The sequence below is a fragment of the Zalophus californianus genome, chromosome 7, assembly GCF_009762305.2.
Source record: "Zalophus californianus isolate mZalCal1 chromosome 7, mZalCal1.pri.v2, whole genome shotgun sequence".
In the NCBI taxonomy this organism is placed as follows: Eukaryota; Metazoa; Chordata; class Mammalia; order Carnivora; family Otariidae; genus Zalophus; species Zalophus californianus.
This window is the reverse complement of record NC_045601.1, coordinates 60,297,589-60,369,677: the sequence shown is the minus strand read 5'-3', so window position 1 is coordinate 60,369,677 and position 72,089 is coordinate 60,297,589. Positions and strand designations below refer to the sequence as shown.

General features: G+C 38.6%; 1 protein-coding gene and 1 pseudogene across 1 annotated transcript; one reads left to right on the top strand and one right to left on the bottom strand.

Annotated features, from left to right (window-relative positions):
- Positions 1-18,112: 18,112 nt before the first annotated feature.
- LOC113928204 lies at positions 18,113-18,195 on the top strand (annotated as a pseudogene).
- A 2,403-nt stretch (positions 18,196-20,598) lies between these two features.
- Positions 20,599-48,280, bottom strand: MCHR2 (melanin concentrating hormone receptor 2). Its single transcript, XM_027603548.2, has 6 exons — positions 48,249-48,280; positions 44,819-45,026; positions 36,607-36,816; positions 32,442-32,636; positions 29,816-29,935; positions 20,599-20,914 (listed from the first exon to the last, which is right to left on the bottom strand). Exons 2-6 carry the CDS (start codon positions 44,998-45,000, stop codon positions 20,599-20,601), a joined length of 1,023 nt encoding a protein of 340 aa, XP_027459349.1. The 5' UTR covers positions 45,001-45,026; positions 48,249-48,280.
- Between the last annotated feature and the right edge of the window lie 23,809 nt (positions 48,281-72,089).

The following is a 72,089-nucleotide window of genomic DNA, read 5'->3' as shown; positions in this document are numbered from 1 at the left end:
TCTGAGGTCTGATGAATTTCTTAAAATGCCATAATTCTTTGATTTTATCATTTTCTTGGGACCAGTAGAATATATTCAAAGGGTAATTGTTTGGGGTTTGAGAGCAGCCCAATGGCATGAAACCAAGTAGAGCTAACTGGCACTTACAGAGAATGAGACCATGGTTCTGTCACCATGCTTAACTGATTGCTTTCAACTATATCTGACAGTTTAAAAAAAGACATTATGTGGTTCTTAAGACTTTTAACAAAATCTCTGATTGCTCAGGCAACAATACTATTTGCTGCTAGTTAGTTTAAATCACGGTAGATAAAAAATGCCTTTGGAAAAGGTAGTATTGTCATTTTATCAAACTTAAAAGGATCTTTTTTGGTATTATATTTACCAAACTGAACATTTCATGCTCAACTCCAAACACGTTTAGACTTGGTTTCAGTAGTTTCGGGGCCCACATGTGTCTCAGAGATAATTTAATACCGTATTTCATTTAATGTTCACTTATATGGTCTGTTTTTGCCACACTTTGTTCTAAATTGATTCAGAAGAGTTAATCTTCAAACACTCTTATCTTCTTCTGCCGGCTGGTCTCATTGTAGGTTCTTTAGACGATATTGGACTGGTAAAAATATTATTTTGTTGAGTGGCTATTCTATCATCAGAAGATCAAAACAGACTCTAGTCCATTTTCAGACCAATCAGTTAAATCTTCTTGTGTATAAATGGGCAATGTGATAGCTATCTGAGAGTTCTAAAACTCAGGAATAATTTATTTGGTTAAAGTTTCCTTACCTGTAAAAAGTCAAGTATTTATAAGTACCTAGCATATTTATAGCATTTAATTTTATAGTATTTGTAAATTAATAAAATATAAGGAGTAAGTGGAGAAACATGGGCAATGAAGGTAAATATGGTCTCTATTAGTGAGGATTCAGTCAGGAAAATAGAAAGCACTAAATATTTCAAGCAGAGAGGAATCAATGCAGAGAGTTGGTTGATAATTTGTTGAAAGGATGGAGGAGCAAATCAGAAAAGAGTATGTTACCCAGACATCAGCTGCCACCCCTGGTACTGTCACTGCCATGCTGCTGTTGGAGCTGCTTCTTCCAGAAGTTCTTACTCTAATAGGAGGTCAAAAGAGGTGAGATGTTTGCATTGAGCAGCCAGAGATCCAGAGGTGAGACGTGTGTCGAGAGGGCTAGAAGAATACTCTGAAGATGGACTGGGGAATGATGGCTCTGTATTTCTTGTAAATGAGAAGTAATGAAGGAGGTACACTCAAGGATAACTGAGACATAATACATTTTTACATAAAACTGTTGAATCAAGGACATTGTAGCCTACCTCAAGAATTTGGGGAATTAATTTATTTTGATACTATAATCAGGATGGATGTTCTGTTTCACCAGCATTGGGCAGTTATATTTCCTTTAGTTACAAAATGCAAGCTGTCTCACATGCCCAAGGTCTAAACTTTTCTTGGAGTTTCTCTTTGTAATTCAAAGCATAACTTACTGGGTTATGAATTAGTCCTTGTTATTTAACTGCTACAAGTATTCAGGAAAGAAGGAACATTCTTGGAGACCATTACATCCTTGAAGTCCACACACCTAATGGGCAGTTCTGTCTGTTGGGCCCTTCTGCCTTCGGTACTTGTTTTCTGGAAATCCTTCCTTCTCGGACTATTCTTTTTCTGTTTTATCTTATGTATTGGTCCTGAAAAATGGGTGGTTCACAAACATCCCTGTTCTCACTATGGTAGAACTGAACCTAATACACTGACATAGAAATAAATGCTATGAAATTGAATCCTGGTTTTCTTATTTTGGGGGCTGGTGGCTGGGAATGGATCTATGTAGAATGAAGGAATCAACCATTTAAACTAGTTTGATTAATTAGTTATGCCAAATACTTATGCATTTTCACTAAATTGACCAGATGTTTGACAGAACAGAGTGATTAATTAAATAAAAATGGCTATTTTAGCACTTCATTCTACCTCTGTTTGTTATTTGAAATGTATTTTTATTACAACCAGTGAATTACTGAATACTGGTTTGGAAATAATTTGCTTTGTATGACAAGATAACCACTACAGCTTAATATATTTCCAAAGATTCATCCAAGATATAAGGCTTGAAATGCAGTCATCGACATTTATAATTTTCTTTATACCCTTCCCTTAATCAGTCACTTCTTACCAACTCCTCTAAGTCCAATCTTTTCCCAGTATTTGTCCCTCATAATGTCTCTGTCTTTCCCCTACTTTTGCTTGGCTCTACTTTTGCTTCAGTAGGGTGATTGCAGTGCCTATCTGTGAATACCTGGATCTGTTCTGCATCATTTTGTTGGTGGAGGAACAGAATATAGGGCTTACCATTATAGAAAATAAGAAGTATCTTATTCTCATGACTCCCAATTAAGAGCTCTTTCTTTTGTACAGTTAGTGGGGTTGGATGTAACCTTGAAGGTCTATTGCAATTGAAGGAAAAATAGAAGAATGCTGAGTGTGTTTAATTCTGTTCAATAAACATACCACCTTACAGTAAATGATCACAATATTTTCCCCCCAGTAAGTCTCTCAGGAATTGCGAGAGTGTCTGAATGATCTGAGGAAAAATTCCAGCTGCATTTGGACGAGTAAACAAGATGGAGTTTACTATAGCTGATGCATCTCACAGGTTAGTCTGTGAAGTTTGTAATTTACCATGAGATTCCAAATCAAATGCATGGCCATGAGGCACTGGAATTTATTGTTGAGAAATGGTGTGATATAAACAAAGAATATAATCAAGAAAGGGGTTGCAGAGTTTGGCAGAAATCTCCTTACTAGGGATGGACAGGCAGAGGTAGAGTGGGAAGCGGGTTTGGCTAATATCAGAGACTCAATCAGGCGAGTCTGGGATGGTGATCTAGGAGCTTGAATTCCCAGCAGTGCTTTAGGCAAGCATTTGGCACCTTGTGTCTAAGCCAAAGAGGCAAGAGGAACATGCCAATGAGAATATATGTGCATGCCCTCATTTTATCTGTGAGAGTTTTACATGAATAATTCACACTGTAGATAGTCCATTTCTAGATAACTGGGACTTGGCTGTTGAGAGAAGAAAGTTAAGAAGGCATGCTGTATAGATGAAATTTTATGCTTCCTGAGTCTGTGCTTTGACCTGATCTAAACTGTTGTCATCAGAAATAAATTACAATTGACAGTTCATTCTTAGTCACAATTCAGAAATCTTATTCCATGTTCTTGAAAATCTTTGGTTTGGCAAATAAAAATTGGCAGCCACTATCTATAGAAATCCATTCCCTTAAGGTGAAGTTGACAGCACCATTTAATTAAATCCATTTTTTTCCACACAGGAGATGAATGAAGTCATTTAAAAACATTTCTTTGATAGCATATGGTAGAAAAAACTTTTAAGAAAAATATTATTATGTCTAGGTTTTGGTGACAGGGACATTTTTTCTTAAATAAATGGGAATCTATCATTTATTGATCTCTATTCTCTAATCTGTAAAAGAATATCTTTCAAATATACTTGATTTTCACCTAGAATATGAAATACATTTTATATCACATATGGTGCATGTATATGGATACACAACACATGCATATATACACAAACTCTATATGTTCTATTAATTAAGTGGGGGGAGAGGCAAAACAGCTGGTTGAGAGCCACTAACCTGGTCTCATGGCTCTCTGGTTGTGATCTGCACCTTGAAAAACACTATTAGTAATATTTTATATAAACAGATAAGCATTGAAAAAGCCATATGCCAAAACCCTTTATAGTAACAATTTAAAGCAGAGCATAAACTCAAAAAAGTGTTTAGAGCAGGATTCTTTTCTTTAGGGATCTAGAGGTAGTGATGAGTCTATAACATGTTACCTTTGAGTTCATCCTAACTGAGCCCTGTCTTTCCCATGGGTTTCTGAACTTTCTTTATTGCTGTGGGTGATGTACAAATTAACAGGCTAATTCCCATATCTAGTCTATATGCTATTTTTGATAAATAATTAGATTATTTAAAAAATAATTAAAGATATTAAAGTTATTTCACAAGTGTTTTTGCATCCATATGCACATTTTTTCCTAGAAAACAACTACATACTCAGTTCTACACCGCCCCTTCCATTGTTATAGGAATCTAGATGGCAGGTTGGACAGTCCCCAGAGACATTTGCCCATGTTGGCATTGGAACATTTCTCCAAGTCAAAATCAATAATATGTCTGCTCATTTGCTTAGCTTTGTCAAAGTGGCCAGTTTTGTGGAAATACTTTATACTTTAATGATTGTCTACACAGAAACTTTATACTTTAATGTATGACTTTATACTTTATACTTTGACTTTATACTTTATGCTTTAATGATTGTCTACACAGAAATTAACTACCATCTCTGTTTCCCCAGATTAGAAGGTCTAAACACCAGTATAGCTTATACTTTACTATAAGCTTTTTATTTTTATTTTTTTAAGATTTTATTTATTTATTTGACAGAGAGAGACACAGCGAGAGGGGGAACACAAGCAAGGGAAGTGGGAGAGGGAGAAGCAGGCTTCCCACTGAGCAGGGAGCCCAATGCGGGGCTCAATCCCAGGACCCTGGGATCATGACCTGAGCCGAAGGCAGACACTTAACGACTGAGCCACCCAGGTGCCCCTACTATATGCTTTTTAAAACTTAAATTCTGCCTTCATTTTTAAGGAGCACTCTGTATTCAAAATCTCACAATGTTTCAGCAAGAAATCTGTATAGAGCAGTGACATGCTGTTTTGATTATGTCTCAGCTCATCCATTTAAGAAGGCTGGAAAGTTGTTTCAGCAGATTTCCTGCAGGTGTGCCTGATTACCTGGGCTCCACTGTTTCAGAAAGATAAATGGAAAACTTAGATCTTCATGAAATAGGGGCTGGAGGGAGAAATTCTGCAGTGAACTGTCTTAAAAAGCAAAGAGCTTCCTATCCCTAGAAATCTTTAATCATAGATTTGGTGACTGCTGTTGGAGATATTTTGGAGAGGATGGTGATATGGGATTGTAAGGCTCATAGGCTTATATAGTCATATCCAATTGGGAGATTTTATGAGTTTTAAATTATGTGAAAAGATTGACACACTAGGACTTAGGATCTATTGAATTTTCAGTGACAAACACATGGGTTGGTGCCCAGGTAAGGCTGGCACCCAGTGTTCTAAGTTATCACCGCCCAAGTTTGGGTTCAGCATGACAGCATCTTCAGAAAAGCTTATGCTAAATTTATTCTTCGACTTAAAAACATCAGTCACTATTCTTTCAGCCTATTCTTCTTTGTGGGATGTCAAACTCTGGATTTGAAGAAAGGTTGTTAAAGTTTAAAGACTGGGGGATCCAGATAGTGTCAAATGTGAAAAATCCTTGAAGAACTCATGATTCTTAAGAAAATGTATTTCTTATTCTAGGTCAAAATCAAGTATATTTGAAAGACATTCTTTTATAGATTAGAGAATAGATAGAGACCAATAAATGATAGATTCCCATTTATTTAAGAAAAAAATGTAATCTCATAATCTTAACTTGATTTTGGAATCACAGGTCTTTCAGAATCTATCCAGAAAAGTGCACATTGAATTTTATAGGCTCAGAGGACTCACCCCAGATTAAGAATACTTGTAAGGAAAAATATACGTTCTAAAGTCTCATATTTTCACTTCTTAGGGATTGCCAGAACACACCAATTACTCCTCAAGTTATTCTCATGAGGCACTGAGTCCTTTTCTGAAAATTAAATATCTTAACAGAAGTAATAAATACCCTCTCCCACCCAACAGTAACTGTGAGTTATGTTTACACTAAAAGTCATCTCAGAATTGAAGAGGAGTTCATCAAGCCCTAAAAGCAACCTAAGAAATCCAAAGTAAAAAGGCTAATGGACAACTATATAAAATGAAAGACTGTTCATCAAAGAAAACTATAAACAAGATTAAAAGGAAAATGAGAAGTTGGCGGGAAAATAATTATAATAAATATCTAGTATATAAAACGGCTTTTAGAAATCAAAAAGAAAAATGTTAAAAACCAAATGGTCAGAATGTGTAAAAATACGATTCTTTTTTACAGCAGTTATTGAGTGATTACAGTGTGGCAGAAAAACACCCCTATCCTCAAGGGGCTTAATTCACAGTAAATGAAATACAAATGACCAATTAACCTGTGAAAAATGCCTAACTTCACTTCATAATTGAAGAAGTGTGCAAAATTATTAAGAAACAACCTTGGCCTGTCATAATAGCAGAGACAAAAATAATACTGAGTATTATTGAGGAGATGGGAAATAGATGCTCTTATCTTTTTTTTTTAAAGATTTTATTTATTTGACAGAGAGAGACACAGCGAGAGAGGGAACACAAGCAGGGGGAGTGGGAGAGGGAGAAGCAGTCTTCCCGCTGAGCAGGGAGCCCGATGCGGGGCTGGATCCCAGTACCCTGGGATCATGACCTGAGCTGAAGGCAGACACTTAACAACTGAGCCACCCAGGCGCCCCTAGATGCTCTTATCTATTGCAGGTAGGAAGCTCCATAGTGGCAACTTTTTGGAGAGTATCTTTGCAACATGTATTAAGAGTTTTAAAAACTAGGTACTCTTGATCTATTTATTTCTCTTCTATAAATCTGTTCTAAAGAAGTAGTTAAAAACTCAAATACCTACATACAAAGTCCACTGCAGTATTAGTTATAACCTCAAAAAAAAAAAAAAAAAAAAACCCTGGGAGTAACTTAAATTCTATTTAAAAATATATACCATGGTCCAATATGTGTTAAAACAACATATATACTGAGGAAAAACTAACCTAGAAAACACTGTGATTTTCATTTTATTTTTTGATTTTGTATTTCTAAGTTTTCTATCTATGTTCTTTTTCTTTTTCAAAAAATATTTATTTTAGAGAGAGAGCATGCAGGAGGGTAGGTGGAGGGAAAGGGAGAGAGAGAATCTCAAGCAGACGCCTGGCTAAGCACAGAGCCTGACATGGGACTCGATCTCACAACCCTGAGATCATGACCTGAGCAGAAATCAAGAGTTGGACACTTAACCAGCGGAGCCACCCAGGCGCCCCTCTATATTATTTTTCTAATTAAATATTATTATAATAAAATATTAGCAATAATTATCTTGGGCTGCTGAATTTGGGATGATTTTTATTTTCTTCTAAAGAAAATCACTTATTTGCTTCCCAAATTCCCTATAGTGAGCATTTTTATATCTTTTATAAATTCAGAGAAGAAATAAGCATGTTTAAAAACATATCTTGACAGCAAGAATATATTCAAATGCCCATCAAATTATAATAATTCTGTGGAAGCAAGAAAGAACTTATTCATATAGAGAAAACACTTGGTAGAACCAACCATCTTTAGAACCTGTAGTTATTTGCTTGATAACATTTATGGGATTTTGATTTACTGAAAAAGAAGACAGAATTGAGTATTTTCTGTTTGATACCTGATGTAACTATATAATTTTGAAAAGGTTATTCTTTGAAGTTTCAAATGTTCTTAAATGTACTAGGCATTTTTGAAGTTTAGAAATTGGTTTACAGAGGTCCAAGCTTTAAGTTAAGCACTCGCAACATTTATCAAATATTGTTCTCATAGACTCACAGTAAGGCATTTGAAACCACATTAAATCCTTTTATCTCATTTACTTATATTTTTTCACATTAAATCTTAAGAAGTACAAATCAGATGCCTTTAGAAAACCCTAGGTAAAACCTAACTAAGGCAAAATGTCTGCAAGCATTTTAATACACAAGTGATATACCAGTGCTTTATTGCTACATTCAAAATAAAAAATGAAAAGAAGTTTAAAGAGATTTGTAACATATTTCAATCACAAAAGTCTTTTCATAGTTTATATGAGAAATTTTCCTATATGTTAACATTTAGATATGTATTTTTCCATGCCCACATAATGACTATGGATACACACACACACACACACACACACACACACACACACACACAACACACACACAGACACCCCAACATCTCTTCAGGTATTCTTTGTCTCCTTTCCTGATTTATTTACTCCATCAATTGAGTGTTTCCTGGGCACTTGTTATGTGATAGATACCTAAGTATAACCAGTACCAAGATGAGTTAGATATGTTTTGGTTTGAGGAGTTTACAAATACAGTGGGTAAGACAAGTACATAATGCTATTACTGATTATACTATACATAATAGAGGACACCACAGAGTAGTATGTAAATAACAACAAGGAAATGATTAATTTGGCTTGCTTTGGGAGTGGAAGTGTAAAGAAATAACAATTACATTGGGTCCGAAGAGCAGGAGTTATGTGGAGAGGAAAAGAGTATTCTAGGTAGCAGGAATCGCACATAAAAAAGAATGGATTTGTGAATGTATACTCTATGTATATGACTGACCAAATTGTAGGGTGAGTAGAGGGGAATGGCCCTTAGGGTTCAATTGTGAAGGGCTTTGTAGACCAGGCTATATTTAAGTCTCAGTCACAGTGACCTGGGACATGACCATTATCAAGCTCTTCAAGGCTAAGGGTCATCTTCTCCCCTGCCTGATCTAATATCCCAGAGGGTTCTGTTTGGGAATGCAAATAAGGCTTCCTTGGTGCAGAAAGCAATCCTCCATTCCTGCTGAGGAAGTGCTTTGCCTAAGCCCATTTGTTTCTTCAGGTGTACCTTCTTCAGAGTCAAATAGTAAACAATCCCCAGAGTGCTTTCACAAGACCTCTCATTTGCAATGACCCAAGAAACCCAGCTTTGTTAATAAGCAGTGAACACCTACTCAGGCTGGCAACTGGGTCAAAATGTTAATTACTCTTCAATAGCCACATTTTTTTTCTCTCTTCATTTGCTTTTTCACCTCCTCAGAGACTTTAATCAAGTTTGAATTTTCCTTACTGCTGAGACTAGTGTAGTGTTAAAAATAAGTTAGCCCTTTGCCTGTCTCCTGGGCACCTATAATCTCAGGCGTCATTAGCTTCTCTCCCTTTCCAAGTTAATTATATTCAGTGTGAGCTTGAATTTTCAAATCCATCTGCTTTCTCTCTCTGGAGATAGTTTATTTATATCTACTATTTTAAATAGAAAAGAGATGGAACAAGAGTTTCCTCATACTTTAAATGTTTTGAGTTTGATGTAATAGCCATTTCTTTTAAAATAAAATCAGTGGGAGAGAATTTATTTCACAGCATCTCTGTGTCTAAGCACTGACAAAAAACTGTCCAGTACAACTAAGGTATGTCTCTGTTATTCTCTCCTCTAGGCACTTACCACAATTTATAATTATATATGTATTTCGTTGTTCATGTTAACTGGACCGTAAGCTCTGTAAGGGCAGGAAAATGTTTTGTTCATCAATTTATATCTGAAGCTTAGTATATTATCTGGAATATGCTAGATGCCCAATAAATCTTCATAGAATGAAGGAAGAAAGGAAGGAATCAAGGTTTATAATAATTGTAATACTTTAGAGACTCACAATTTTTTTTTATCACCAAGGGCCATTTTATTAATTTTTACTTTCATGGATGCTATTTTGGTTACCTATTGCTGTGGGACAAATTGCCCCAAAGCTATGACTTAAACAACAACAGTTTATTATTTTTCATAATTCTGTGGATTCATTGGGTGGTTCCTCTGTGACTTTCATTTGGGTCACTCCTATGACTGTGAATGCTGGACGGTCAGCTGAACTGTAAGGTCCAAGATGGTCTCACTCACATCTGGGAGCTGGTATTGGCTACCAGCTTGGGTGCCTCAGTTCTCCTTCCCATGGCCTCTGATCCTCCAGTAGGCTAGACTGGCTTTTTATATGGTGTCTCAGTGCAGGATTCTAAGAGGGCACGGATAGTAGCTGCAAGCTCTCTTGAGGCCTACACTTTGGAATTGACACAACATCACTTCTGCCACAATCTATTGGTCAAAGGAAGTCACCAGGTCAGCGTAGCTTCAAGGCATGGGGAAAAAGACTACTTCTCAATAGGAGGCTTTGTAAAATATTGTTCATACATTTTTCAATTTGTCGAGTGTTTTGAAGTGATGATGATAATGAAGATGATGAAGGTGATGATGATACTAAAAGTACTAAGTATTTACAATAAGCAGTGTTCTAAGTGCTCTAAGTGTTTACAACGCACAAAAGAAGTATGAATTGGGGGATATCATCATCCTCAATTTATAGACGGGGAACTGAGGGTTAGAACAGTTAAAGAATTTGCTCAAAGCATTACACAAATTTAGGGATGCAAACACAAGATGACTAATTTTATGGCCTATAGTTTTCCCCTCCTTCCCTTTCTCTGTACTCTTTATGAAGTAATTAATCCCTGCTATCTGTGGTATGTCTTTCCATGTCACCATCAATCCTGATTTAAGTAACCAGAGATTATTGTTGTGGCTGGGTTGCTAATAAACAATAGAGTTGAATAAGTAAATTGATGATTATGCATTGTTAACTACTACTGATTTTGATAACTTCTAAGAGAGTGGGTTCAGTCCTTTTTATTTTTTTATCTTTATTATTATTATGAATGTTATTTAGCCATTTTAAAAAAAGTAATTTAAGGGGCACCTGGGTGGCTCAGTCAGTTAAGCATCCAACTCTTGATTTTGGCTCAGGTTATGATCTCAGGGTCATAAGAATGAGCCCCGTGTCGGGCTCCACACTCAGTGGGGAGTCTGCTAGAGATTCTTTCCATCTGCCCCTACCCTACTCACGTGCTTTCTGTCTCTCTCAGATAAATAAATAAGTCTTTAAAAAATAGTAATAAAATTGATTTAAGAACAGACAGGCAGAAATTATTTAATGAATACCGATTGCAGCTGGTCCTCCTTTTGGGTTACTATTTCAATTGGTAACTTTCCCATAGGCTAGAAATCTCAAAACAAGTTTCTCTCTCTAGTCTTCTTCAGTCTGCATAACCATCTTTGTTTTTTTGGAAGGTTTCTCCTGTCTGTCTCCTCTTCTGCACTTCCTTTGGACATAACTCCTTGCAGCTCAAAATCTGGTCTATGGACCAGAAATATTGGCATCAACTGGGAACTTGTTTGATATGCAGAATCTCAGACTGCACCTAGAACTGCTAAATCAGAACCTGCATTTAAAAAGAAAGAGAGAAGACAAATAAAATTAGAAATGAAAGAGGAAACATTACAACTGATACCACAAAAATACAAAGAATCATAAGAACAATGAAGATGAACAGTCATATGCCAACAAATTATATAACCTAAAAGAAAGAGATAAATTCCTAGAAACATACAACCTTTCAAGATTGAGTCAAGAAGAAATAGAAAGCCTGAACAGGCTAATAATGAGTAAAGAGACTGAGTCAGTAAAACAACAACAACAACAAACTCCTAACAAAGAAAAGCCCAGAACCGAATGGTTTTACTGGTGAATTCCACCAGTAAACTCTTCCAAAAACTTTCTTAAACTCTTCCAAAAACATAAGAGGAGAGAACACTTCCAAACTATTTAATGAGCCTAGTATCCCCATATACCAAAGATACAGCAAGAAAACTACAGGCAGAGATGCCTGGGTGGCTCATTCCATTAAGTGTCTGTCATCAGCTGAGGTCATGATCCCAGGGTCCCGGGATTGAGCCCCACATCAGGCTCCCAGCTCAGCCGCTTCTCTTGCTTGTTCTCCCCCACCCCGCTCTGTCAAATAAATAAATAAAATCTTAAAAAAATATAGGCCAATATTTCTAATAAATTTAGATGCAAAAGTCTTCAATAAAATGCTAACAAACAATTCAACAGTACATTAAGAGGGTTGGACACCACAATTCAGTGGGATTTATCCCTGGGATGCAAGGATGGTTCAACATACACAAACTGCTACATTAACAGAACGAAAGATAAAAACCACATGATCATCTCAATAGATATAGAAAAAGCATTTGACAATATTCAACATCCACTCGAAATAAAAATTTTCAACAAAATAGGTTTAGAAGGATCTTACCACAACACAATGAAATCCATATATGAAAGGCTGGCAGCTAACTTCATACTTAATGGTGAATAACTAAAAGCTTTTCCTTTAAGGTTTAGTAAGAGGCAAGGATGCCCACTCTTGCCACCTCTATTCAACACAGTACTTAAAGTCCTAGCCAGAGCAATTAGGCAAGAAAAAGAAATAAAAAACACCAAATTGGAAAAAAAGAGGTCAAATTATCACTATTTGCAGATGACATGATCATATATGTAGAAAATCCTGAAGACTCCGCAAAAACTGTTAGAACTAATAAGTAAATTTAATAAAGTTGCAGGATACAAAATCAACATACAGAAATCAGTGGCATTGCTATACACTAACGACAAACTATCTGAAAAGAAAATTAAGAAAATGATCTCATTTACAATACCAACTAAAAGAATAAAATAGGAATAAACTTAACCAAAGAGGTGGAGAGCTTATCTACTGAAAATATCAAATATTGATGAAGGATATTAAAGAAAACACAGATAAATAGAAATACATCCTTTGTACGTGGATTGGAAATAATATTGCCAAAATGTCCATACTACCCAGACTGATCTATACATTCAGTGCAATCCCTATCAAAATCCCAATGGCATTCTTTTCAGAAATAGAAAAAACAATTCTAAAATTCATATGGAAATACAAATGCCCCCAAATAGCCAAGGCAATGTTGAGCAAGAAGAACAAAGCTGGAGGGCATCATACTTCCTGATTTCAAAATATATTTTAAAAACTACAGTAATTAAAATAGTATGGTACTTGTATAAAGATGGACATGTAAACCAATGAAATAGGATAGAAAACCCAGAAACAAATCCATGCATTTATGGCCAACTGATCTCTGACAAGGGTGCCATAAACACACAATGGAGAAAGAATAGTCTCTTTAATATAGTGTTGAGAAAACTGGATATCCACATGCAGAAGGAAATTGGACTCATACCATGTAGAAATGTGAGATAATTGATACAAAATCAACTCAATATGGATTAAAGACTTAAATGTAAGACCTGCAATATAAAACTACAAGAGGAAAACATAGGGAAAAATCTTTTGACATTGGTCTTGGCATTGATTTCATGCATATGACACCAAATGCATAGGTAACTAAAGCAAAAATAAACAGGGCGCCTGGGTGGCTCAGTCTTCAAGCGTCTGCCTTTGGCTCAGGTCATGATCCCAGGGCCCTGGGATCGAGTCCCACATCAGGCTCCCTGCTCTGAGGGAAGCTTGCTTCTCCCTCTCCCACTGCCCCCTGCTTGTGTTGCCTGTCTGTGTCTCTCTCTGTCAAATAAATAAATAAAATCTTTAAAAAAAAAAGGAAAAATAAACAAATAGTATTGTATCAAAGTAAAATGCAGCTGCTCAGCAAAGGAAACAATAAACAGAGTGAAGAAACAACTTATAGAATGGGAGAAAATATTTTCAAACCATAAATCTTGTAAGGGGTTAAAATCCAAAAAATATAGGGAACTCAAACAGCTCAATAGGAAGAAAACAACCCAATTAAAAAGTGGGCAAAGGATCTAAATAGATTTCTCCAGAGAAGACATACAAATGTCCAACAGATAGAGGAAAAGTTGCTCAACTTCACTAGTCATCAGGGAAATGCAAATTGAAACCACATTGAGATATCACCTCACACCTGTTAGAATAGCTATTATCCCAAAGACAAAAGATAAGTGTTGGCAAGGATGTGGAGAAAAAAGGGAAACCTTTGTACACTGTTAGTGGGAATGTAAGTTGGTACAGCCATTATGGAAAATGGTATAGTGGTTCTTCAAAAAATTAAAAACAGAGCAGCCATGTGATTTAACAATCCCACTTCTGAGTATATATCCAAAATAAATGAAATCTGGAAGAGATATCTGCACTTCCATGTTTTTGCAGCATTATTCCCAATAGTCAAGATATGGAAACAACCTAAAGGTCCATCAGTAGATGTATGGATAAAGAAAATATGATACACACAGATGACACACACACACACACACACACACATACACATACACACAGGAATATTATTCAGCTTTTAAAAAGAAGGAAACCCTGGGCACCTGGGTGGTTCAGTTGGTTAAGCAACTGCCTTCGGCTCAGGTCATGATCCTGGAGTCCCAGGATCTAGTCCCGCATCGGTCTCCCTGCTCAGCAGGGAGTCTGCTTCTCCCTCTGACCCTCCCCCCTCTCATGTGCTCTCTCTTTCTCATTCTCTCTCTCAAATAAATAAATTTTATTTTTAAAAAAGAAGGAAATCCTGCCATTTGTGACTGCATGGATGAACTTGGAGGACATTATGGCAACTGAAGCAAGCAAGACACAGAAGGATAAATACTGCATGATCTCACTTATGTGGAATCTAAAATAGCCAAATGCATAGAAGCAATGAGTGACATTGTGGTTGCCAAGGGCCAGGAAGTGGGGTGCATGGGGGAGATGTTGATCAGACTACAAAATTTCAGTTCTACAACATGAGTAAATTCTGGAGATCTAATGTACAGTATGCTGGTTATAGTTAACAATACTGTATTGTATACTTGAAGTTTGCTAAGTGGGTAGATCTTAAATGATGGGTATGGATGTTAATTAACTTGATTGTGGTAATCATTTCACAATCGATACATATATCAAAACATCAAGTTGTATACCTTAAAAATAGTATTCCTATTTGTCAATTACACTTTAATATATCTGGAAAAAATCCTCTGTTAAAACTTGGGGAAAAAAAGGAATCTGTATTTTAACAGTATCCCCAAGTGATATGTGTGCATTGTAAATTTTGAGAAGCAATGGCATAGTGAATGGATAAGAGCATCAGATCTGGGTTTGAATTCTGAGTGCCCCTTGCTAACTATGTAATCTGAGGCTAGCTACCTCAAGGTCTGAGTTCCTCATCTATAAAACGGTGACAATAACACAATAACAGGATGTAGCTTTGAGGGTTGGTGTGAGGATTATATAAGATTATGCTCAATATCTGGCACATCTAGTGTACTCAACAAATGTTAGTTAAGCATACACAACTATTGTCATTGTCTAGTTGGCAGCATTTTTTTTTTTCTCCCAATGGACCATTGTGGTAATTTCCTGCCTGCTTTTCTAGTTTTAGGCTCTTCCCATTCATTCTATCCTATACTCCAGTGCCAGTTATTTCCACCAGCAAAGATTTGATTGTGATACTGCTCTCCTCAAAAAACTTCAGGGCCTCCCACTGCATTTATTAGCATTTTACTGCATTTGTGAGCCAAACTTCTTTGCATGAAATTTACCGCCTCCTACTGTCTGAGTGCAGCCCAGAGAGGATACACTGGAAACAGGGAAGGTGCTTCAAAATTTTGCCCTTGTTTTAACAAGTAAAAGCTGTTTGACTTTGTCTACCCCTCTTTGGGCTCCAATTTTTCTAATTCATACAATTAAGTAGTTTGGTTAATAATTTTTACCAAAGGTCTTTTATATCTAGTGACTGATGAGGCTGGAACTGAAACCAACTCTACTGCACATTAGGAATTCCAGAGCTTTTGCACAACACTGAAAACTGAGGAGAAGGACCCCATTCCTTATTTCTTATTCCTGGAAATAAGTTTGTCAGCTGTTTGAAAATGTTAAAAAGAAAACCACATGTCCAAAAGAGTGTCACTTAGACCAGGTTCCCAAACCACGGCTTATTACCTAACCTCATTACAGTTTCAACCTTCCCCAGAAACATCATCTTAACTAGTTGGTCAGAAATGTTTTGATCAGTGCCAACAGGTCTGTTGCATGGGCCCTCTCCATCCCCCAAAGGAAGATGAGGTCATCTGCCTGGTAAGACCTCTTGCCTTTACCCCTAAGAGAAAGGGGTCTTGCCTGGAATAAACCCTTTCTTTCGTTAGTAACTTTCTTGCCCCACGCTCCTTCTGTAAGGACCTTCCATTTTGTACAACTCCTTGAGAGCCCTTCTGTTTGCTAGATGGGATACTACCTGGTTCACGAATCCTTTAATAAAGTCAATTAAATCTTTAAAATTTACTCGCTTGAATTTTTGTTACTTAACAGGAACAAATCTACATATGATATTTTAGAAAACTGTTATTTTTTAAAAAGATTTTATTCATTTATTTGTCAGAGGGAGAGGTAGAGAGAGGGAGAGCACAAGCTGGGGGAGCGGCGGGCAGAGGGAGAAGCAGGCTCCCCGCTGAGCAAGAAGCCTGATGCGGTGCTGGATCCCAGGACCCTGTGATCATGTGATCATGACTGGTGCTGAAGGCAGATGCTTAACCAACTGAGCCACCCAGGAATCCCTAGAGAGCTGTTATTAAAAAGTGCCTACTATTACTTAAATCTTTTAGTGAAAGAGATACTTGTCTTGAATTTTTTTTTCAGAGAAATAGCAAGTGTATTATATTAAATTAAGAAGAACAACACATTTTATTATATGTGTTAGAGAAACAACTGTATTCTCAGTAAAAATCATGCATTTTAGAAATGTTTTTTGCTTTTGATTAGGACACGACTTCATACTTCTGAATAGGTTTCTTTCTTTTTTTTTTTTTAAAGATTTTATTTATTTGACAGAGAGAGAGAGACAGCGAGAGAGGGAACACAAGCAGGGAGAGTGTGAGAGGGAGAAGCAGGCTCCCCGATGTGGGGCTTGATCCCAGGACCTTGGGATCATGACCTGAGTGGAAGGCAGACGCTTAACGACTGAGCCACCCAGGCGCCCCCGAGTAGGTTTCTGATACAAGAGTATACCTTTGAGGCAGTCTCCCAGAATTACATTCCCAGTAAGGAGTAATGGAGCCCAAGTTAAGTTTTTATTCTCAAGAAACTTCAAGTTTTATTTTCAGGGTGCCATGTTAAGTTTTTCAGTGGTTAAGGTAGCAAGTACTTGTGGCTTTGTTGCTATAGAAATAAAATTTATTTCAAAATTATTTACATTTCTTTCTCAATCCTGTGCCTGAAAAAAAGTAAAACATTTTGTGAGGTGTTTAATTAATTAAGATTCTTTTATATGATTCTTTTATGTATTTGGGTTTAGGTATCATTAGTAGGGAGGAAATCAGTTGGTAGAGAATTGTTTCATTGAATGATAGAGAAGAGTACATTTAATCTTAGAAGAAAATGCAACGATGAATTGTCAATATATTTTTTTTCTCAATTCAGTGATGTGCACTTTACCCACATGCTAGTGTTTTTGAAATTAGGGTATGTCTTACTATTAATGTGAATGTTTAATGTTGTATTTTTATTTCCCAAAGGCAGTTATTAAATTAATGGTGCATTTTACACATGAATTGTATTTTAGAATTGAGAAATCACTGGAGATGTTTTCTGCATCACCCAAGTACGTAGAATTGATCTATAGGAAACAGGAGACACTGGATTTTTAATTCTTGAGATTGTGTAATGTTTTAGGCCTTAATTCCCCCCCCCCCCCCCCCCCCCCCCCCCCCCCCCCGTGGAGCCCAGCATAGTGTCCTGGAGGCAAATTGTTATGTAGATACCTGTTGAATAATGAATATACAAACACCAAAAATCAGGATACAAATTTAGCATAATCTTTTGGATGGACATTGCTGTATCTGAGCTAATGGCTGAAAGGGCAAATAAAATAATTTAATACTATCCTTCCTAGGGTGAAGTCATAAAGGAGTCATAGCAGTAGGGCTGTTCCTAGCCTTAGGCAAGGGAGGAGGCTACCTGTAGAACGAACTAACTTTTTGGTATAGAGAGGTGTCAACAAAGAAACGGGATGGTAAAAGAAAATATTGTTACTTTTTATATTTTGCTTTGGGCTCATTCTATACAACTCTGTGAAATAAATGGAAAATTAATCTCTGCCATCCTGACAGGAAGCCCAAGCAAATTATGAAGAATCAGTTTTTTTTTTCTAATTATACAACTTTTAATACATACTTACACAATCTTGATTTACTCACTGAACTCTCAGGAATTTGTTACAGTCATTAAGTGTTAACTTTAATGTTCTTGTTAGTTGTTTCTCACTGTCCCAAAAGGGACAGGAAAGTTTGGTGGAAAGAACTCAGGGCTGGTTTCTAGGTGCCCATTAGGGGTGGGTCTCTGGACACACACTAGACTGCGTTAAAAATAACTCTATCTTAAAACTATACTTTCAGGGATCATTTCTATAGTTTATCACTAGAGAAGTTTCTCTGAATGTGCAAAAATAACGATCTTTCTGGGTATTATTTTTCTCATCTGTAGCATCTGATAATCTCTAAAGTATCTTTCAAGTCCAAGATTCCATGACCCCTGTGATACCATAACCCATGAAAAGCAGTAATTTCTAGGACTTCAGGTATAATACAAGTGCCTGAGAATCTGGTGTGATACTATCATTTGACTATTAGCTATATTTAGGACACATTTTACTAATTCTGAACTCTTTATGCTTTGCTAAGGAGAAACTATGTTAAGGAAATATGAAATCCTTTATATAAGAAAGCCTTAAGAATACAAGCTACAAGCCAGAAGTAAATAAATATACAAGCATTATTCACTGATTTATATTAATTGGTCAACATTTAAATGAGGTACCTAAAATTGAATAAGCATATAGTTATGATTGTAAGTAATGACAAATAGCCAAGTATTAATTAGATATGGGAAACTGATCATCAACTTGTCTTGAAAGTAAACATGTACACATATCATGGGCAAAAATGCAAAACAGAGAATCTCTATCAGACCACTTCAGCAAATTTGCATCTGTGTGTGTGTGTGTATACACTTATGTATAGAAAAACTGTATAAAGGCACAGAAATGAATTTAATAGCCACCCTTTTTATTTTGTACTTTGATTAAATGCTAAAGTTCTTTACAACTCTTAATACATATAAATTAAAACAAATCACTGACCAATTTACATATTGGAATTATTTGAGGCCTTTTGGTAATGCTATTAGAAAAATGTCTGTGGGTTTAAAATCATTTATATCTTTAAATTCATAATATTTTCTGTATTAAAAAAGACAATGGAGGTAAACTCTTCAACTGTTTTTCAATTACCAAGTGACAACATCTGTGTATGACCCATCCTGTTGGGTCTTCAGATGTCAGGGTTACTCACTGAACCCTGACTATTGCACCTTAGGGAAGTGAGAAGGAATGTCGCTGGACTGTAGCCATGACGCAGCTTCTTCTGACATTGTAAAGGAGCACCTAAGCTCTGGGGTAGCTCTGTAGAACTCAGTTACAGAACTAAAATATCTCAGATGTGACCTACATCAGTCTCATGTTGTTTACATGACCTTTAACCCCAATATGTGTTTATATATTACCTTGTTTCAAAATGGTCTTTAGAAGATCTAGAACCAAATACATTGGGTTAAAAGTCATGTGTCTTGACAATTGAGATATAAAAAAAATGGACATTAGGTTGTTAAAAAAGCTGGTCTCTGTGACTCTTTTCTGTAAAGGGTAGATTAAAAATCAGTTTAAGACATCCATGGAGCAAGTGATTTTATGATTTATATGAAGGAAGTGGGTTTATAGATTTCATCCACAAACAAAATAACAGTGTTTACCTTTGTTGAAAATACAGGCTTTAGAAGGATTTCTTTCTTGTCTTTCTATACAAAGTGCATGTTTTATATAAACCCAAAGAGGAAGAGATAGATATAATGAACATCTACCAATTTAAGGGGTATTACTTTTGTACCCTGGAACAAACACATACTGTACCTAAAGAGAATGTATCTGAGTGTATGCTTAACATCCTGAAGAATACTATTATTAAAATGCAGATGCTGGTTTCTACAATTGATAAGCATGAGAACAAAGCTAATGCAAAATATTTTTAAACCATCAACTAATTTCTTACAGATAATAGTTATTTCCTTATGGGGCTGTAGAAGAAAGCAAAGCCCCCCACATTGTTGACTCTCTCCAGAATGATAGTTACAGGTTGCCAAGGTGGTGCTTTCAAAGGACAGAAACAGGCAGACCTGGATATTAGCCCAGCTCTTATGTAGCTGTGCAGCATCAAGCCATCACTTAACCTTTCTGAGGCTAAGTAAATTAAGGTAATATGTACCTCATAGGTTTGTTACATGTGATCTTACATATTGCATATGTTCAATACATGGTAACTGTTATGTTAACAGGTGGAGCTGATCATTGAAGGCATTAGATTGGACCATATGAAATTTTATAGATAAAAAATGGACAAATTTCAGACCTCATTGTAAGGTGTTCCCCTCCTAGGAACCTTAAGAGCACTGTTGCAGTGAGCAAAGTATGGATGGCAAGGCCAGATTCCTTGGTGCGTTTTCAGTTAATAGTCAAGGATGGCCTTTTTATCAGTGACTCGTTTATAATATGCTGAAATAACATCCACAACCATGGAGCTCAGTTATCTTAGACTATTCAGTTCCTTACTTCCAATGCAGACAAATATTTTACATCTTACTAAAGTTACCATATTAAACTCATTGCATTTGAATGGTTACACTTCCGTTCCATGCTACTAAGAGTCACAAGTACACAGGAAGGATGGACACAGACATGCTGTTTAACCTGCGCTTTCTAATAATACCAATAACATAGACAAGCCTATCTAGACTTTTGGTGATTCATGTACTCTCCTAAAAGCTTGATTTCAAGGTATTTTCTATATTGTTGATTTCCCTGTCAGTCACTCTCCTTTGCACTTGAGGCAGGCGTTTCCGGAAATTCCCACTCAGCACAATATAGAGAAAAGGGTTAATGCTGCTGCTGGCATAGCTGAAGCAGATGGAGAGATAATAGCCTACATGGAAGGCCAGCGTGGGCTGCTCCATCTGTAAGTTCACCAGTTGTATCACGTGATAGGGGGCAGCACTTAGGATAAAGACCGCCACCAGTACAAGCACCATCTTCGTCAGCTTCATCACTCTCTCTTTTGGAACACTGGGGTTGTAACTACAAAGGAAACATTAGGATAGACAGAACATAAATAACCATAGAAATTTTGGGCAATGATTTCCTAGAACTTTCATCAACAGAGATGTAATGCAGTTACCTTGTGCCCCCTGATATGTTGTGATGAGAAGAACTGATTTTCCTCCAAAACACGTAACTACAGTCTAATTGTGATACAATATCAGACAAATCCAGATTGGGAACATTCTATAGGATACCTGACCAGTACTCCTTAATACCCTTGAGGTCATGAAAAATAAGGAAAGAATGGGAAACTGTCATAGACCAGAGGAGACTGGGGAGACATGACAACTAAATACAATATGATATTCTGCATTGAATCCTAGACCAGAAAGGGGGGTTTAATGGAAAAACTGGAGAAATCCAATAAGGAATAGAGTTTAGTTAGTAGTAATGTACTAATGCCATTTTCTTTGCTTTGACAAATGCATCATGGTAAGGTAGGATATTAATGGAGAAACAATGTGAGGAGTATATAGGAACTCTCCCTACTGTTTCTGCAACTTTTCTATTAATTTAAAATTATTCCAAAATAAAATATATTTTAAAATCCCCAAGTTTTATCATGTTATATTATATTTAGACATTTAATAGAAATGTCCCAGGGACATAGTTGAAGCAGATGAATAAGCCTGAGGAATAATATAAAAAAAGCATGGCAACTGAAAGTCATTGTAAGGTAAAGATTCCTCTGCAGTTTATCTGCAGTAGGCACCATCATTCTTCTAACTTCTTCCATTTTGAGGGATAACTGGCAGTATGAGTTCTGTTTCATAAGATGCTCTTTGCATGTCTGAGAAAAGTGCTGGGAACAAAGTGATCTTCTTTGGAGAACTGTCTTAAAAGGGCTCAAGCATCCTCTCCAGCTGTCAGTGTCTTAATATTCCATGTGATTCCATTTCAACTGTCTCACTAGCTCAGCTGCCTGTGACACATTTATTTTAGAGGCTAAGTTATTTTTCTATAACTGTGGCTGCTTCCCTTTCCCATTCTAAACAGACCACCCTTTAAGAATGCAGTATTGCCAAAGAATTTCAAGAAGCTAAGTAAGAAAAAATGTAATGGGTCAATAGAACACCTAAAATTTTGGTACCAGAGTTTGCCATGAATTTTGACTCATAGTCAAATTGATCACCCATTTGACTTCTAGGGAAGATGGTGGGTTATAAACTCACCGTGTCCCATGGATACACCTACATAACACCCACATCAGTGTAAATAGCCTAGAAAATGACCCAAAGCCTGGCAGAACAGACTCTCCATGGTTAATCGTAGAGAAGAGTGTATATCAAAAATGGTTGGAAGGACAAAGAAGAACCAAACTGACATGTGAGACTGTCTTCAGGAGGGCAGAAAGCTGCATGCATGAATAAGGCAGAGGAGCAGACCCTACACCAGGTACCCCAGGCAGGGGGGACTTGAACTCAGAAGATGATTCTCCACATTTGGCTTTAAACCAGAGGGGCTTAACTTTACAAATTTTTATAATCAGTGAGGCTTAACACCTGGAACTTAAAAATTAACAAGCTCAGCTCTGGGAGAGCCAAAAGGTGGTAGGAACTGAGTTCCCACGCTTAAGGAGACAGGCAAACAACAGTTTCTTGGAGATATAGAATAGAAGCAGCAGTTTGAAAAATGCATGGGGCTTACTGGAAGATTTATTTACTAATCTCAGAACATTTGCTGGAGGAGCAGAGATCATTAAGAGACTTCTCCAAGAATAAAAGAGCTGGTGGTGCCATTTCCCTCTCCTGCCCTCCAGCCTAGATAAATGGACACCTAGGGAACCAACATGAACACTCTCTACCTGGTATGCTAACAGCGTGCTCCACCCCCTGCTCTCCTCAGAACTGACCTCTCCAACCAGCCCTTGGCAGTCCTCAAAAGTGGCTACAGGTCCTCTCCCAGAGCAGAACTATGCAAATTTTGCTAACCCTGCGTGCCCCAACCCCACATTCTGCGGATCTGCCTTCTCCAATATGCTTTTGGCTGGAGCCCATTCAAAACACTGCCACAAGCTTGGCAGTGTGCAAACAGTCCTGACAGTGGCCAGCAGCACTCCAAAGTGACTCCTGCCCTGGGAAGAGGGGAAGATAACCACATACACAAGTTCCACTGTGGCCCCAGCAGTGGGCTAGGGGCAGACATCTGCTCTGACTGCAGGCCCACCCACCAATGAAAGCTTCTCAGGGGACAACACAGGGAGAGTGCCCTCCAGTTCAATGTGACTGCAACTCTGGCAGATGCCTGGTTTGACCCAACTCAAGCCCAAGGCAGCCACATACTGATCCATTAACAACACAGGAACCAAATCCTGCCCACAGCAGGCAGAGAGAGCCATTGCAGATGACTGGCCTGAAAGCAAATGCAGTTCAGCCATAATAGTAAGGCACATGCAACACATATAGGAGACACCCCTGAAGTGCCAGGTTCTGGTGAATAGGGAACATTGCATTGCAGAGCACTATAGGACCTCTTTTTCATAAGGCCACTATTTTCAAGAGCAGAAGTTGTAGCTAACTTTCCTAACACATAGAAACAGACACAGAGTTAGATAAGATGAGGATCAGAGGAATGGGCCCCACATGAAAGAACAGGACAAAATCACAGCAAGAGAGCCAATGAAATGGAGATAAGCAATATGCCTGATAGAGAATTTAAAGTAATGGTCATAAAGATACTCACTGGACTTGAGAAATTACTGAAAGTAAAAATACACTAGGGGGAATTAATAGTAGAATAGAGGTATGTGTGCTGGCAAAGTGAACACAAAGTAGTAAAATAGAGGAAGCAGAAGGATGGATCAGCGACCTAGAAGACAGAATAATGGAAAGCAATCAAGCTGAACAGGAGAGAAAAAAAAAATTTAAAAATGAGAAAAGATTAAAAGTACTCAGCAACGCAATCAAGCATAATAATATTTGCATCACAGGGATTCCAGAAGGAGAAGAGAGAGAAAAGGGGGCAGAAAATTTATTTGAAGAAATAATAGCTGAAAACTTCCCTAATTGGAGAAAGGCAAAAGACTTCCAGATCCAGGAGGCACAGAGAGCTTCTAATAAAACCAGCCCAAGGAGATACACAGCAAGACACATAATAATTAGAATGGCAAAAAACAGTGATAAAGAGAGAATTTTAAAAGCAGCAAGAGAAAAGAAAACCTTTACATATAAGGGAAACCCCATAAGGCTTTGAGTTGATTTTGCAGGCAAGAAGGGAGTGTCACGATATAGTCAAAATGCTGAAAGAAAAAAAAAAACCAACCCTGCAACCAAGAATGCTCTATTAAGCAAGGCTATCATTCAGAATAGAAGGAGAGATAAAGAGTTCCTTAGACAAATAAAAGTTAAAGAAATTCATCACCTCTAAACCAACCTCACAAGAAATATTAAAGGGGATTCTCTGAGTGGAAAGGAAAGACCATAAGCAGGAGTAAGAAAAGTAGAAAGCACAAAAGCAGCAAAAATAAGTATATCTATAAAAATCAGCCCGGGGATTCACAAAATAAAAGGATGTAAAGGTTAACACCATGTACCTAAAATATTGGGGGTAGGGAAGTAAAAATTTAGTGCTTTTAGATCTAGGGTTCAAACTTAAGAGATCATCAACTTAATACAGACTGCTGTATGCATAAAATGTTATATATAACATAATGATAACCACAAATCAAAAACCAGTAATAGATATGCAAAATATAAAGAGAAAGGAATCCAGGTATATCACCAAAGAAAGCCATCAAACCATGAGAGAAGAGGGTAAGAGAAGAAAGGAACAAAGAAGAACTATAAAAACAACCATAAAATAATTTAAAAAATGACAGTAAGTACATACCTATCAATTATTACTTTTAATGTAAATGGACTAAATGCTCCAAAGATAGGGTGACTGAATGGATAAACAAGTAAGACCCATCTATATGTTGCATACCAGAGACTCATTTCATTCCTAAAGACACATGCAATTTGAAAGTGAAGGGATAGAAAACATTTATCATGCAAATGGAAGTAAAGAAAAAGCTGGAGTAGCATTACTTATATTGGACAAAACAGACTTAAAAAAAGAGACCATACAAGAGACAAAGGATACTACATAGTCATAAAGGGAACAATCCAACAAGAACATATTACAATTGTAAATATTTATGGAACCAGTATGGGAACAGCCCAATATATAAAACCACTATAAACAAAAATGAAGGAAGTAATTGATGGTAATACACTAATAGTAGGGGACTTTAACACTCCACTTATATCAATGGATAGATCAGATAGAAAATCAACATGGAAACAGTAGCTTTGAATGATACATTGGACCAGATAGACCCAACAGATATATTCAGAACATTCCATTTCAAAAGAGTGGAATACACATTCTTTCAAGTGCTCATGGAACATTCTCCAGAATAGATCACATGTTAGGCCACAAAACAAGTCTTAACAGATTAAAGAAGATCAAAGTCATATCATGCATGCTTTTCTGACCATATGCGATGAAACTAGAAATCAACCACAAGAAAAAAATCTAGAAAGCACACAAATACATGGACGTTAAATAACATACTACTAAATAATGAGTGAGTCAATCAAGAAATCAAGGAGGAAATAAAAAAATATGGACACAAATGAAAATGATAACATAATGGTCCCAAATCCTTGTGATGCAGTAAAAGCTGTTCTCTGAGGTAAGTTTATAGCAATGCAGGCTTACCTCAATAAGCAAAAAAAAAAAAAAAAAATCTCAAATAAACATCCTACTTTTATACATGAAGAGCTAAAACAAGAACAAACAAAACCCAAAATCAATAGAAGGAAAGAAATAGTAAATATTAGAGCAGAATAAATGGAACAGAAACAAAAAACCACAATAGAACAGATCAATGAAACCAGGACAGTTCCTCATTTCATTGGAGATCAACAAAATTGATAAAATGTTAGCTAGATTCATTTTTTAAAAAAAGGACTCAAATAAAATCAGAAAGAGAAGAAATAACAACCAACACTACAGAAATGGAAAAGATCATAAGAAAATATTATGAAAAATTATATGCCAACAAATTAGACAATCTAGAAGAAATGAATAAATTCCTAGAAACATATAATTTCTCAATACTTAATCAGGAAGAAATAGAAAATTTGAATGGACTGATTACCAGCAATGAAATTGAATTAGTATCAAAAAACTCCCAACAAACAAAAGTCCAGACCAGATGGCTTCACAGGTGAATTGTGCCAAACATTTAAAGAAGAGTTAATACCTATTCTCAACCTATTCCAAAAGATAGAAGAGGAATGAAAGCTTCCAGATTCATTCTCTGAGGTCATCATTACCCTGATACCAAAACCAGATAAAGACACTACAAAAAAAAGAGAACTATAGGTCAATATCTCTGATTAACATAGATGTGAAAATCCTCAACAAAAATTAGCAAACTGACTCCGACAATACATTAAAATCATTCACCACAACTAAGTGGGATTATTCCTGGGATGCAAGGTGGTTCAATATTCACAAACCAATCAATATGATACATCATATTAACAAGAGAAAGGATAAAAACCATATGACTATTTCAGAAGATGCAGGAAAAGCATTTTGCAAAGTACAACACCCATTCATGATAAAAACCCTCAACCAAATAGGTTTAGAGGGAGGGTCCCTCAACATCATAAAGGCCATATATGAAAAACCCAAAGCTAACATGATACTCAGTGAGGAAAGAAAACTGAGAACTTCCCCACTAAGATCAGGAACATGGCAAGGATGTTCTCTTTCACTACTTTTATTCAACATAGTACGGGAATTCTTAGCCACAGCAATCAGACAGCAAAGAGAAATAAAAGACATCTAAATTGAAAAGAAGCAAAACTTTCACTATTATGCAGATTCATGATACTATATTTAGAAAACCCTGAAGACTCCGCTAAAAATATCTACTAGAACTGATAAGTGAATTTAGTAAGTTCGTGGGATACAAATAAATATACAGAAATCTGTTGTGTCGGTATACGCTAGTAATAAGTAGCTAGAAAGAGAAATTAAGGTACCAATCCCATTTACAACTGCAGCAAAATTAACAAAATGCCTAGGAATAAACTTAACCAAGGAGGTAAAAGACCTGTACTCTGAAAACAGTAAAACACTGATGAAAGAAATTGAAAATACAACAAACAGATGGAAAGATATTTCATGCTCATGGAATGGGAGAACAAATATTGTTAAAATGTCCATACTACCAAAGCAATCTACAGATTTAATGCAGTCCCTATCAAGATACCAACAGTATTTTTTTTCACAAAACTAGGACAAATAATCCTAAAATTTTATGGAAACACAAAAGGCCCTGAATAGCCAAAGCAATCTTAGAAAAAGGAGAACAACCCTGGAGCTATGACAATTCCAGATTTCAAGACATACTACAGAGATGTAGTAATCCAAACAGTCTGGTACTGGCACAAAAAATAGACACATACATCAATGGAACAGAATAGAGCGCCCAAAAATAAACCCACAATTATATATATGGTCAATTAATCTTTGACAAAAGAGGCAAGAATGTGCAATGGGAAAAAGACATTCTCTTCAACAAATGGTGTTGGGAAACTGGACAACTACATGCAAAAGAATGAATCTGGGCCACTCTCTCACACCATGAACAAAAATAAACTCAGAATGGATGAAGGACCTAAATGTGAGACCTGAAACCATAAAAATCCCAGAAGAGAGTACAGGCAGTAATTTCTCTGACATCAGCCATGGCAACATTTTTCTAGACAGGTCTTCTGAGGCAGGGGAAACAAAAGCAAAAATAAACCATTGGGACTACATCAAAATAAAAAGCTTCTTCACAACAAAGGAAACTATCAACAAAACAAAAAGACAACCTATTAAATGGGAGAAGGTATTTGCAAATGACATACTTGATAAAGGGTTAGTACCCAAAATATATAAAGAACTTACACAACTCACCACCAAAAAACCAAATACTCCAGTTCAAAAATGGGCAGAAGATAGGCACAGATATTTCTCCCCAGAAGACATACAGATGGTCAACAGACATGAAAAGATCCTCAACATCACTCATCATCAGGGAAGTGTATTCTTCCCTGATGTATTCTCATACATATCAGAATGGCTAAAATTAAAAAAAAGAAAAAAACAGGTGTTGGTGAGGATGTGAAGAAACAGGAATACTCTTGCACTGTTGGAGGGAATGCAAACTGGTGTAGCCACTGTGGAAAGAGTATGGAGGTTCCTTAAAAAATTAAAAATAGAATTACCATATGATCTAGTAATGCACCACTGGGTATTTACCCCCCAAAATACAAAAACACTTATTTGAAAAAGCTATATGTAACCGTGTGTTTATTGCAGCATTATTTACAATAGCCAAGATATGGAAGCAACTGCAGTGTCCATTGATAGACAACGATAAAGAATGTGTGATATATACATATGATGGAATATTACTCAGCCATAAAAAAGAATAAAATCTTGCCATTTGCAACAACATGGATTGAGCCAGAGAGTATAACGCTGAGGGAATTAAGTCAGTCAGAGAAAGACAAGTACCATATGATTTCACGTATATGTGGAAGAAACAAAACAAATGAAGAAAGCAAAAAAAAAAAAAAAAAAGAGAGACAAATAAAAAAAAATAGACTCTTAAAAATAGAGAAGAAACTAGTGGTTGGCAGAGGGGATGTGGGTGGGGGGATGGCTGAACCAGGTGAAGGGGGTTAATTAAGAGGGGGTTGTGTGTGGGAAATCTAGTGATCTTGTCTGTCCAAAACAAATACAGTAATCTATTCTAAGGACAAATTTTAATAATATTTTTAAAATCCAACATATGTATTCACTGACTCACTCACTTGAACAACTTGGCATAGATAATTTCAAGTAGAAAATAATTTTTTTATTTTTAAAGATTTTATTTATTTGACAGAGAGACACAGCGAGAGAGGGAACCCAAGCAGGGGGAGTGGCAGAGGGAGAAGCAGGCTTCCCGCTGAGCAGGAGCCTGATGCGGGGCTCGATCCCAGGACCCTGGGATCATGACCTGAGCCGAAGGCAGAGGCTTAACCACTCAGCCACCCAGGCGCCCCTAGAAAATAATTTTTTAAAAAGATTTATTTATGTGTAGAGAGAAAGAGGACGCGCGCACAGGAGGGAGGGACAGAGGGAGAGGGAGGGAATCCGCAGCAGACCCTTCCCAACCCCCCACCCCTCAACTGAGTGTGGAGCATAGGCGGGGTTCCATCTCAGGACCCTGAGACCATGAGCTGAGCCAACGTCAAGAGTCGGATGCTTAACCGATTTAGCCACCAAGGCCCCCCCTAGAAAACAATTTAGATTTATTCATAGAGTTTTAGAGACAAATATCTTTAAAGGTTCTTCCCAAGTCTATTGTCTTAGGGTAAGTCTCTGGTTTTATTTAGTCCTAATTAATCTTGTCCTAATTATTCAAATATTAATGAGATCCCTATCCTCCAAATTAACAATTTAAAACACAAAAATTAGAAAGTTATACATGGCATCTAAGATATTTACATATGTACACAACTCTGCAAAGTGTACCAAAAAAACATTTAAATAACATTATTGATGACAAATACAAAAGTATTCTTTAAATAGTATCTTGAGTTCTGTTTACATTTTTATGAAACCATTACATCAGCGATTGCAACATTTATCACTGAGAGATCCTCAAATAGCTGCTTCAGAACATGTCCTGTTTTCAGAAATTGCTCATGTAGACATTAATGCCCATATGTCTAAATGTGGTATGTTTCAAGTGATTGTTGTTTAAAATTCTGTTGTAGATGTCTTAGGATCTCTGAATTGTTCTTTCAACAAATAAAGCAAAATAGGGTAAACACTTACCATCTGGCATCCTTATTCTGTTGATACATCTCCCACGTATAGCATAAAATTAAAATATAGCACACCAAAATCAAAGGCAAAGGGAAAAAAAAAGTTGTTATTGTCAAATAAAGTGTGTACCTGTAAAATGAGAGAGAGAGAGAGAGAAGACATGACTATCATATTCACAATGCCAGGAACTTTTACAGTTTAGGAGGCATGATTCTCTAATTTTTCAGGGCCCAGGATAAAAGTCCTTGGGAGAAAAGTTAAGGATCTTTGCTGCTTTGACATAGAGAAAAATAAAATAAGATAAAAACAGAGAGGGGGGCAAACCATAAGAGACTCTTAACTATAGGGAACAAACTGAGGGTTGCTGGAGGGGAGGTGGGTGGAGGGAGGGAGTAACTGGGTGATGGGCATTAAGGAGGGCACTTGATATAATGAACACTGGGTGTTATTATGCAAGTAATGAATCACTAAATTCTAGCCCTGAAACTAATACTACACTATATGTTAACTAACTTAAATTTAAATAAAATCTTGAAGGAAAAAATAAAAGAAACTGCAAAAAAAAAGTCTTTCTCTTCATTGTTTGCTAGCAACAGTGCTTATCTCTTCTCTAGCCAAGCCTAAGGCTACTGAGTACGAACAGGTGAGATATGTATTACCATTATCTTTTAGTGTTATTAACAACAATACAGAGTAGCAGGTAGCATTTATTATATAATAAGCACTGATCTGAGTACTTTACATACTTCAGTCCACTGAATCTCTGTAATCCCATGAGTACAATTGCCATTAATATTCTCATGTTACAGAAGAACAAACTAAGGCACAGTGGGGTTAAGTGGCTTGCCCAAGGTTATCCAGCTAGTAATGAGCAGAAGTGGGATTTGAACCCAGACAGACAGTTTAGCTGCACAACGCACACTTGTAATCGATGCTCCAGATGGCCTTTCAAAGGGCTTGTTGTGAAATGAGCCTGTCTTTTCCTTGGTGCTCCCCCAGGGGAAATGCTCAGGTAAGCCAGCTCCATTTCTGCACAGATGCCAGGTGTCTTCCTTCCTGGAAGAACCTTGGCGTTGGTGGAAGACGGCAGCCCACGTTGCATGGGTGTGGACAGGGTGGCAGGAAGAGAGAGCACCTGGGACTAGAGGGGCTCCGAAAGCCACACAGTGGTTCCAGTCTCAGTTCCCCATGAGAACTTAATTCTGGGAAGATCAACAGAGGCTAGAACCTCAGAATATCCTTTATGATAACCAACCAAAAATAGCAGAAGCAGATGCTGGTGCAAAACAGTGAAGCCTTGTTATTTCTTTGACACAGGCTGAAGTCCTACAGTCATCTCAGGTTGTGCTCCTCTTTAAGATACACTGCGGTCCATATTAATGTATGGGCCACCAGTGATTAAATATCATTTCACCTTTAGATTGGCAGATGGTTTTTATCTGTGAGTGCAGCCAGTGCTGGTGGGAGAAATAATGAATAAACAATTAATCCTACTGATGTTGCGGTCCTCTGGAGCTTTTCATTACTGGATTTGTAGCCTTGCAAGGGCCTCTATCTCCATCCCTCTTGGGCTGTGACTACATGATGCAGGAATGACTCATCTATTTAACAAGTGGTGGATGGGAAAAAGGGATCTTCCAGATTGACTTGAGATAATGTATGCAAAAAGCACCTAGCACAATACATGGCCCTTAGTAGGCCATCAAAAAATTTTAGTCATAGACTCCAATGCTGTGTTCAAAATTTCAAATAAAATTTTTGACTTAATTTTTCCTTTCAAATTAAAATGTCAGAAATCCCTGTGTTGGCTTCTGTATTAGTTACTGAGAGCTGCTGTAACAAAATACCACAAACCGGATGGCTTGAAACAACAGAAATTTATTGTGTCCATTCTGGTGATAGAAGGCTGAAAATAAGATGCTGGCAGGGTTGGCTCCTTTTGGATGCTCTGAGGGAGAATCTGCTCCGTGCCTTTCTCCTCGCCTCTGCTGGTTTCTGGCAAAACCTTGCTGTTATTTCGCTTGTAGATGCATCACCCCAGTCCCTCCCTCTGTCTTCGCAGGCTTTCTCCCTGTGTCTCCCTTCAAATCTTACTCTCCTCATGAGGACACCAATCCCTGGATTGGGGGCCGGCTCTAATCCAGCATGACCTTGTTTAACTTGATGATGTCTGCAAAGACCCTATTTCTAAATAAGGTCACATTCACAGGTACTGAGAATTAGGACTTGAATATTTTTTTTGGGGGGGGGGGAACACCATTCAACCACACTCCAGTGGCATACCAATAAGGTATGCCACTCAGTAACTCCTAGACCATTTTGGAAATTTTGGCCCTCCCTTGATTTTTGCATTCCTGCTGTGTCTGGTTGCCATGGATCTTTAAAATCCATATTTAAATAAATATATGTGTATCCATTGAAGCTACATAATTAAACTCCAAATCTTTTTCTAAAGGTTACCCTCCCCTTAAATCAAGCTACCAACCTGATTGTGGAAAGCAGAAAAGTAAGTGGGGAGACTGCCCCTTAGAGCATCCCCAAGGACACTCTACGCAGCTGCTCACGTGTTGACAAGGAGGATGAAGCACTTCACAACTTAATTCAACTCTATTTTTCTTAAGTTTTAACAACCTACCAGAGTACATCGTCGGGGGATGTTAAATCAAAAGCACAACTCTCCACGCCGTCTTTAAATTTGATGACCTTCGAGTAGACCCAGACAGGCAACGCCAGAATGAAGGAAGCTGCCCAAAGGCCCAAATTGATGCGGACAGTCTTGTACCTCGTTCTCCAACTTGTAAGTCGAAATGGTTGGACGAGAGCCAAGTACCTGCAAAGCCAGTTAAGAAGGGTTTGGGAACAATCAATAAAAGCACTGAGCTCCAAGGATGAAAGGTTCATGACAAGAGTAAATTATTAGTATTATTATCCTCCCTGAAAGCACACCTCCATCAAGTTACATTTTTAAAGAGCTGGCTGGTACCCGCAGAGAAAACAACTCTTGACCCTGCAAGTCTGAATAAACCACTCACTGAAATAACTGTCATTTCCACGAACACACTGATAATGGTGAAATTCAGCCCTGTGCAAACTCTCTCTTTACAAAGGTGCTTCCTATATAGGCTAGGCTCTGGAAAACTTGGTCTCTGAGTCGGGGTTTCCTCCAGGAGGAAGAGGCTCTCTTTCCAGTAGGATTTCCTGCCATGGAGGCAGGAAGGAGGCAAGTGCTCTGGCTGGTAGGAGAGCCTGCCGGCAGGATGAGGCTCTGGCCCGCCGGGACAGACATTTTGCCCAGATGGCTTTCCAGTGGGGCCCCGAGGCTCCTGGAGGTTCAGTTCACAGAAATCACAGACAGTGAGGATACACAAACGTGACTAGTACAGACAATGCAAATTCCTCAGGGAACTCAGGCTGGAGGCCAGAGAGGGGAAATGGGCTAATTTCATAGGGAAAGGGGTTTTCTTCTCTTTTTTTCTATTTCTGATTCAGAAAAAAAGGATAATCATTAACTAAACTTGAAGTTCTGACATATCAAGTATATTTGGTTCTCTAGAAAATCCAAGAAGAATTTCTCAGAGCCAACTGAAAGCCAAAGAGCCTAGACCCAGAAGGAAGAGTATTTGTGAAAGCACACTTTTGCGGGAGGTGCGGGTGTTGGAAGGCAGCGTTTGTAGACATTAAATTAATGTAAAATATGTTTTGATGGTCATTTAATTTTTGTAGAGCTACTTAAGGAAAATTTATAAAAATAAAAAATTTCCTATCCCTTGTTCTTTCAATTTTGCATAAGAGGCAGGACTTTTTAAGGGAAAACTTAGTTAAGGGACCCTTTGGGATGCAGGGAGATTCTTGTGGCCCAGGGTACCCCAGCTGCTGCTCCTCCTCCTGCATACCGCACCTTCATCACCTGTGGCTAAGGAGAGAAGGACCCCTCCCCACCCCTCCTGCCCCTGCTGGGGAAGGGGATGGGGTAGTGATTGTACCGCAGCCCAGCCATCATTCTGTCTGGGATTAAAGGATGATGGAGTCATGGCATCAACAGATTAGCAAATCCTCTCTGATTATATCCTCACCCCAACATCCTCCTTCCGCCAGCTGAAAGCCCCTCACTGGTTTTCCGTCGCCTTTCAGATAAAATTCAAAATTCTTACCATTGCTTGCAAAGTCTTTCTCCACCTGGCCCTGCCTGTCACTTAGGCTGTAGCTTGTGTCCGTCTTTCTCTGGCCTTCCTTCAAGCTCTTTTCCCTTTGGGGGCCAGGTGCATGCTGTCCTACCTGCCTGGCAGAATCTCCCTCTAATTCCTCTTGCTCTTCCTTTGAGTTTCTATTTAACAGTCTGTGTCTCAGGGAAGCTTCCCCTGACCACTCACTCTATACAACGGGCTCATGACTATACATGCAGATCGTAGGGGAACTCTCTTTTCCTTCCTAATATGTATCATTGTGTGGAAATACACATTCACCTGTGTGACTTTTCACTTAATGTGTGTCTACATCTCAGGAGTGAAAACCCCACAAAGGCAGGAACCTTGACTATTAGTTTAATGTTCTTTTATCTCCTGTCTCCAGCATAGTTCCTGGCCTATGGTCATACTCAAATATTTGTTGAATGAATGAATGGGGAATTTGGCTTCTACTTACTGACTTTTGATGTTCTAGAGAATTTATTTACAAAAGTAGTCTAGGCAGCTTTCATCTGGAGGTATATGTTTTTAATGTTTTGGATGTTTACATAACTTTTTGGTGTTGATTTGGAGGTAGTACCCACTACTGAAATATTACACATACTTGTAGTTATTACTAATCAGAGAAAGAAGGATGAAAATTATCAGAAACACTTAAAATTTATGCTCTATTGAATTGGCAATTGAAATGACTTAATGTATAAGTACTAAGGCTTACTGATAGCACTGACATGACCAATATCATGTTTATGGCCCTGCAAAGAAAACGCCATTTCTTTTTACAAAATTGCAGATATTGTTGAAGTTTTATGCATTTAGTACAGTTGGAATGTCAAGAAATGCTGAAGAGGAAAAAGTTCAGTTTTATAGAAATGATTTCCCTTCTTTAAAGAAAAAGCCGATGCTCTCCTGCCTTCAGGGTACAAGGTATGAAGAAGCTTTTCTTATCTCTGAGAATGGGATTACGATTGGTTAGGACCTGTACTTTAGGTTGCTTTCTTGCAGTGGGCCTGCCCTGTGTCAGCATTAGCTGGCTTCAGCTGAACTAACCAGGCCTACATAGTACATTGATTTTAAAATGTGGTGTTAATTATAAATTGAGAAGCACACTCTATATTTCGAGAATTCTTTTACAGGAAGGCAACATGTTATAAAAAATGCATTAAACATCACCATCATTATTCATGTCTGAATAATAATGATTCCATGAATGATTTCTTTGAACCTTGCTATTCCTTTGTTTATTCATTTGAAAAACTGCTCATCACTCCCCACCCCAAAGGCACATGTGGAAGGCTAAAAGAGGCAGAGCTCAGGAAGGAGTCCCGGATGGACCCAGGAAAATTTAACATAGACCTCAAGACTGACAGTCATTCATTCATCAATATTTTTTGAGCTCCCCTGTGCCAGGCAGTGTCATGCAGATACTTGGGATATATTAGTGATCAAAGACCCTGCCTTTGTGGAATTTACATTTGAGGGGCAGGGGAAGCTGAACAATAAACAGTACACGCATACAGCCACACACAAAGTAAATTAAACTATGTGATATATTGGCAGCAAGGGAGAAAGATAAAGTAGATCAGAGCAAGGGGGAAGTCAAGTGTGCTAACTTGGGGTAGGGATGGGAAGATGGATGGAGATTTTAAGTGGGTTGTTCTCTGAGACAATTCCTGTTATGCCTATTACCGTGTCTTTAGGGCTTGTTTCTCTTTGGGGAATGCTGCTAAGACCTAGTCTGGAGGTCCTAGCATCTGGATGATGCAGGGACATCCTAGCTTGCCTGCTTCCTACAGAGGCCAGATAAGGAGGTAGTTATGAGCAACCTGCCCTCTCTAGAGACAGCCTGGGTCTGAACTGGGCTCCACCACTCACTCGCTCCACAAGTACCCACCATCACTGTCATCTCCTCTAATAACAGTTTACATTGTTGGTGAATATGGTTAAGGCACATTCCAGGTCACAGTCGAAAGCACTTCTAATGATGTAAAATGGCAGCATTTACATTAACCAGTCATAACAAGGGGTGTAAAAGATGTAAATATGGTCTTCCTGGTACTAGAATATCTCTTCATAACTACTCAGGAGCCCAAATCTATTCCCCAGATTCCTTCAAGCTGCTAGGTGATAACAGGAGTCTGTGAGACATTGAACATACCAGTGAGACATTGAACATACCAGAAATAGCCCTGGACAGAGTGAGGAGACCTACTTCAGTTCTCAGCTCTGCCAATGACTCACCATGCCCCTTCAGAAAAGCCCCTCACTTCTTGTGTGAGGGGCTCAGCTTCCTTATTGCAAGAAGGATGCACTCATTCTGGTTTGCAACATTTCATGATTTCAAGATATTTTTATCTTGCAGTGAATTATAAATAAAACTGAAGTTAAAAAGAATGATTTGCAAGAAGGAGATTTTAGTGTGTTAAGTTTTCCATTAAAAATATATATTTCTATGAAAGTTGGAAAAAAGATTTTTGAGTCCTACAATGAAACAAGCAAAGGAAGAGGAACGTGGCTGTTACAAACTAGCACCGATGTTGCTTAAATTGGGATGACGGTGGGGAAGCACAGGCGCTTCTGAATTATGTTAAGCTATTTCAAAGTTTCTTCACTTACCTGTCCACACTCATCACAGTCATGATGGCACTACAGGCGAGCTGGTTGCAGGTATCCAGGGACGTGATAATGGTGCAGAGGGGCCCCCCAAACACCCATTCTCCTCCCCGGGCCCACTGATGAATAAGAAAAGGCATTCCAACGATGTGAACCAGATCAGCCACAGCCAGGTTGCAGATATAAATGTCAGGAACAGTTTTTTTCCTGGACCTGAAAGAAAAGCACGGAAACTGAGGATTGATATTGAAAGTGTGCACCTTCTTCAGTTTATGCCACCTGTTACAAATTGTTAATTATCAAAATGAATTTTAAAAGAAGTTAAAGGAAAACCTACACAAATGCACATACGAATGCCTAGTCTTGTGCATATTTAAACATTCTGGACTATATATCTGACAACTAACTGTGGGGGCTTAAAAATATGGCCACAAATTCTCCAATACAGCTTTCAAAAGATGGAATCTGGTTCCCTCCCTTTGAGGGTGGTTGAGCTTAGTAACCCACTTTTCACAAATGGAATATGGTGGAAATGACAATGCATGACATAAGAACATAAAGGCATTACAGGGTTCCTCCCTGCTCCTCTCTTGGATCACTTTCTCTGGGGTAGCCTGCTGCCATCTTGGGAGGATACTTAAGCAACTCTGTGGAGAGGTCCACATGGAGAGGAGATGAGGCCCCCCGCCAACAGCCAGCACCAGTCTTCCAGGTGTGTGAATGAGCTACTTTGGAAGTAGATGCTCCCGCTCCTGCCGAGATGACTGTTGCCTTGGAGGACGGTTTAACTGCAACTTGGTGAGAGACTCCGAGCCAGGACCACCCAGCTAAGCTCTTCCCGGATTCTCTCCCCTTGAAATGGTGTGAGATAATAAATGTTTATTGTTTTAAGCCACTAAGTTTTGGGGGTAATTTCTACATAGTAACAAATTATACCAACTCTACGCTCACTCAAGCTAAAGGCTTAGTCCTTGCTTATGCCTAGCACCAAAAACAGCTGAACAGGGAAAACAAATGGCTTCCATTGTATAATGCATTTTTTTTTCTCCACTCAAGTGGAAGTCAATCCTGATAGGTCATTGTTAAAGAAATTTCAACCTTTACTTAGAAATATTCCAACAAAATCTAACCGAATAGCGAAGACTATAAATTAAGACCCTGAAATCCGGATAGCGTGGAGATGAAATCTGAAGAGTAAACTGGTAGAGGGCTCAGAGAATGATCTCGTGGCTCCTGCTGGGGAGAGTGAATTCAATGCTATCTAGATATGACACTCTGTAGGCAAAAGAATTTTTCTAGGAGCAGAAATTTAAATTTAAAATTCAGGTGGTCCCTATGTTCAAGGAGTTGGAACGTTCAATAATAAACAGGTAACATCTTTATCTGGGAGATAATATTCATTAATTCAACAAATATTTTATTGAACACCAATTATATGTCAAGCATTATATTGTGTTCTGAGGCTGCAAAGCTAAGTAATCTATAAATTGTAACATCGAGGAGTTTGTAGTCTAGATATGTTTAAATAAATGAGCACTGCAGTGTGATGAGAGAAAGCTAGAGCAAGCACAAGGAGTACACAAAAGGGGCCTCTGCCCCTTCCCCTGGGGACAGTCAAAGCAGATTTCTTGGCAGAAGTGGCATCCGAACTGAGGACAAATAAGACTTTAAGGAGCACATAAAAATTAGCCCTAAAATATGCCACAACTGCTAGCTCAGGGCTTTGCTCTGTGGATTGGAGGCTAATGTGTGACTTTATTATTCATTGGCTGAAAATTCTACAGCCTGTGACCTTTATTTCTAAGCCAGAGAATCCTTCTGTGAGACTAGTCGGCGAGGATATTTTACCCAGGCCCTGGCAAGTACATGTTGTGTGGGAAGTTGCTGCCATTGATTACCTAACTCAGCAACCGCACTTTGGGCCTTGTTGATGCCACTATAAAGAATGTTGGTTCCTTGTCCCCAGCAGGTGGTGACTCATATCAGAAAGACCCAAAATGAGAAGAGATTTGAAGAAAAGATCTTGTCAACCAAAAGAGCAGCCAAGTGACTGTCCTTGGTCTCTCATCCTCTGTCTTCTCCAGGCCTTTGGCAGGGGAGGGGTAGAGGAGAATAGACCCTAGAGGTCAGGTAGAAAGAGTTCCACATTAAAAAAACAAAAAACAAAGCAAAAACACCACAAAAAACCCCCATAAATCTTAGCCTTTAAACAGATGTTATTTCCATTTGAATTGGGATATAAACCATAAGTGGTTGCTTAGGGTCTAATTGCAGCAATTAGATTCACGGCCCTTGCTCTTCTCTAGACAGGCACCCATCATTTACTGATAATGAATTATGGTAATTCTATTGTTGAGGACAGTACAGGCTATTAACTGGCAATTAAAAAGAATTAAATTAAGTGTTTCTAGATGATATTCTGTATAGAAAAAGAGAATTCTGAAGCAATTCTATGATCTGGGCATAAGATAGTAGGGCAATAAAAATAATACATTATCTTTATCATTGCTTTCTTTACTAAAAGGGACAACATAGGAATTAAAACAAAAATAAAGAGAAATTGTAAAGTCTCTACCTATACAACTTACATTCTTTTTTTTAGATCTAATTTATCTCCAGATTTTCTGTTGACAGACTTCATTAGATTTCTCTCTCTCATGACTCAAACATTTAAAATAAAAAATGTAGGCTAGTGATCATTTTAGCTAACATGTTTTCCATATGGTTAACATAGCCATATGTAATGCTCACTAATTTGAAGAATGATAAAATAAATTATGGTATTCCACAGTATCCTACAATAAATTATATAGTTGTTACAAATCATAGTTTGCAAGAATATTTAATCAAAGGGAAACATACTGATGAAGTAAAAAAGTCCCAATTATGTATGTAGCATAAATTTATGTAACATTTAAATAATTTATTTCAACATGTGTTTAAAAATATGCTGGAATCGTGTATCAATTTATTACAATGATTACCTATTAGGTAATAGTAGTAGGACTGATTTGACTTTAAAATTTTTCTATTAAAAATGTGTTTACATGTTGTAGTTGGAAATAACAATATATGCTATGGATTAAAGAAAACTGCTAAAACATATAACACCACACATGCAGGAGGTTGCTTTGCTGATCAGCTTGCTCTCAAATCCATTTCCCACCCTTCTCCAGCTGTGTTCCTAGGTATTTTTGTCAACTGGCTTTTGGTTGGTTTTGGCCAATGGGAAGCACTTTTGGAGGGGAAACTGGAAGATGGAGGAGAGGAGAGACCAGCACATTTCCTTGTTCCTTCTGCTGTTGGCATCTCTGGGCAGTGGCTGCATTCCATCCATGGCTCCACCTTCATCCTGTAGCCCCTATTCCATGGTCCCAGATCCCATTATGGCTATAGGTCCCACCAGGCAGCCCAGACTCCTGCGGTCTGTAAAACCACCTGCCTCCTTTTCTCCATCCAGCTCAGGGCCAGGAGAAGGGTGGTGGTGTGGGGTGGGAGATGGTGGTAGAACACAGTAGTAGCTTCCTGCTTTTGTGTACCTCTGGGTTGCCTTACCAGCCCCTGTTGGGCATTTAACTCCAGTTGAATTAAATTCCTATTGTGAGCCAACCCCAGTGGGTTAGTAGTGATTTTGTGGAGCACTGTGCTAAGAAGAATTCTGAGTCTTCACACACACAGGCACTAGTTACAGGACAAACCTGCACACAGATTAGAGATGATTGGCATGGATGGGAGAGTTTAGGGTCGAGTGACATATTTGCCAACCTTGCTCTAGATACATAGTACAATACAGTTGAAAGAGAACCTGACTGGGAATTCCATTTTCATTTCTACACCCTTGTGTCCTTGGGCAAGGCATTCAACCCATTTAGATTCCAGAGTTGTCTTGGTGCCCTGGACCATCGCAAGGAGGCTCTCTCAACAACTTTCCAGTTCAGGGGAATAGATGTAGCTGAAAGGTTCTGCAGTATCTGAAACATAGTGTATGTGTGCAGCAAGAGTATGGTCAACCCCAGCGAGAGCTTACATATGGCTGACACTCTGAGAATGGCTGAGGGCTCGGTCAGAGGGAGCCAGTAGTTATGATTTAAACGGGGTGGGAGAAAGGAAGAGGCCTTGTTCTAAGTGTTTCCCCTCCCCATTTGTCTTAGCAACTGGTCTTCCACCATTAGATCGTTCGTGTTCCTTCAGGTTAATGCACTGACCCTCTTGTAATCTCTGTATAAAATGTAGATACCATTGGGAGGGTTTAAAGTAAGGTGTTTCAGTAATTCATGATTTAGTGTGAACTTGTTGACAGGGAGTTGAGGTCAGGGAATGACAGAACGAGGAGGACTTTTTATTTATCAGGAAGAAGGCCATCCCTTAGAGTTTTTGCCCACATGAAGCTGTCTGTCAGGTGAAAGATGTGTTCAGGAGATGGGGGTGATGGACTGATGGAGAAGGACATCCTCCCCTTTGTGGAAGTAGCGCCCAGGGCCCACTGTGACTGTGGAACTAATTGTGTAATGGAGTTCACCAATCTCTCTCTGAAGAATAAAAGGGAGAAATGATGATGTTATAATTGGCCCAATTTCCCTCCTACATTTTCTAATCTGGCTTCCTTTTGACTAGCTGTGAATTTAACGCGTGACAGACTAGTAATCATCTGGCCTCACTACTTTATAGTCACCTCCTAATGCACAAATTACTTCTTACTTTTAAAAATAGCCACATAGAGGGCGCCTGGGTGGCTCAGTCATTAAGCGTCTGCCTTCGGCTCAGGTCATGGTCCCAGGGTCCTGGGATCGAGTCCCACATCGGGCTCCCTGCTCCGCGGGAAGCCTGCTTCTCCCTCTCCCACTCCCCCTGCTTGTGTTCCCTCTCTCGCTGTGTCTCTGTCAAATAAATAAATAAAATCTTTAAAAAAAAAAATAGCCACATAGAACCTCTTATTCTGGAAACTCCATCTTCCTTCAACCTTTTTTTGCATACACGTTTCTAGTCTTCCTTTGCAAAGTCAGGAGTTAGTTCATTGATTGCTTTCCAGCATTGCTAATGATCTTACTCACTTTTGGTTCTATTCTTCCTCTTCTGAGACAAATATTCATCATAAATGGGAAAGTCCCTAAATCTTTAAATGTATCTATTTCTCCTTATTTTTAGTGTAGTCTTAGGATTTTAATTAAGCCACCCATCTGGTAAGAAGGTAACAAATAAAAGGTCATGGCAAGGCATGATGAAAATATTAATACAAATTGCCTTAAAATTTTTGGAGAGCAATTAAAAAAAAAAGGTTAGATAAATTCCAAGCCAAAAAAAAAATGAAATTAATTTGCTTTCACATGACTTTTGAAAGACTAATACATTTTTGGAGAGCAATTTGCCAAGAAAAATATTAAAATCCTAGTAATAAAAATTAAAATTAAGTTGCTCCCAAATGTTTTTTGAGAGACTAAAAGATTCATCTTAAATGCCCCACTAACATATATCTTCTCACGTATTATCTATAAAGTGGTACTGATACAGAGAAAAGACAGGTTTTTCACAATCATTGCAAATAAATTAGTCAGGATAATGGCTCAGGTTTTCTTTTCTCCAGTTAAATGATTATTTGCTTTATGTTGAGAATCTGGTTCCAGGAATTATACCTCAGTATTGACTTCTAGAAGAGTTCATTTTCCACATTTCTTCTTTTTTCCAACTTTGTCTCCAGATGAGTAGATAGGATCAGGCCATTATTTATTGGTGTAATTTGAGGGGAACCAAAATTTTCTCTGGCCCCAAATACCTCTTCAACAGCTTGTCACATGGTCTGAAATCTAACATTGAAGAGTCTTTGCATATAAAAGTTGCCTGTAAAAAATGCAGCCATTTCTGCAGGGCCAACACATTATAAGAACTTGATTTCTCCTCAATGGGGCCAAGGCTTTATGGGTGTGAGGCGTGAGGCATGCTACATATATCTCTAAGAAAGGACAGTAAAAATACTAAGGAGTATGAGGGGAAGATGGAGAAGTGGACAGGAGCAACCGGCAAACAGGAGCGAGCTAGAAACATTCTCATGTTTCTGACTATTAACTTTCTACTTGGCACTATTCCCTCCTTGAGGCTTCCTGAGAATATCTGATTACTTTTATTACCCTTCCCGGAACTCATTATGTGAGCCATCCTTTTTTTTTTTTTTCACTTGATTGTTTATAATGTCTTGTATTGTTTTTCAAATTTATATGTTTAAATCTTATCTTTTCCACTGGTCTATGAACTTTTTAGATTCAGATGCTGCCACATTTCTTTGGTAGTTTCATAACCCTTGGTGCTGGGTTTGCAGTAGGCATTAGTAATACGTATTGCATTGAACAACTTCTAGCGCTTAAAAGAATTAATGTAAAATGCTTGATATTCCAGAAACCGATATTGCACTGTATGTTAACTACCTAAAATTTAAATTAAAAAAAATAAAATGTTTGATATTCACAAATGGCTTTACAGGACACAATAAAAAATGCCTGAATTCATTGAGAGTAAAATTCTAATATACTAAATAAATTTTCAATTATGGATGGTGTAAAAATACCATTCATAATGCTACATTTAATGGCAGAGATAATGACAATAAAAATTTGAAAGTGGGCTTGCTGGTGAGAAGCCCCCTGGAGAAAGTGACCAGTTATGAGCTTTCTCAGGGATGGTGGCTGTCATCTCCATCACCATCCTGAAGGCTGCTCTTACTCTTAATTGGTTCTGTGAGGATTCTTTTATACACATGGTAAATCCAACCATCTTTCTAGTTTTGATGATTTTTAAAAAAAAATATTTATTTATTTAATTTATTTACTTAAGAAAGAGAACAGGGAGGAGCAGAGGCAGAGGGAGAAGCAGGCTCCTTGCTGAGCAAGGAGCCCGATGTGGGACTCTGTCCCAGGACCCTGGGATCATGACCCGAGTGGAAGACAGATACTTAACCAACTGAGCCACCCAGGTGCCTTGATTTGTTTGTTTTTTTCAGTGTGGAGAAAATAGCCTGGTATTTGCAATCATGGGATCTGAGTTCAATGCCAGGACAGTCTGGCTGTGTGATGATGGACAAGTTACTTTCTCTCCTAGGCCTCGTTCCCTAAATGGGTATAATAATAGTACTGCTCTTCTGAGGATTAAATGAGATTGCAACTGTGCTTTGTAAGTATAATATGCTACACAAAAGATTGTTGTAGTTATGTGTTAATATAATGCTGAAAACACCTACTAGGAAGTACTTTTGAATGTGTTTTCTTATAGAGAAGCATGGATGAAATTTTCTTTAATGATGGTTATAAGCATGAATAGAGACTAGGGCAATAACATTTAACATCTTATGTTCATTAAAACAAGTGAAACTTAAATGTGAAAATAATCAGGATAGCAAAGATATCAAGCAGTGATGGGGCACACTGACTCTGTACAGTAACTCTGAACCATGGGAAACAAGTAAATCTATTCTTATTTTCCGGGTTGAGCTCTATGCCCTGGGGTTGAGAGGAAGGAGGAAATTACCTGAATGAAGTGGGAGATGTGAAGCAAAGGTAGGAGGTGTTGGGAGCTGATGTCTCTCAGTTTGACCTATATGGGGCTGGTCTACACCGAGGGGAACAGCCCACACTCTGTGATGGACTGAATCTTTGGGCAATCAGGTGGAGTCTCTCTCTCTCTTGCCCAAATGAGTACAAAATAGTCTCTTTCACAGCCTGAGGAGGACAGGTTGTTGTTGTTGTTGTTGTTGTTGTTGTTTTTTAAATAAATATAGAAACTCCATCTTTATTGGCTGTACAAACATCTCTGGGCTGTACACAGGATAACTCTTATTGTTGAAAGTTGAAAATAAAATGGTTGCGTTGCAGTTTTACTCCATGCCTGGGCTCCAGCTCTAGAGATTCTGAATCAATTAGTCTAGGATGAAACTATGTATTAGAATTTTTGAAAGCTCCCCAGGTGATCCTATATGGGGCTAAGATTGAAAATCACTGCTCTAAAAATTCATTAACCCAGCAGTAAGCATTGGCTTAGGTCTTTTCATTTTGAGTTTTGCAACTCAGATGTTACTTAATACATGATGCAAATATCTGTAGAATCTTCTTTAATGATCTTAACCAAATATTTCCAAAACCAATTTCATTAAGAACAATCCTATAGAGGGAAAAGGAGTCATTTAGTGAGTATAGAATGTGCCTAAATTATGGAAAACAGTAGAAGCTCTTACCTTATTATAGTGAATACGATGAGGATGTTGCCAACCAGTCCCATTGAACAGATAATCCCAATCATAGAAGGGAGGATGATTGTATCTACAATGCTGAGGGTTTGATAAGCAAACTCTTTATTGCAGGATTTGTTCAAAAGTTCAGCAGAGGTGTTCCAACAGGATGAGGGCAGTGAATTCATTGTTCATGAACTTCCAGTGGTTCAAGCTGTGAAGGGATAAGAAGTGGTTTATTTAATGAATTTTTGAGGCAGTTCCATGAACATAATATTTCTTTAACGTAATTGAAAAAACTATTTATTGCGGCCTTCTTTGCACCAAGAATCCATGCAACATAAGATTCCAGGTGATGAATATGACTACTCCCTGTCCATAATGTCCTCACAGATTATTGAAGGGGATATGTAAACAGCAAATTAGAGAACAGTGTACTGTGATAAATATACATTTATCATCACACCTTATTGTAGTACATTCTTTGAACATGCTGATATTTACTCAGTATATGCTGGTACTGGTTGTTTACAGCTGATATCTGTTCTTATTGTTTCTGTGTGTCTACCTGTACTGACTAGTAGCCCTGCAATACTTAGGTTGTTAAATATATCCTCTCTGCAACAAAGTGCATGGGGACACCAACTCTGATTATTTGAGAATAGAATGCAATAAGACTTCCTGAGATGATTCCTGGACTATCTTAAAGGATGAATAAGAGTTAGCTCAGTAGGGGTGCCTGGGTAGCTCAGTTGGTTGAATGTCTGACTCTGGATTTCGGCTCAGGTCATGAGATTGAGCCCTGTGTTGGACCCTGTGCTGGGCGTGGAACCTGCTTAAGATTTTCTCTCTTCCTCTCCCTTGTGCCCACCCCCTCTCAAAAAAAAAAAAAAAGAAAGAAAGAAATGGATACATTTTTAAAAAAAGAGCTAAGTAAAGGACAAGGCAGGAAGGAAAAGTGTTATAGCTAGGGGGGTACCACATACAAAGTATAATTATGGCACAGGAAAAAATGTGCTAAAAAACAAGTAAACAAACAAAACCAAATAGATCTGAAAAATTATTTGCTTGACAAAGACACTTAAAAGTGCCATCTAAGTCTTGTTTCTGGTAATGGTAAATTGGGTAACCCAGATTAACCCTCCCACTGAAAACAATAAAATTTGCTGGACAAAAGTTCATATGTATATGTTTGAATATGTGCATGTTTGTGTATACAGCAGTTCAAAAATATTCAAGATCTGAAAAGTTACTGGGACCTCCCTGACCAGTGTTTGGATGAGATCTTGTAACTGGGAGGTAAGCAGAACATTAAAGCACCAAGGCTATCTTTATCCAGAAGGCACTTATTGCTGCCACAGCCATTTGAGCTCTGGGTCCAGGTCTGTAATCATGTCCAGAGAGAAGTCAAGGCCCACAGCCTACTAAAGTGGAAAATTTTGCAGGAGAACCCTTCCTCTGAGCTGGAGCCCCAGATGTTACATCCTCAGGTATGGATGAATTGGATTTAGATTTTTCTCTCCTACCTCTGCAGCCATTGGGAACTGCTCAGATGGCTGCCTTGCTATCCTTGGAATGGAGAAGAAAATGGATCTCTGGGGTTGTGGCTTCCAGAGACCTTTCCTTAGGAGGGTCCAGAAGAATCCTCTCTCAGATTTCACCCTGAGTAGGCAAAGCCTAATTAGACCAGGGACACTCAAGACTTGAATTTAGCCTGATATGGTTCAGGAGTGTGAAGCCTCTAGGTACCAGGCAGATACAAATGTAAAACCTTTTTGAAGGGGAAAGCAGTTATCCCAAGGCCCCAGGGAACTCTCAAAATATTTTTTGAGGTTAATGGCCAGCAAGCAGTCAAAGATATAAGCATTGTTTATATACTGCTTGAAATGTATTAGACTTAAAAGTAAGACCCTAAATTGTAAAACCACAAGAAGAAAATGTAGGGAAAAAGCTCCTCAACACTGGCCTTGACAACAGGTTTTTGGAAATGTTTCCAGAAGTGCAAGGAACAAGAGCAAAAATAAGTAAGTGAGACTACATCAAACTAACAAGCTTCTGAGCAGCAAAAGAAACAATCAGCAAAATGAAAGGGCACCGTATGGAATGATAGAAACTATTTGCAACATTCCATCTGATAAGTGGTTTTTATCAAAAATATATAAGGAACTCATACAACCGAATAGTAAAATACAAAGAGTACAATTAAAAAATGGACAAAGGATTTGAATAGACATCTTTCCAAAGAAGACATACAAATGGCCAACAAGCACATGAAAAGATACTCAACATCACTAATCATCAGGGAAATGCAAATTAAAACCACAATGAGATCACCTCATACCTGTTAAAATGGCTAAAATAAAAAAGACAAGAAATAACAAGTGTAGGCGAGGATGTGGAGGAAAGGGAATTTTTTTGCACTATCGGAAAAATATAAATTAGTATAGCAACTATGGGAAACAATATGGAGTTTCCTCAATGCATGAGAAAAAGAATTACCATAAGATCCCGCCATCACAATCCTGGGTATATATCTGAAGGAAAGGACATCAGTATCTCAAAGAGATATCTGTATTCTCATGTTCATGGTAGGATTATTTACAATTGCCAAGACATGGAAACAGCCTAATGGATGAATGAATAAAGAAAACATCACACGCACACACACGCCACACACACACAGAGGAATATTATTCAGCCATGAAAAAGAAGGAAATCCTGCCTTTTGGGACAACATGGATAGAATTTGAGAGTATTATGCTAAGTGAAATAAGTCAGACAGAGGAAGACAAATACTGTCTGTTCTCATTTTATATATGGAATCTGAAAAAGCTAAAGTCATAGAAATAGAGAGAATGGAGGCCAAAGGTAGTAGAAAGGGGAAATGGGGAGTTGCTGTTCAACGGGTATAAAGTTTAATTGTGAAAGATGAAAAAGTTCTAGAGATCTGCTGTATAACATTATGCTTATCATTCAACACTAGTTCACTTAAAAATTTGTTAAGAGGATTGATAACTCAATAATAAAAAAGGTATGTGAAAGGACAAAATGGATGTTTGAGAAATGGGGCAGAGTGACTATTTCATGCTCTAGATGGAATATTTCAGTCCGTAGCCTATTGGTAAAATATGTTCACAAAAAATAAAAGGTAACATGGAAAGTAGAAAAAAAGATATTATTAAGATAGCAAAAAGGCAAGCCTCACAGGATATTTCTAAGACATATAGCCGAGAAAAGGCTCTTGTTCATAATATATAAAATATATATATAAACCAATAAGAAAAATACAGACAGCTCAACAGAAAAATGCCCATAGACTTCAATAGGCATCTACAAAACAGCTTTCCAATGGTCAATAAACATTTTGTAAGGTATTCAATATCATTGGTGATAAGGAAAAGGCAAATCAAAACCACAATGGGATATCTATACATACCTATCAGGTTGGTAAAAACTTTCAAGTCTGAGAATTCCAAGCGTTGGTGAGGATATGCAGCCACAGAAACAACCCCCACTGGTAGGAATATAAATTGATAAACCGCTGTGGCAAACAAGGAGGCATTATTTATTATAGTTGAATATATACATATTATTCCATGACTCAGAGATTTCCCTTGAGATGGGATATACCTAGAGACACGTTTATAGGTACCAGGATGAGTGCTCCCGCGTGTTCATAGAAATATTTGGTTTAAATATCTTAAACTGAAAATAGTTAAAATGCCCATTAACAGTGGGATGGATAAATCAGTTGTGATATACTCACACAATGAAATGCTTCACAGTACTAGAGGGAACGGACTACAAGTACACACAATAGCATGGATGACTCTATTGACTTAAGGTTAGGCAAAAGCAACAATTCATATAGCATGATTCCATTTACACAGAATTTAAAAACACAGGCAAAACCAATCTATATACTTAGGGATAGATATAATAATGGTAAAGATATAAAGAAAAGCAAAGGAGTGATAATTGGAAAAGTCAGATTAACGGGAAGGTTTTACGTACGGCTCTGCAGGTTATATTAACAGTAAAAATAGCTTCTAAAATGCAGTCTAATATCTAACCATATGGCTTCAAGGCAATAATCTGAATCTCTGTTCTTTCTTCTTTATTAACACTTACCTTATGCTTAATTTTCCTGCTTTACCTCTGTGCTCTTTTATTTTTCTATCTTGTTATTTCAACCATTAAAAATCAGCTAATATAAATGTTAACTTTGATTACGTTTCTGTTATGCTGAAATTTGATGTCAAAACAAAAGAAATTTTGCAAAAGAGCCATTTTCAAGCGAAACAGTTTTATATGACTGACTGACTGAACTCATTGAATAATCTCACACAGAGAAACATATTCACAGTCAGGCACCTCATGTTGTTTTAAAAGCAACAAATGTGGCTATTTGTAAAAGCCAAGATAACTAATTTATTTCAGTTTTCATTCTGTTATTTAGATCATGAAAAACCAATGCTTAAGAAAGATTTTGGGGGGCACACAAAAATCTAGTGTTTAACAGGTGAAAATGAACTTTTACAACAATTGTTTTTAAGTATTTCCACAAGTTCAATAAAGGAAATGTGGTTTACATATTCAAAATAATAGGTTTGGGGAACATATATGCATTTTTGGAAATGATTTAAACTTAAGACGTGGGTAAACATTTTCCAATGAATTATGTATAGCAATATCTATTATCTCCCAAATCATTTATGTATTTAATTATCTCTTCTCCAAATATAATCTACAGGCATATGACTCCCCAAGTTTTAGCCAACAGTCATGCTAATAAGTATGTTTCTAAGACTAAGGGCCTCATGTCTAAGATTTGGGAGTATAATTGATATGGCTATGTGTTATTTTTTTTAACATTTAATAAAAAAAAAATTGCAGTCAGAAGGCTCACCTGTGATCGACAACTCCTGGGCTATTAAAAATCTCAGCCCAAATCCCTTCAGCCTCACCTTTCCATCTCTCTGTACCTCTTCCTTTATTTATCCCAGTTCTCAAGTTCTCTGAGGAAGATAGGAATGTCAGAGAGTGAGAAAAGAAGTTATCTGTAAAAGAATACTATGTGTGGAAAGAACCCTGAAAGTAAACTGTAACCTTTAATCTAAAACCTTTGCTCATGTCACTAAAAACCTGACAAGGTGAAGAGCCCTGTTACTTTGGCGGTTAGTGTTTTTCTTTCGATGTCAACCAAAACCTTTGTGTAGCATCTTCTGTAAATGTTGGAATTCAAATTGCTGAATCTGTAAAAATTCTATACAATTAAAATTTTATGAATCCTTCTATCATATTTATAAGGGATTTCTTGCTTTACCAATTCACCTAATTTCAAATTTGAGAAATGCATCAATTGAATAATAAGCCCCTGTCAAGGAAAATGACCTTCTTGTCCTTTACCTTGTTAGCGGTGGCAGGCAGTGGCCTGCTTTCCCTCTAGGTATATGAACATGAGAAAACTAAACATGAAAAGCTACTGACTGACAATATTTGGTGCTTCATCAGGCTCAGCAAGTACCATATTCTCGTCTTTTCTTATCCCTATCTCTCATCCTTATGCCATATTCTTATCGAATCCTGAATAGAAAACTGCTCATTAGTTAAATATACAAAAATGAAATATTAATTCACTGATGGTTGGTAAATATTAGCTGTTGAAAGAGTTTTAAGCATTATTTATTTAAATTATGTTCATATTTTAAATATTGTTAATATGGACTCAGAAGCTTTTTTTTTTTTTTTTTGGAATCTTTTAGACAGAGAATCTCTCAATTCTTAAGTAAGATTTCATTATATCTAAGGGCTATTTTCATCCAGGACAAGTCCCTCTAATTTTATCATGAAAGCCAGTGCTTTCTCTGACTGACTTAGTTTGCTTAGTGTTAAAACTCTAGCTCCATCCACATTGTTGCAAATGGCAAAATTTCATTCTTTTTTATGGCTGAGTAATATTTCTTTGTATATATATGTATACATATATATACACACACCACATCTTCTTTATCCATTCATCAGTTGATGGACATTTGGGCTCTTTCCATAATTTGGCTGTTGTAGGTAATGTTGTTATAAACATCAGGGTGCATTTCACTCATCTGTGGAATTTAAGAAACAAAGCAAATGATCATAGGGGGAAGAAAAGAGAGGCAAAGCAAGAAACAGACTCTTTACTCTAGAGGACGAACTGATGGTTACCAGAGGGGAGGGGGAGGGAGGATCAATAAAGTAGGTGATGGGGATGAAGAAGAGCACTTGTGATGAGCAGCAGTGTTGTACCTAAGTATTGAATCACTAAAATGTACACCCGAATGTAACATTACATTATATGTTAACCAACTGGAATTTAAATAAAAATTTTAAAAAGTGAAAAAGGGAACCCAGTACTTAAATAACATTAACTTCAGGACACCTGGGTGGCTCAGTTGGTTAAGCGTCTGACTCTTGATGTTGGCTCAGGTCATGATTTCAGGGTCCTGAGATTGAGCCTCTGCATCGGGCTCTGCCCTGGCATGGAGCCTGCTTAAGATTCTCTCTCCCTCTCCTTCTGCCTCCCCAACCCCCGCCACGTGCTTGCATTCTCTCTCTCTCAAAAGAAATAACAATAAAATTTTTAAAAAGATTAACTTAATAAATACTCCTTTGCAGAAAACTATCTGTATTGTCTCTATCTGTTCTCATGTGGTACCTCGAGGGTAAATCCATCCTCCCAGGTATTAAATGAAAGTAATTTCCCCTTGAAACATCTAGGTGTAAAACTCTTTCTCATTTATTAAATTGCAAGTTGTGACATTTATGTGAAATATAACTCCAGAAATCTGGGCCTAAATAGTTGAAGACATCTTTTGTAGGAAGATTTTCTTCTTAAAAAAAAAAGGGGGGGTGAAATTTATGCTTGTGAGGTTGGTGTTGAGAGAAGACTGACAGTGTCAGTTTAATATATTCTGATTCACATTGTTCGTCTATGTACACTGACATTTTCATACATACACAATTTATTCATGATGACTAGGACAAGCAAAAGGAGGAATGGATATGAAGGAAATTAGATTTTTTTTTTTTAAGAAAAAGAGAGTGTTAAGAAGTCTGAAAAGTGATAGGAAAACGTACATGGCAAAGAAGAGCATGATGTAGAGAATAAATCAAAAGAACAGATGATGAGTTTACGTACATTGCAGTGATATTTCACATAATTTTGATTATTTTAAAAAATGAATCCTAAAATAATAATCCTCAACTATATTTCAATGAACATAATCATGTTGATGGGATTAAGTGAATCTGATGGGCCAGCTTTATGGCTGTTTGTCTTGTTACTCCTTTCAGGTTAAATATCAGAAAAAAAATTATATGGGAAAAAGTTCTGCTGCTAATAACTAGCAAAATCAATAAGGATGTTTTAATAGCCATAAAGCACAAAATATAACACTTACATTTACCTATTATACCCCTGCCCTTCCCCCCACACACCTACAGGTCCAAGGTGTATAGATTTGCTTTCTAAGTTATGGCCCAACTCATCGGGGTTCTTGATTTTTCACCTAATTCACCTATCTCCTTCCATTCTATTAAAACCTCTCTTTGGAGAATCTCTATTTTATCTTAATTTTTTTGAAGATTTATTTATTTATTTTAGAGAGAGAGAGAAAAAGAGTGTGAATGGGATAGGGACAGAGGGCGAAGGAGAGAGAATTCTCAAGCAGACTCCCTGCTGAGCAAGGAGGCTATTGCAGGGCTCAGTTCCAGGGCCCTGAGATCATGACCTGAACAGAAATCAAGAGCTTAACTGACTGAGCCACCCGGGTGTCCCGGGGAATCTCTATTTTAATTAACTCCAGGCATGCTCTATGTCATGTCACTTATCCATTCATCAAACTTTATGATGTCTATAGCAGAGAACAAGATCAATAAGATTTCCACCTCCTGGAATTATTCTAATATATAAGGGTTTATGCTTTATAAAAATGTACTGAATTCTGCCACTTGCTATCTGTAACTTTGGTTAAGTAATTTCTTTAAGTCTAAGTCCACCCCCGGTAAGACAGTAGTAATAACAGTACCTATCACAAAGTATGGTTGTGATGGTTAATGTGATCATATGAAAAAGTGCTGAGCACAATGTGTTCTAGTTAAGTGTTCAATTAAACTAGTCATCATCATCATCATCAAATGTAATAGAGCCTCCCCATGAGGATCCCTGAGGATGGGGACAGAGTGACAAGAGTTGTAGGAGGGGGAGCTGTGAACCAAGGCAGCGCTGAGGTTAAGGCTCTACTTTTTTTTTTTTTTTTTTTTTTGAAGAGAGAGAGAGAGAGCAAGATAATGACAGTGGGGTGGGGAGAGAGAGAGAGAGAGAATCTTAAGCAGGCTCCACACCCAGTGCAGAGCCCAAACCAGGGCTCAATTTCAGACCCCGAGATCATGACCTGAACCGAAATCAAGAGTTGGACGCTTAACTGACTGAGCCACCCAGGTGCCCCAAGGCTCCACTATTTGTTTGTTTATTTATTTATTTATTTATTTATTTAAAAGATTTTATTTCTTTATTTGACAGAGAGAGAGCACAAGCAGGGGGAGCGGCAGAGGGAGAGGGAGAAGCAGACTCCCCACTGAGCAGAGAGCCCGATGTGGGGCTTGATCCCAGGACCCTGGGATTATGATCTGAGTCGAGGGCAGCCCCTTAACTGACTGAGCCAACCAGGTGCTCCTCCACTTTTTAAACTTTAATCTATAGTGAGTGGCTTTAGAAACTGTTAAAAGGCATAAACTGAGGCACATTAAAATGTTTTTCAAGAGTTTATTTGAGCAGACATCGATTGGAATCAAGTAACATCAAACTGAAAGTGGTTAAAAGCGCCCCACCGACAGGGGCAAGGGGAAAGGTCTTTATAGAGAAGATGCAGAAGCAACACAAGAAAGTTATTTGATTGGCTGTAGCTTATGGTTGTCTCACTTAGGAAAGCCGCATTGGCTGTTTATGACTGGTTGTTCTGAAGTGTTATTTTCTTGGATTCAAGTGCATTGACTTCAGCTTAGGGTTTGCTTTTATTACATAAGCTACGAAGGCGTTAGGACCACCTCAGTCGAATGGCCTCCTTACTTAATCACTTTCACAAAACATAGTATCAGTTTTTTTTTACATTTTTTTATTTTATTATGTTATGTTAATCACATAGTATCAGTTTTTAGCTCAAAACACTTCAGACAGTAAAGAGAACCAGAAGAAAAGGGATCACTCCCATGACCCTGTCTCTATCTATTGATTGTCTAGACAGCAGCTACAATGACCTGATCTAAGCATGGGAAATCAGGCTTTGGTCACCTCTCACAGCTAGAAAGAAAACCTTCTAGGGGTTACTCTCACTTCTCAGCTTCCCATATATCTCTAAGTGACAAGGAGAATCTGGAGAGAAGGGACTAACAGAGTTTATCCTAATGAAGATTATACCATGAGTTGGTGATGATGATGAACAAATATGGCCAGATTGGCTGGGAGTGTGTTTTGAACATACACACCACTTCCTTTCTACCTGTCACCTGTCTCCTTTGAGTAAGTAGTAGCTTAACACTGTAATCAATGCAGCCTAACCCATCGAACTTTATGGTCCCCCTTGATTGATACAAAGGCATTTCACTTTTTACCTAAAACATTCACACCACCCTTCATTTGGATTCTTTCCCCAACTAACCAGAAAGAAGGTTCTCTTCACTGGAATGATGAAGGAATTGGATCTCACATCTAGTGGTGGGTATGCAGACGGTTAGGAACAGATGCAGATTTGTGGGTCCTTTAGCTTATTCAATGGGGAGGGGTGCTGTTTAAGTAAACACAAAGTTACAAATACACATTTCAGTGCAGATGTTTCTTTAGAATGAGAAAAGACAGGACACACTACAAATTTTAAAAAGCTAAAAATACTCTAAACACAAAATCCAGGAAAGTATCATAATATTTTTATTAATTGCCTAACAAATACCTTTCTCCTACATGTTTTGGTTGCATAATCTTTAATTATCTCTACAAATGACAATGATTGTAAAATATCATCTCCGTCACAGTTTGGAATCTATAGCCTTAGGAAACTGTGATTTTACACAAGTCTCAACCTTTTTTTTTTCTTTTTTTAAGATTTTATTTATTTGAGAGAGAGAGTGGGGGGACGAGTAAAGGGAGAGGGATAAGCAGACTCTGCGTAGAGCGTAGAGCCTGATGCGGGGCTCGAACCCACCACCCTGAGATCGTGACCTGAGCCGAAATCAGGAGTCGGACACTTAACCAACTGAGCCACCCAGGGGCTTCAGCTAACTGTGTGATTTTGCACAAGTCTCAACCTTTTAATGTCTGAGTTTTTTTTTTAGCCTAAGTAAAAACCACTTATAGTCTGGTGGACACCAATTCTGCATGGGTTTGGGGCAACTGTGGTTGGCACCATTGCTCTAGGAGCTGAAGCCACTGGTGGGGATGAATGGTGTGAAGGAGCCTGGTTGCTGTAGGCACTGCTTGTGTAGCCAGGCTCCTCCACAGCTCAGTCCTTCAAACCCCCAGCTGCCCATGCTATTGTTCCGAAATGCTGCCTTAGGTCAGGCTGCTGCGGGCTGGCCAAGCTGCCATCTTTCATGAAGCTTCACCTGTAGCTTTTTGACACCTTTCCCCAGCTATCTCATGTTTATTGATGAACCTAGGGTCTTTGAGCCCCTGGGTCCTGCTCCAGCTCACTTTCTGGTAGCTGCTTCTGTATGAGCACCTTTCAGCCTCTGCGTCTGGACTGCTCAGGCCTTGCTAAGGTGAGGAGCGCTGGCTGGAAGCCAAGGCCTGCTGCTCACATTTGTTTTAGTTTAAGGGATTTGCCTCCTTCACTAGAGTTCTTGCCTCATACACTTGCTGGCCCCTTGCCACACACATTTCTTTGTCAGCTACTCACACATTCCACATCAAAAGTGATCTTAGGCTTAGAGAGACCATGATGCTAATACCTACCTGACTTACTGATTTTGTTTTAAGTTTAATTTCACTTTTATTATGAAGTTATATTAGTAAATTTGGTTTGATATAAGTAAATGCTTAACTTTTGGTAAGTGATTAAGGTCTGGGATATAGTCTGACGTGTTATCCCACTCATTCATGAATCACTCTCAAAATGTGTGAATAAAAATGAGTCTTCCTCTGCCCAAGCATTATCTAACATTTTAATTAGCACGTTCAAAAAATCTCCTTTGACCTTGAACTGTATTAGCTGGAAGGGAATGTTCTTTGCAGATTACCAAACTGGTTAGAGTCCAGACTCTCACATTCTAGGCCTCCTTTTTCTAAACTCTTCAGATTCTTTGGAAAACACCAGCTTATCATTTTGCGAGAGAAGGTTTTTTTTTTTTTAACAATAGTTGGAAATAAAGTTTGAAGGAAATATACTCTTTGCTTAGGAAGAACAGAGTATCCATGAGATTTTTCACAGGAGTTGTGGTATCAGCCAGAGTAGGGCTGTGTCAATACTTTCATTGATCCTAGATAGTTTTGCTTTCATAAGCCCCTTCCTCCATAAAAACTTAAACATTGTATCTTATAATTGCATTGGTATAAATACAGATATGATCCAGGTTGGATTCTATTTATTTTTCCCTTTTGAATTTAGAAAAAATTAAAACATTTTTATTGGCCTCTACAAATTTTGTGGGCCCTAGGGCTTTGTGGCTTCTGTGCCTAATGGGTAAATCAATTTTGCTTATCTTATGTTAAAAAAATACAACAAAGTGTCAACTTAGAAACTCAAAAGGTCATGCTGTTCCCTCAGCTTTGAGTGAAGATGACTCACTTACTTAGAAACAAGGCTATTATTACCAGTCAGTGGAACCACGGTGAAGTTTTCTAGATGATGAGGGTACTTTATCATGCTAACATTCAGTCTTGGGCCATATTATGTTTATTTCTGGAAATAAATATAAACTGAATGTAAGTGCTTCTAATGTGTGGTAAACTCAATAATTATACCCACAAATTGAGTAGGCAAGAAAAAAAACACTCCAAGAATCAGCTTCAGCGGAGAGTCTAGTGTTAGGTGGCAAAGGCATGGAGAAATGTGAAGGAAGAAAGTACAACGGAACAGCCCGTCGGGGGGTGGGGGCACACCCAAAGACAGCCTTTCAGCAGCCCGAGGAAGATGCCCCTCCACTAATGCTTGATGATGCTTGAAACTAATTTAACTGAGGATGTCCACTTTCGTATCTATAGTGCAAATATTGCTTATAATGTGTACACCCCTGAGAAAATGAAGTATTGTACTAAATGCATGATACAGAATTACGGATTGCCATCTGAACTTTCTCAGAAAACAGGCTGCATTAAGGGGGAATGTCCCGGTTTTGCCTAGCTTTTGGAATCTGGAAGAGGCGATGGGAATTCAAGACAGTTCTTTAGAAGTATAGGTCATCCGTTGGCCTACAGCATGTTGGGGGTGGGGTGGGGGGGTACAGATAAAGGAGGTCAGGTACCCTTCTTAATAACTTGTGCTATAATCAGAGTGAGAGGGCCGTGGACTTTCTGAAGCAGTGCTAGGGAGTCCTGTTCTTCTGGTGTTGGCTGGAGTGTGGGCAGGGAGGGAATGGGGAGAGGAGAAGGTGCCATGGCTAGAGTTGGGCCACGAGAACCAACGGTGCTCCTGCTACAATTCTGCAGGTCGTGCACTGCTCAAGGGTGCCACCTCTAAGGGAGGGTGGTTTATTTACTTTGTAGACATCATAGGTTTATATATTTATTAAAACAGTTTCCTGGCTGATGGTAGTAGAGTACTTTGTTTTAATAAAATTGGCATATTTTGTCCATTTTCTGACAGATGGAAATCAAGTGTCTTGGGAAGGAGGGGGTCTCTAAATTGCAGAAAGGCACATTTAGGCTCGTAGCCCTGTACCCCTTCATGAAGTTCCTCAGCCTGAAAGAATTCCTGCATTTTGCCCTTATTGAGGGCAGGACTCATGTTTTTTTCCATCATTTTCTCCTATCACATAATATAGCACAGTTTACCTATGAAATTGTACTTTCCCCAAAACCAAGGTAGCCACTGGCCACATGTGACTCCTGAGCGCTTGAAATATGGCTTGTTTGAACTGAGATGTGCTATTGTCAAATACACTGAATTTTTAAGACAAAGTGTGAAAAAATAGAAAATAGCTCCTCAATAACTAGTTCATAGCGATTATATATGGAAATGATAATTTTTTATACAATGGGTTAACTAAAGTATATTATTGTAAAATATTTTATTAAAATTAATTTCACCTGTTTCTTTTTACTTTTTAAATGTGGCTACTAGAAAACTTAAAGTTACAGATGTGGCTTGCATTGGTGGCTCCTATTTCTGCTAAACAGAGCTCGGCCTTAGAAAGCCGACTAGAAAAAAATCCTTGACAATAATTTATACAATAATCATTTATATTATCACCAGTTTAATACCCTTTAGTCAATATAATTCTGATCTACTTCATATTATCTCTAAGAATGATATGAGGCATAATCTTAAATAGGGTTAAAGAAAATTTCTGAAAAATGTATGTTTCTTCATGGTGAAGACATTAAGTTGAAAAGAAAAAATAATTTTTTTATCGCTTGGCCCTTTGCCCAGATGATCTGCAAGTTTTTATTTGGAGAAGAATGCTGTTTGTTCCTGAAAATCGCTAGCATTATTTAAGTAGCCTCATATGAACATAGTGACTCATGTTTGGGACAGATTTTTGTTAAATTTGATCATTTCAATTTATTACTGTTTATGGTTTTACAGTTTTATTATTTTGTAATAGTTTATTGCTTTATAGTTTATCTATAAAGTAATGAGAAAGTAAGCATTCTAAAAGCACACTAGCAAGCTTTACTCAAACAACTAGGGACCTTTGTTAAATACAATTTCTAGATATATGACTTTTCCTCAGCACCACAGACTCTCCTTTGGGCATGAGTGAGATGGACCAAAGGAAGGGCAATATACTCTATTGAATCTGGACTGTTCTCATGCTTACCTGGGAGCATCTGGTTGCCCGGTCAGGTCAGGGCAGGCTGAGATTGAAGCTGCTTTTGTATGGGGGTGTGTGTGTGTGTGTGTGTGTGTGTGTGTGTGTGATAGAGAGAGAGAGAGAGAGAGAGAGAGATTAAGAGAGAGGAAGAGAAAGAGAACTTTCTGATATAATCTTTCTAAGGACTAGACATTACTGCCAATAAAACACCATCTATATTGGGATTTTCGGGGTTGAATCAAACCCTGGTTGTCCTAAAAAGTGAGAGTGAGATATATAACAGCAATGACAATATGGAAGAATCCTGTATTCTGTCAATATCCAGTGGTCCACCTACAGGTACGGCTCACATAAAACTAATTTCCAAAACATCAAAGAGAAGATATATTCATTCAGATGGTACAATCCCAGAAGGGATGCATGAACTATTTAGTACTCATTTCTGCTGCAGGTTTTATGATAACAAGTTATTATGTATTTGAGTAGATGTCAAGATGGTGCTGTGAATTTAACAAAAGAAACCCTTAGATAATTTACACTTCTTTCAAATAGGTCAAATGCTCATAAAATAAGAGACATTTTTAGTTTGACAATCAGAAATCTACTACAGTAAAAAAAACAAGGGTCTTCCTAACTGCTAATCCTTAACTTGGTCATCAAAGGTAATGATTCATCTGCTTGTTTATTTTTATTATTATTATTATTTTAAAGATTTTATTTATTTATTTGACAGACAGAGACACAGCAAGAGAGGAAACACAAGCAGGGGAGTGGGAGAGGGAGAAGCAGGCTTCCCTGCGGAGCAGGGAGCCCACTGCGAGGCTCAATCCCAGAACCCTGGGATCATGACCTGAGCTGAAGGCAGATGCTTGACTACTGAGCTACCCAGGCGCCCCTATTGTTATTATTTTTAATTCAAAAGTACAGACTGTTCTAAGCTGTGGTCCAAATAAAATGTTACCAATTCATATATCTCTCACTATTCTATACTGAAGACAAAAAACAAAGATGTTTTATTTAATAGTGAAGAAATAACTGGGGTGCCTGGGTGGCTCAGTCAGTTGAGTGTCTGACTCTTGATTTCGGCCTAGATCACGGTCTCAGGATAGTGGGATCGAGCCCTGTGTTGAGCTCCGCGCTCAGCGGGGAGTCTCCTTGAGATTCTTTCCCTCTGCCCTTCTCCCCCCCACCCCCGCCTTGTGCTCTCTCGCTTTCAAATAAATAAATAAATAAATAAAATATTAAAAAAATAATCATGGGCACCTAACCTCCCCATTTCAGGCACCTGGGCCTGTATCCTGGGAAAAAAAAGTTGCTGAAAATCTGCTAGCTTTATTTAAGTAGTCTCGTGTGAACATAGCACCTTTTTAAAAATTTTTTTTTGGGTCGACACATTTGATTTTCATCCCAGGCTTTTTAGGACATGACCCTCTCTCTCTTGAGTGAATTGAATGGTGCCCCATGATAAGGAGTTCTTATGGGAAAGAATGCTTAGTATGAACCCAGCCATAGCCTAGCAAACATTCCTGAAGCCACTGAAATATTAAAATAATGTCACAAAAGACAAGAGGACTTAGAGGCTTGTCTCACGATTAAGAGTGTAAGCTCTGGAGCCTGAGTGCCTGAGATTGAATCCCGGCTCTGACACTGTCTGTGACCTTGGGCAGGTCATTTTACTTTTTTATGCCTTAGAATCTTCATCTGTAAATTGGAGAATAATAATAGTACCTACCTCCTAAGGTTGTTTTGAGAATTGAATGAAATAATGCATTTAAAGCCCTATGCCAGATGTAGAGTAAGTATTCATAAATATTAGTTAATAATTTAATTCTCCTCATGGTTCTATGCCCATAGCCTTTAAAGTATTGGTGCAGAAAATGAAATTGATAACTATTAGTTTATTTAATACATTTCCTAAGCATCTTAGCTCACTGAATTTCCAATGATAGAAATATATCTGTTGATATAAATGGCCCACTCTTTTCCCCAAACTTTGTGCTTTTGCCTTCCTTTTATGGCACCTTCTCTGCCTCCTCTCTCACTCAAACTTGCCACCCGCCCCCCCCCCAATGAGTACCCTGTGTTGCTTTAAGATCTCAGAGGGCCGGGTGCTTGGTAGGCACAGTCCATTAAGTGTCTCACTTTTGGTTTTGGCTCAGGTCATGATCTCAGGGTCATCAGATCAAGCCCTGTGTCAGGTTCCACACTCAGCGTGGAGCCCGCTTGAGGTTCTCTCTCCCTCTCCCTTGTGTTCTTTCTCTCTCTCTATAAAATAAATAAATCTTAAAAGAAAGATTTCAGAGGGCAAAAAAAGGACTCGTCAATTAAATAAGTGTTTGTAGATGGAAAGGGGCACTTCTCCTACCCCATCTCCATATTCTATAATTCCTTCTCCTATGTATCTGGGAGATTGCTGTGGAAAGAAGGGACCTGTAAAGGAGGTTTTGTAGATGTTCTATTTACTAGAGTTGAGATAAAAATGATTGGTATTTTTCTGCTAAACACTTCCCTGCAGAGGTAAGAGTTTCAAGAACAAAGAAGAGGGTGGCCATAAAGAAAAGACATTCTAATCCTGGGCATCAGCTTGTGACCAGAGCTGTTTTCCTCAAAAGTGGGGTCTGGCCTCTGGGAAAATCCTCATCCTCAAAGGGGACCTGGCCAAAGAAGTGTGGGTATAAGACTGGGGACGCTGGGGCTGCATCCAGATTCTACCTTGCCAGGACTGAGAAGTGGGCAAATTACTCAACCTCTTGTAACTTCAGTTTCCTACCCATTTAATGAGAATAATAGAGCCCATCTCCTAAGGCTGTTTTGAGGAAATGAGATGGTATAGGGGGAGTACCTGGCACACAGTAAGTGTAAAATAAGTGCTGGTGATTGCTGTAGTTACTGTTAATTTTCTATCTACACCTTTGCTCATGTTCTCTCTGCATGAAAGTACCTGTCCCTCCTTGATGATGTGGAGAACACCTCTTTTTAGGAATGCCTCACCTTCTTGGAGAAGTAGCCTCCATTTTTTTTTCCAGGATCGTGAGTCTCGCTTGCCTCTATGTTCTCAGGTTTTGTATGGATTTCATGATTTTTAGTGATGTGTTCCCATTCCTCTTCCCCCAAACTGTAAGTTAGTGTAAGCACGTGACATATGTTCAACATCTGCTTTTTGACTGAATAAACAGACAGTTTCTCTCTCCAACCCTTGATCCCCCTGAGAACTTCCCATATACCTTGCATCTGATTCCACATTCTGGACTGTAATTTCGTGGCCCCTGAGGCAACTTGCTCCCCACCTGTCTTTGTGTTCCATTCAGATGGGTCTTCTTTGGGTTCTCCTTCTCATGGCCCCACTGCTTCCTTCGGTTAGGGCAGCTTCCTCTCCCACCACGACAGAATTCCTCTTCAGTCTTTCATAGTCCACCTCAAAGCTGCCTCCTAAGTTAAGCCTTAGTTAATGACTCACATCAGCTCAGCTCTTCCCAACTCTACTCAGGGTGACTGCTCAGAAATGTAAGTACCAAGGCATGTTATAAATGTAACATCTCAAAAGGTACTTTGTGGTGAGAGTGGTCTTCCTCAAGGTGTATGTAGCTGGTGCCAGCCATGACGTTAGTGACCCCCCCCCCCCGGAAAAGGACTTTTTTTGCTCCTGGGTTCTCATGCTTAGATGTTTGTTCATAGAGGATGTCATGAGTAGAGAATTACGTCTCAAAGCGCCAGCCAAGCCAGCAGAATATGCGTGACAACCGTCCTTCCTGTAACTAGGACCCTCTCCTCTTTTATTATCCTTCTGTCAACTACTCTAAACTTTCAGAAGCAAGCCTGCTCTTAACTGTTTCAAAAAGAGAATTTTTTGTTATTTTTAAAAAAGGTTTTATTTACTTATTTGACAGAGAGAGAGAGAGAGCACAAGCAGGGCGAGTGGCAGGCAGAGGGAGAGGAAGAAGCAGGCTTCTGGCTGAGTGGGGAGCCCGATGTGGGACTCGATCCCAGGACACTGAGATCACGACCTGAGCCGAAGGCCGACCCTTAACTGACCACTGGCTACCCAGATGCCCCCCAAAAAGAGAATTTGAGATCATCACAGTCTCGCTTTTGTCTCATCACTCCAATGAAACTGTTCTCGTCAAGCTTATATACTCTGATGTTTGACTACATATAGCGAATTCTTATTTTAGTTTATTTCCTGGCAACGGCTAACATCATTGCATAATGCCTCCTTAAAACACTCTTTTCTGTTGACTTCCTTAACATCCCACTTGCTTAGTTTTCTTGTTACTGTCTGGATGTTCTGCTCAGTCTCCCTTGCTGGTTTCTCTTCCCTTGCCAGTCCTTAAAGTGGTGACACTCCTTAGTGTTTGGTCCTAAGCCGCTACCTCTTACGTCTTCTCTGTCCTCCTCCTCTGCAAGGTCTTATGTATCCCTGATTCCAACGGTTCTGTGTGTGTGTGCGCGTGTGTGCATGTGGGTGTGTGCATGTGCGTGCGTGTGTGCGTATATTGCTGCTAAAATGATAATCATGGTGTTGATGAAGATGATAGGGGCTGAGCTCTTATTACATGCCAGGCTCTTTAAGAATTTCATTCGTATTAAGTGGTTTAATCATCACAGTGAACCTATGAGGTAGAACTATTATTAATGCTATTTTACAGATAAGGGCACAGTCAGGAACTGACCAAACAGTCTGGCCTTGGATCGTGCACTGTTAGCACGCTGCAGTGCCTCTTTCCATCCTGGAATTCTGTCTTTATTCCTGAATATCACCCTTGGATCTCCCACAGGCACCTCAACTAATTATACATTAAGAACTAAACTTACCATCCTCCATAGTTCCCAGTTTGCAAGGATGGCACCACTTCTGCCCAGTTGGCCGAGCCGCACACCGGCATTGTCTCTGCCTTCATTCTCAACTGCTATTTAATTAGGTAGCAGATTCTCTCCATTCTGTTCCTTTCCCCAGATCCAACTACGTTTCTCTAGCCTCATTGCTACTACCCTGATTTTTGACACTCTAAGTACCCTTTTGTCTCTGTTACTATAATAACTTCATAACTGGCTTCCCTGCTTCTTGTCTTGCTCCCTCTGAAGCCAGTACTAAACAGATGATACAATTTGTCTGCTTACATACCCTTCAATGCCTCCACATTGCCCCCAGGCTTGAGGCACACCGCCTCAGTGAGGCTAGATGACAGAATTGGCTTCTCTCTCCTGCCTCAGCTTTTGCACCTGCTCCTCACACTGTTGGTTCAGCTCTTGGAACCTGCCACAAACTGCTCCATCTTTGCATCTTCCCACTTGCTCTTCCCTTTGCCTTTAAGTATCTGGTCTCTCCTCTTTACTCCATTTTGGGTCAACATATTATACTTTTAGTTTTTAGCTTTGTACATTTTAGTGTTTTTATATTTTAAATGCTTGTTTTGTCAGCTTGGGGACATTATCCTTTGACTCACATGTATCACACAAGAAACCTCCCATCTTCTTTCCCTCCTCCTCTTCCAATTTTGATAGGTATGTAATTACAAATGTTCAGGGCCTCTAGCATGCCATCTGAATCCTTGCACTCAGTTTGGGGTTGGTTCCACAGTTAAATACATTCTGTGTCCCCTGCCATTCCTTTTCTGTAGGTGAGGAATTTGCCAAAGCCCCACAAAAAGATGGCAGAGCCAGTATTTAAACCAAAGTTTGACAGAAAATTTTGTGTTTTTTCCACTACATCATGCTTCTTTTGAAAGTAGAAACACATACATATTTAAAAGATAAACTATACTGAAAGCAAAAGAGATCAAAACAGTACACAGGAAAAATAAACAAAAATATAAAAAGAGATAAAAAGGAAAGATGATAAAATCTAAATAAATAAATATATGAAAGAGACTGGCATAAAACATGTAAAAATAAAAATTATTTTAAAAATTCTATGTGAATACAAAAGATTATATGTATTTTTTATAAGATATTTGCAAGCCAATAATAAAGTCAAATAAAAGGAAACGAGATTAAAGCCTAGGGAGGGATAATCTTTTTTTTAAAGGCATTAAAATAAGGTTAAAAATCATTAGGGATAATATGCATTCTTTGAACAAAGACAGTTATAGATGTTAGCAGAATATTTAACCTATTCACTCTCCCAAGGAATAGCTTCTTGCAAGACATTTCTGGTTTGGTTTTCCTTGGCTGGTTTGTAAATCATTTGGGATGCCTTCAACTTCAAATTTGAGAAGAACCAACCCTAAATAGCTTAAACATAGCAGACAAGTCCAGATTCACGGTGGTGGATCTAAGATGGTTTATTTCGATGACCTAATGGTGACATCAGGTTCTAAGTCCTTTCCATCTTTCTCCACTGCAGCCCCCTCATCAGGTAAGCTTTTTTCCAAGGCTGGTCCCCTCAGGGATACAAGAAGGAGGCAGCAGCTCCAAACACCACATCTTCACATAACCACAAAAACCAGAAAAGAAACCACCCCTTTTTTGTGGACAGCGTTGGAAAACATACACTCCTTTCCAAGCAGCCTCTCCTGCAGACTTCCCCACAAGTACCAATGGCTGGAACTGTGCCACTTGCTCATTGCTAAACTAATAAGTAGTAAGTGGAGCACAGTTACAGTGATTAGTCTAAAATAATCTAGATTTCCTCCCTGGCCACCCCAGGGCTAGGGATGGACATAGACTCACCTGATGCACACAGCCACACAAACCCAATGCAAGGAGAAGAAAATAATCAACCAACAGCATTTGTCATAGGTGGAGACAGAACAGAAAGATTTTACCCTTCACGCTTGACCAGTCTGTCTCTCACTTTTGACTCTTTTTTTTTTAAAAGATTTTATTTATTTATTTGAGAGAGAGAGAGAATGAGAGACAGAGAACACAAGAGGGAAGAGGGTCAGAGGGAGAAGCAGACTCCCTGCTGAGCAGGAAGCCCGACGTGGGACTCTATCCCGGGACTCCAGGGTCATGACCTGAGCCGAAGGCAGTTGCTTAACCAACTGAGCCACCCAGGCGCCCTCACTTTTGACTCTTAAGTACCAGTGAGGGTCAGGATAGGCTGGGTGAAGACCACAACTCCATTTTATTTTATTTTATTTTATCTTATTTTATTTTATTTTATTATTTTATTTTATTTTGCTTATAACAGCTGATTGTTTGGGGCACAAGTTGCTATCATTAGGTCTATAACTTTTTTTTAATATAATGAATGACACACTGGGTTTCTCTCCAAGAATAGCCATAATAAATATTTACCCATGACTAATTTTAAAGTCTCAAGGTATTTATCAGTCAGTGAAGAGACCAGGCTTCATGTCTCCAAGAGCTAGATGGATATTAACACATACACGCATGTGCAGTCATACCCACAAACACACCTGTGACTCCAGTGAGAAAAATAAACATAAAGTACTTGTTAAAAATAAGCATTTACAATGGTCGAAGAGGGTCCAAGATCATATGTACAGAAATACACCCCAAATTTAAAATTACTGCCTAGATTTGCATGAAAAAGGGGAAGACATGAAAACCAACACAGAGAAGTGTCAATTATAATAATAAGCAAATTTATAGAATATGTGTAATGTGTCAGATATTGTACTCAGCTCCTTATGTATATTATCTCAATTCTTACAGTCACATTCATAGCAGATACTACCACTATCTTCATTTTGCAGATGGGGACACGGAGGCTTAAGAGGTCAAGGGCATTGCTCAGTTCACCCTGGTAATGAGTGGTAGGGCCAAACACTGAACCTATTTCTGCCTGCCTCCAAGGCTGTGTGGTCAGTCTTTGACCTCTGCCGAAAAGATGGGCGAAGCAATAGACACAGTTCCCTTGAAATGTTCCCTTCCCTTTAGGCATCCAAACTATTCCAAAGAGCCTGTGGGACATTGGGTTAATGGATTATCCTTGTCATTGCTGTTTGAAAAGTACCAAGAAACACTTTGAGAAAATTACTCTTACCTCATATAGAAGCTCTTTATAAAGAACAAACTGCATAAATTCCCTTCTAGATTTTGAAAACATAAAGTATTTTAGGTAGAATTTACACAATGAAATGCTTTAATAGTTAATTTTATGATATTTCTATTTGAAAAGATGTTTTCATATGTGTTTAATGAAATGATCTCCACCAAAGAGAGTAGTGTCTCTTTTAAATTTCTGAATAATTTTGTTGGAGGAAAACACTCACCTAGACTTTTATTTATTTATTTATTTATTTATTTATTTACTTATTTATTTTAAAGATTTTATTTATTTATTTGACAGAGAGAGACAGACAGACAGCAAGAGAGGGAACGCAAGCAGGGGGGGTGGGAGAGGGAGAAGCCGGCTTACTGCTGAGCAGGGAGCCTGATTCGGGACTTGATCCCAGGACCCTGGGATCATGACCTGAGCCAAAGGCAGACACTTAACGACTGAGCCACCCAAGCCTCCCTCACCTACGGTTTTAAAAAAGATTGGCAATACATGATATTTTTATACATTTTCAAGAGCAAAAAGCATTTTTTAATGCAAGTTTATTTGCAAGTTCATAGGCTTAAAAAAACCCAGAACGAAGTTCCATCTTAATGAACTTGAGTGATCAGACCATTGTAAAATGAGTAGCTCAGTTTTTTAGAAAGGTTTGGGACACTGGATATATTTAGAACAAGGTGGGAACCAGTTGATGAGACTTCATGTTTTTGATGACTTTACAACCCAATAGTACTTAACTTACACACTTCAAAATTGTGGCAATGAGCTGCTAAATGTATGAGACTAGAGTTCATTGTGGCAAAAGTTTTGCCAGTGTTTTAGATGCTTAATATAAATCCCTAAGGATAAAACTTCTTCTTATGAAGCATGGTTCCCATCTAGTTTTCTCAGAATGTTAGAGTCACAAAATAAACACACTATCATGTGTGTGTGCATGTGTGTGTTTATTACAATGGATGATCATGCTAGATACTTGGATTCATGAGCAATTCTATTAGATATCAGTATATAGACCAACAGCATTTTCCACAGAACTAGAACAAAGAATCTTAAAATTTGTAAGGAATCACAAAAGACCCCGAATAGCCAAAGAAATCTTGAAAAAGAAAAGCAAAGCCAGAGGCATCACAATACCAGACAGACTTCAAATTATATTACAAAGCTGTAGTGATCAAAACAGTATGGTACTGGCAAAAAATAGACACATGGATCCATGAAGCAGAATAGAAAGCACAGAGATGAACCCAAAACTACATGGTCAATTAATCTTCAACAAACCAAGAAGGAATATCCAGTGGGAAAAAGACAGTCTCTTCAACAAATGATGTTGGGAAAACTGGACAGCAAAATGCAAAAGAATAAAACTGGACCACTTTCTTACCCATACACAAAAATAAATTCAAAACGGATTAAAGACCTAAATGTGAGACCTGAAACCATAACAAATCCTAGAAGAGAGCACAGGCAGTAACTTTTTTGACATTGACTGCAGCAATTTCTTCCTAGATGTGTCTCCTGAGGCAAGGAAAACAGAAGTAAAAATAAACTGTTGGGACAACATCAAAACAAAAAGCAAAGGAAACAATCACAGCAAAGGAAGCAATAAACAAAACTAAAGGAAATCCATGGAATGGGAGAAGATATTGCAAATGACAAATCTGGTAAAGGGTTAGTATCCAAAATCTATAAAGAACTTATAAGACTCAACACCCCCCAAAATGAATAATCCAATTAAAAAATGGGAAGAAGATGCAAATAGACATTTTTCCAAAGAAGACATACGGATATATGAAAAGTTGCGCAACATCACTCATCTTCAGGGAAATGCAAATCAAAACTACAATGAGCTATCACCTCACACCTGTCAGATGGCTAAAATCAAACAACAGGTGTTGGTGAGGATGTGGAGAAAGGGGAGCCCTCTTGCACTGTTGGTGGGAATGCAAACTGGTGCAGCCACTCTGGAAATCAGTATGGAGGTTCCTCAAAAAGTTAAAAAGAGAACTACCTTATCCTCCAGCAATTGTGCTACTAGCTATTTACCTAAAGAATACAAAAGTACTAATTCAAAGGGATACGTGCACCCTGATGTTTATAGCAGCATTATCTACAACAGCCAAATTATGGAAATAGCCCAAGTGTCCATCGATAGATGAATGGCTACAGAAGAAGTGAGCTATATATATGGGGGGGGGGGAAAGAGAGAGAGAGAGAGAGATAAACCAAGAAACAGACTCTTCACTATAGAGAACAAACTGATTGTTACCAGAAGGGAGGTGGCTGGCAGATGGATGGAATAGGTGATGGGGATTCAGGAGGGCACTTGTGATGAGCACCAGGTGTTGAATGGAAGTGTTGAATCCCTATATTGTACACCTAAAACTAATATTACACTGTATGTTAACTAACTGGAATTTAAATAAAAAAAAATAAGGGCGCCTGGGTGGCTCAGTCATTAGGCGGCTGCCTTGGGCTCAGGTCCTGATCCCAGAGTCCCACATCGAGCTCTCTGCTCGGCGGGAAGCCCGCTTTTCCCTCTCCCACTCCCCCTGCTTGTGGTCCCTCTCTCGCTGTGTCTGTCTCTGTAGAATAAATAAATAAAATCTTAAAAGAAAACATTTAAAAAAGACTTGAGTACATAGAGTTAAGAATTTTATTTTTTATTTTAATTAAATAAAATGTATCAAAGTTACTCTGATGTGTATTTAATGAAATAACACAGTTGTTACTGTGCTGCATGGTAATTAGCTGCAAGCCATAGGAAACTGTAAAAGGACTGTCATTTTGCCAGCAGTAATTTTTTGTTGGCACTAATTTTACAGTCAAATCTAATTTCTAAACACTTCTCTATAGTCATACAGTTTTGCCTAGATAAGAATCATTCTCTTCCTCTCTGTCTCCTTTTGCTTTTCCTCCTGCTCTTTCCCCAAAATCTGGCTCAGCATTCCCATTCATCACCCCCTCCCCCTCCCCACCCTCATCAGGGGATCCAGCTGCTTGGAAATGGCAGGCCCTGGATTCGGCAGACTTTGAAGCCATGCCTCATTTGGGTCCTTAAATGTAAATTTCCTGCTTTATTTGTAGAGATCTTTATAACATCCCCAATATTTTGGTGTGGGACGGAAAGATGGTTTCTCCATTGGTGAATAGGAGTGGCACTCTCCACCTTACATATTTCTTGAGAAGATTTAATGAAATGAAGCATCCAGACATTGCTTAACACAGAGTAGGCTCTTGACAAAAGTTCTTTCTTTTCTTTTCTCCTCCCCTGAAGCACAAAGAAAGCTCCCCCTGCCCCAGCCTGATCTTTCCCCATCTCCAGCTTTCCTCAATTTTCCCCATCTATATTTATTTCATTCCACTTCTGAGGATTGGAATGTTAAAGATAAATGTATAAAGTTTTGGGGGTGAACAAGTATGAGACAGAAGAGAAGTGACAGCTTTTGGTCCTTCCTGGTAGATTACAGAAGGCAGTGTCATAGTTCTGGAGAGGGTGTCATGGAGAAAGGCAATGTCTTCAAGGCACAGGAGGATTTTCCATCTTTTGTCCTTTGTGGCGTAGGAGATGTGACTATCCTTCCCAAGACACCTAGGGCCTCCGGCCAGGCACTGACCCACCCATCAGGTCTAATGGGCTTCCAAAGGTCCCGTTGAGAGAAAGCCCCGTATCCTACTCTGGGACTAACCTAGTAAGCCAAGAAGTTTGGGGTGTCCGAAGGGATAACCGCTGCACCTTATACATTTAGCTCATCACTGGTGTTAAGTGCTACAGGCTCACTTCTTGATTGATACTGGACTTAGCACTATACTGCAATAGATCTCTCCCCAAAATCCATTTCTGGTGTTTGGGAAAAGCTAAGCTGATGCTAAAAATGAAATTGGTTCTCTCACAGCATCTTGGACCCACAGGACTATTCCTGGCTCCTTTATAAAGTGCCTGCTGGTTTTCTTTCCCAATTTGATCTCTGTTTAACAATCTATATTAATATTTCAGAAACATTAGGTGGCCTGTGTATTGACGGAACTTTATTCCCTAGGCTCGAAAAACTCTTTTCTTGGAATTGGATTGCTTTGGGCAGTTTAACAACCAGTGCTAGGCTAAGAGTCAAACAATATTGCTCTTGTAATTATCTTGTCATGGCACGAGACGATAGATGAGGGCATGTCTGCTCTGCAAAAGGCCAATTCAATGGTGACATTAAACAGATGTCATGATCCAAATGAAATACAAATAATGGGTTACCAACCCAACCCAGTCATAGCCAGCCAGTCAGCACCCCTGCCCCACATCTCTACCCACTATATTATACTAACAAATATATTTAAGTAGAAAATGCAATATTAAAAAGTTAGAAAACATTCACCGAAAACACCCCACCCCCAAATCTGCACTGAGCTAAATTCCGTGAAATTTCTGTGCATACCTCAAGTGGAAACAATTCCATGTTTCTGCCTGATTCTTTAGTAGTAGCTTCGGGGCATTTTAATAAGAAGAGTCTACTACAAATGAAGATACCAGACTTTGGGGCAAAACCTTATTAAGAAGCATAAGAAAGCACATTGCTCTCTCATTGCTAAAGAAAGAACTTTAGGAAAGCATTTCTCAAAGGCTCTAAGAAGCCCCAGACTGATGTGTAAAAGCCTAGGCTCCCTCCTTCCCTCTCACCCCAGTTCCCTGATACCTGGGAGGCCATCAGAGTTCAGATGCCCCTGCATGCCTCCTGTGATCTGTGAGTAATATAAAGTTAGCCAACTGGGGAGGAGGCGTCACAGAGGTTGTCCCAACGGGTGAGCGAACATGGACACAGGCAGAGGCAGAGAGGGAGATCTACCAAGGGTGTGGAACTGTACTTGGCTTTTCTAGTTTAGAAAAGGCATCCTGAACTGCGGGTTAGGAAAACAACCCAGTGATCAATGCCTCCCGTTGCCACTCTATTCCACCCGTTTTACTCCCGGAGACGAGCTCCGTGCGCTCCATCTTTCTGAGCTGAGGCTGCTACCTCCCTGAAAGCCATACTGCCTTTATTTTCCCACTTTTGTTTCCATTTTCTTCACCGAGTATGAAACTAGTCGCCCCCCGCCCCGCTCCTCCCCGAAGGCGCCTCCACAGAAGCACACTCTGTACCTTCCGGGGCTGGAGAGAAGATGCTCACAGAGATCGGACCCCTGTAGTGAACCCTCCCTTTGGGAGGAGCAGCGGGTGGAGCCGGCGGGGACAGCCCCGCAACGCGGACCGCAGTACCCCGGGCGCGCCCACTCTAGGCGCCTGTGGCTTCGAGCTCCGAGCTCCGGCCAGCTGAAACGTCA

Bases quoted from the DNA above. Each gene is read 5' to 3' on its own strand.
- MCHR2 (XM_027603548.2), bottom strand. From the start codon at position 45,000: ATGAATTCACTGCCCTCATCCTGTTGGAACACCTCTGCTGAACTTTTG. The intron at 32,637-36,606 runs GTAAGTGAAGAA...CTGGCTTTGCAG, and splicing joins ACTGTGATGAGTGTGGACAG to GTACTTGGCTCTCGTCCAAC. The intron at 20,915-29,815 runs GTAAGTGTTTAC...TTTCCTTTGTAG, and splicing joins CAGAATAAGGATGCCAGATG to TTACAACCCCAGTGTTCCAA.